The sequence below is a fragment of the Lissotriton vulgaris genome, chromosome 6, assembly GCF_964263255.1.
Source record: "Lissotriton vulgaris chromosome 6, aLisVul1.2, whole genome shotgun sequence".
Lineage (NCBI taxonomy): Eukaryota > Metazoa > Chordata > Amphibia > Caudata > Salamandridae > Lissotriton > Lissotriton vulgaris.
Genome location: NC_141694.1, coordinates 17301967 through 17374055, shown reverse-complemented (window position 1 = coordinate 17374055; position 72089 = coordinate 17301967).

The following is a 72089-nucleotide window of genomic DNA, read 5'->3' as shown; positions in this document are numbered from 1 at the left end:
AACGCCGTAAGAAGAAAGAAGAGCAAATGATGTTACACGAACAGATTGATAGATTAATGAGAATTGATATATCATGAAGGGTCCGTAGGGGACAAGGAGGGAATGAGGTAATATGAATTTTTATGGTCAATTGTGTCCCCTATCGTAGACCCCAACGGCTCCATGTACGTGCTTCTAGTACATGTAAGTTCCCTCCACAACCAGCTATGAAGACGCAAATACATTTGCGTCCAACGTTAACATGTCCTCTTTCAGACCCACCATGAATGGGTCGGATATTCAGTTCCTAAGTGTGCCTTGCCAACGTCTTTACATGGTGCACTTTCACGTTTTTCTGGCCCTGGCGAGTTGGGCCTTGTTTTCTGCCATTCAAGCCTTTTTCTGCCTTCTGCCTCTGGAAGCTGCAGCCTGGACCTGCATCTGTATCCATGACCTTTCACTCACTCCCTGCGCGGCTAGCGGTGCCTGGCTCGGCCTGCTCGCTTGCCAAGACAGTATTCAGCCTTCAAGTTATCTGCTCCGCTCCTCGAAAAATACATTCCTGTCTCGTAGTTTAGGTAAACATCCTTCCCAGCTGCAGAGCAAAGGGCCCGGCCTTCTGTCTCCATGCAAGTAATTCATAGCTTCCGTTACCATGGTAGGCCCATGGCCCCCTTGCTTTACCCGTAGACACGCAGTCGCATATGCACGCATTAGTAGTCAGTATAGAATAGCCTCTGCCCGAGAGACCTTTCCTTCTAGATAATACAGTTCCTCAAACAAGATATTAGATATGATTTGGGATTAGGTTGTTCTGACACTCCAGACTTCTGTCTCCACATGTAGGGCTAAATGTCAAGTCCCCTTCACCCACCAGTTGCACGTCAGTCATACGTCATGCTGCTGCGCGCGCATCTCTGCCACATGTTTTTGCTGACTCTGCAGGATCCTTCTAGGGATCCACCCACTTATGACACCTTTATGTGACGTTCCTAGCACACACCTCCGTGTACGCCCTAGTGCACGCCTTCTGTTACGTATTTCTGTTCTTATCTCGTTTCTCTCAGCTGTTACGCCTTCTGCATTCATTACTACTGTATGCATTGACTATATATATGATATCCTGTTAATAAAACATTGTACATGTCCATTGCAATTCCCACCCTGAACCCTCGTGGCGATGGGTCATGCTACCTGGTTCGAACCAATTCCTTTTAAGGAATAAAACCCCTTTTAAACCTCAGATGCCACGGACTCTGCCTTTTCATTTTGACTGAGTTATTCTTATTGAACTTTACCGCATAAATTCCGTATAGGTAATTAAAATTTACCACAAGGGTCTCAGCTTCTTTCTTTCTGGGGGGGTTCTGGGGGCCTGGGAAGTGCTCTGTGCAGCTGACACCATTGATTGTAAATGCACAGAGGCCCCCCCACCCTTGTGCCTGGGAGGAGGAGGGTGGGGGCTCCCTGGGGCCCGTCAGGCGCAGGGGGGGCCTTTCCATGGAAATTCAACATTTCTGCTGAGATCTGGGAAAGAATGTGGCCCCGGGGCTGTGCATGCCTGGCTCGGGCTCAACTCCCGGGGGGGAGACACTGGGCATACCTGGGGGGGGGGGGGCACGATTAATACGGATTTACGGGAACACGATTAATACGGATTTACGGGAAAAACGTGTTTACCTACAGCAGATCAGAGATTCCACCGTCCGCCAGTGAGCCCCCCGAGAGAGGTCTTGTTTGCACCCCCTGGAGCCCCCTCTGTTGGCGCACACCTGACTCGAAGCGCTATGATGACTTCTTGCAGGAGGAAGCGCTATAAACCCATGGCCACAGGAACACCAAGGCAGCTACTGTCATCCTGAGCCACCAGCAGCGATGGCTGATGTGCTTTGAACAGGCCCGGCTCCAGGAATTTTTATTAGGGTGGGCCAATGGTGCATTCGGGTGGGCCACTGACTTAGTCGCAGCCGGTATGACTCGTGGGGGGAGGGAGACGGGGGAGAGGGTCACGCGGGGGAGTTTAATTTAATAATATATATATTTTTTTAATGTAGCTTACCGGTCCCACGTCTTCTCGGCTCCTGCCCAGGATGCAAGCAGCCAGGCCCCCTCCCCAATGGTGCATAATTCCAGTGGCCCTGGTTATATTCATACACCTCAGCAGGCAGCAGTTAATGACTGTGCTGTCTGCACAAATAAACTATGGCGTAAACATTTTCAGTTTCGCTGGTTTTGATTGAAAGGGCTTTATGTTTTTTCCAAGGAAGGAGTACATGATCAAACATTTGGTCTCTCAGAAAAACCATAACAGTTTCTGTGGTGGCCCTCCTTTGACTGAGGTAACTTAAAAGTTACACTGCTGTGGCACTAGGGCCCAGGAAACTCGCTGCCAAGGGCATCTGCTGACAAAGCCTATACATTAAATGCCGCATCTCAAAGAGATAGGTAAGGTGGGGGTTGGTTTCTGGTTCAATTCTGAGTTTGAGATGGGAGGTTGGTAGAGCAGTGAGGATGCCTGGCCTGGCCAGCATGAGTTGGAGTCGGGCCAGCCATCCACTGCGAGGAGGGAGGGAGCAAAACCCTGTTTATTGCCCCCATCACTTCCTGTTCCAAGGGGAGTGAAAATTCTGGCCCGCAGTAGCAGCATCTCCCGTGGTGAGGCCTCACTGTCATACCCTAAGGCAGTGGTCTTCAAACTTTTTTGCACGGAACCCCCCAAAGCAAAATGTTTTGAAGTCGGGGACCCCTGCAAAACTTTATTCCAAGGATCGGGAAACAGGAGAGACAGGGCTGAGCGCAACGGCAGAGCTTTTGAGATCATATCATGGATACTTTTTTGTAGCTCATAATCCACAGTAAATGTGAAACATATGACAGGGAAAATCATCAAACAATAACAGAAATTTACAAAAGAACTGTTCTCTACATAATTTGGTTCTTGTGATCCCCTTGCACTCCTGGGCCCCAATGGATTTGCACTTTCAGCCCTCTACCTCCTCTGCCTCTTTCACAACTTACCGGCCATGGCTATCACTCCAATCTTGAAACAGGTATCTATCCCTTTTTTGGTTTAACGTAGGGAGGACCCGGCCCAACGGCATTGGGAAACTTTAAATAAGTACCATTTACATTACACAAAGATAAGTTCATATTAATTTATTATATATCTTTTTTTATTTTAGGCACGTGAATATTAAGTGATTTGAGTTGAGCTGACAGGAGGACCTGAATCAGGTTCCCAAGTAGGAAGCTCTTGCCATTAGGACACAACTCCTCCCTTTTATTATTATTATTATTATTATTATTAAAAAATTTTATAGAGCGCGTAGTCACCCGTAGGTATCCCAGCGCTAAAAAAACCCTAACCAGTGAGAGGGGGGGGGACAGGGGGGTACAGCAATTTTAGACAGAAGCACTTTTAACAGAGCAGAAAAAAGAAGTGGTTAAAAGCTGTTTTAAGGAAACAAGTGGGTTTTAAGTCGTTTCCTGAATCGTAAATAGTTTGATTCTTTCCTCAGGTCTCGAGGAAGGGCGTTCCATAGGCGCGCTGTGTGGATCGAGAAACGTCTTTCACCCGTGCGGGCTTTTTTGAACCTGGGCACGGTGATGAGGGACTCCCTGTCCGATCGGAGAGATCTAGGGGCTTTGTAGGGTTGTATGAATTTCCTCAGAATGGGGGGGCCCTGATTCTGCACTAGCCTATGAGCCAAGCTTAAGGCTTTGAATGTTATTCGTTCTCTCACTGGAAGCCAGTGAAGGAGCTTCAGAGCGGGTTTGGCTGAGGCTCTGGCAGGAGTATGTGTGAGGATCCGGGCGGCAGCATTTTGAATTTTCTGCAGTTTATTTAAGGTTGCTTCGGGTGCGCCCAGGTATATAGCATTGCTATAGTCAAGCCTGGACAGAATAAGGCCTTGGATGAGAAGTCTTTGCGATGTGGGTGGAAGGAGGGGCAGAATCTTTCTCATCGCTTTGAGTAGGCCGAAGCAGGTGCCTGCTACTCTTTTGGCCTGCGTAGTAAAAGAGAGATCTGTTTCAATCCATACTCCCAGGCTTTTTACTTCCTGTTTGGGAGCAGGGGGGGGGCCCAGACAGGGTGGCCAGGTGTTCAGAGGGAAGGTACATCCTTTCTGACCCAGAAGGAGAATGTCAGTTTTCGAACCATTCAGCTTTAAGGCTGAGTTATTCATCCACCCTTGGATCTGTGTTAAGCAGTTGAAAAGATCCGCTGGCTGTTTACTAGGGTGGGAGAGGGAGACAACTAGTTGTGTGTCATCCGCGTAGCTGACAATGCTCACTCCGAACGGGATGACGACCTCCTCCAATGGGGACATATAGATGTTGAACAATGTGGGGCTCAGGGAGGAGCCCTGAGGCACCCCACATTGGAGGGGAGTATCGGAGGAGCGGGTGTTATTTTCCCAGATCTGAAAGGAACGTTGGGCCAGAAAGGAGGAAAGCCAGGATAGAGCGGTGCCTTCTACTCCTACCTTCTTAAGCCGTTTAACCAGGAGTTGGTGGTTGACGGTGTCGAAGGCCGCGCTCAGGTCGAGGAGGATCACTGCCACTGATCCTCCCTCGTCTAAGAGCGCTCTGGCCTCCTCCACTGCAGCCAGGAGGGCGATGTCAGTGCCTTGTCCTGGGCGAAAGCCTGTCTGCGAGTTTTTTAGCAGATTATTAGATTCAAGAAACTGGGAGAGTTTCTTATTCACCAGTTTCTCTGCAACCTTGCTGGTCCCGGGGAGGAGGGATATAGGTCGGTAGTTGGCCAGTTCAGCTGGGTCTAAGGAAGGTTTTTTTAGCAGCGCCTTAACGACTGCCGCTTTCCAACTAGGGGGGACGACTCCCTGTTGAAAAGAGGCGTTGATCAGCTGAGTGAGGGGGGGAATGATAATGGGAGCGACTTCTTTAAGGGTTCGTAGCGGGGCGGGGTCCCTAGGGGATCCGCTTTTGATGGAGGTGAGCGTGGTCTCTACCTCTTCGTTGATTATTTGTCCCCAAGAAGTTAGACTAGGGGTGATCAAAGTATCGGGGGGGTCGTCCGTTTCGCTCGAATTAGTCGGAGGGATGGAGTCCAGGATTTTTCGGATTTTTCCTTGGAAAAAGCTGGCTAGCTGATTACATTTTTCCTGATCTGCCTTTGGGTCTGGGGGGTTTCTAGGGGCTGTGTCGGGAACCTTAAGGAGCTCTTTAAGGATGATATATGTTTCTTTACTTGAACAGGCCGCTTTTTCGATTGGTTCCTGAAAGAATCGACTCTTCGTTTTGTCGATCATGGATTTATAAGCTGATAAGGAGATGTAGTAGGCGTCCTTATTAGCGTTGGATTTCTCCTTCCTCCATGACCGTTCAGCTTTCTTGCAGTTCTGTCGCAGCAGCTTGAGCTCTGGGGTATACCATGGGGCTGAGGGTATACGTTTATTGTGTCTGAGGATGGAAGTTTTGGGGATTAGGGTATCGAGGGAGGAGGTGATCCAAGAGCAGAACTGTTCATCGGCCGTTATGGCGTCGGAGGAGAGCACTGGGGTGGTGTTAGAGAGGATGTCCGACCAATCCGATGTGATGAGTTTGTGCCATCGTCTGTCCCTGACTTTGATTTTCCCGGGCTGGGTGGTCACGATAGGGGCCTCCCAAGAGATGGGGACTAAGAGATGATCAGTCCATGGAAGTGGCAAAGGTGGACTGGTGGTGATATTAGCATTGGTGAGGACGGGATCTAACAAGTGTCCTTTGTCGTGGGTGGGCTCCTTGTTGACTATCCTGATATTAAATGACAGAAGGTCCGCTAGTAGGTCCGAGGCAGCCCGGTCAGTGGGATCTGTAAAGTGAAGGTTCAGGTCGCCTACGATGAGGAAGTTGGAAACGGAAGCGGCTAGTTGAGAAGCTGTTTCGGTGACTGCATTGAGAAATTTCCCAAGAGTACCCGGAGGCCGATAGATCAGGAGTCCCGAAAGGGAGTGCGTCGGGGAAGACTGAAGGGAAAAGTGGCAGCTTTCGGAATTATCAATTTGGGCGTCACTCGTTCTGCATGTGAGATGTTCCCGATAGATTATGGCCAGCCCACCTCCTCTACCTCTTGGTCTATGGAGGGTTTGGATGAGGTAGCCTGGGGGAAGGGCGGATACAGCATCCGCATCGGAGCTGTCAGAAAGCCAAGTTTCTGTAAGAAATAGTGCATCCAAGCCTTGGTCTTGGATCATCTCGTTGATTTCGAGTGCGTGCTTGGGGAGGGAACGACAGTTGAGAAGACCTAGCTGTAGTCCCGGGTTGGCTGTGGACTGGATGGTTGGATAACAGCGCGTACAGCTTGTGAAGGGATTATCTGTGTTATGAGTATAACGGCAGCCCAGGTTTTTTTCGGGTCGGAGATTCAGAAGCGTGTCTGCTGTATACATCAGGCGACTGAGGGGTAGATTTGCCAGAGTCTCTGGGCCTGGGTCCGTCCGGGCCCGGACGGGCACAGACGGGCTTGCCTTAGGCGCGCCTTCGGCGCGCAACCGGCGCTCCCGCTGTGCTCGTCCGCTGCGCTTCCTGTGCATGCACATTTCTAGGTGGAGGGGCGTGGCCTCAAGGGGGCGTGGTCGGCGAGCGCGCCTGGTCTAATGGCGGCCGCTTTAGCTAAGAAACAAGCGCTACAGCGTCTACACCGCTGTGTGCTTTAAGAGGCTTTTGCTGTTGTGGAGGGTACAGTAACACTGACAATTCAGGTAATGAGTGACACCACACAAATTTTTAAAACAAGATATTTCACAGGATTAATGCGTACCTCCAGCTCCCGGCTTCCGCCTCAGGACTGGGTCAGGGATGTAAACGTTGCGCTGACGATCAGCGTTTAAATAGGCTGGAAATGTGGGCGTGGCCTCAAGGGGGCGTGGTCGGCGAGCGCGCCTGGTCTAATGGCGGCCGCTTTAGCTAAGAAACAAGCGCTACAGCGTCTGCACCGCTGTGTGCTTTAAGAGGCTTTTGCTGTTGTGGAGGGTACAGTAACACTGACAATTCAGGTAATGAGTGACACCACACAAATTTTTAAAACAAGATATTTCACAGGATTAATGCGTACCTCCAGCTCCCGGCTTCCGCCTCAGGACTGGGTCAGGGAAATAATGGGTCATTAGAAATAATGAGCTCCAACGTGCTGCTCCCACCTTTTCGCAGTAAAGGTGCTCTCATCTCTCTGTGAAACGCCCTTCGCAAAGCGTAACTGGTCACCTTTCTTTTGCTTTTTGCTATATTTGGGTATTAAACCAGCATTAATGAGGTGAAATCAATGCCCAGATAGTTTTTACCAAATGTAAAAATGACAAAGTAACAAAGTAGAAGTATGACAAAATGTTCTGTATAACCCCACATCATTTTCCTTTTCTTGCCACATAATTTAGTCAACCCTGCCACATGATTTGGTCCTCCCCTGCCGCATAATTCCAGTGACCCTGGCTTTAATAGGCCTCTCATGACACTGGACCCTATGCAACTGGTTAAGCAACACACATAAAAGCAGCCGAGGAGCTGATATATGCTTTATGTGATGCCAGAGTGCTTTTTACCGCAGGCATGGAACGTGTAGCTCTATAAATACACTAGTTACTATTTCCCACTGTGAAAACCAGGATTTAAATCGGCGACTTTCTGGTCAGACACAGAAATCTGCAGTGAATGCTTTAGATAACGTAGGTTTATAACGTAAGAGAGTATGGCCTAGATGTATCAAGCATTTTGCGATTCGTTAAGGCCGAAATTCTCAGAATTTCGGCCTTAACGAATCGCAAACTGACATTTTGCATCTTTTGGGATGTATGTGAAATTAGCAAAATAAGGAATCGCAAAAAATTGCGATTCCTTATTTTGCTTAAGCATTTAAGGAATCGCAATTTTGCGATTCCTTAAATGCCATGTATGAAGCTTTTTTAGTTTGCGAATTCAGGTTAAGGAATCGCAAATTAACACGAACTTGAGGTTCGTGTTAATTTGCGAAATCCTTTCAAAAACCAAAATGTGGCAATTTTGAGGGTGGCATGTGACACACATACATGCCCAAAAGGCATGTATGTGCGCCATATGCACACACATGTAAGTTTCAGGGGTGCAGCAGGGTGTCCATGAGACACCCCTGCACCCTTGCAATAATTCTCAAATTGCGATTCGCAAATTGCGAATTCGCAATTTGAGAATTACTGCACAATCATTCCTATGGGCCTCTTGGCCCATAGGAATGCATGGGGAATTATTCCTTATTTGCGAATTCGCAAAATGCGAATTCGCAAATAAAGATAATTAAGGAATCGCAAAAAAAATGCCATTTTTTACATACATTCCATTTTTCGAATTCTAAATAGCGATTCGCAAAAAATCGCTATTTAAGATTCGCAAAATGGACTCTTGATACATCTAGGCCCCAATTTTCCTAAAATTTGTTTTGTTTTTTCATTTACTGTGTGTGTGCGTTTTTTATATATATATATATTTTTTATATATATTTTTATATATATTATATATAAAATTACATAGTTATTAGCATACTTTGTTTAACCTTCAGATTTGTCTCCCTACTCACTGACAGTACCCCAGGAAACACTCAGGATTACAGGTGCAAACTTTTTATGCTGTTTAACTTCTGCATATAAAAGAAGACCGCCTGTGAACTCACCAGATAAACGTCGACCCTTCCAGGCCATCTTCATTTTCAATTCCTTCCTTGCAGACGCACCACCGCTTGAAGACCTGTGCCCTAAGGCCAGGGCCGGAGCTCCCACCACGTGCTGTGACTGCTGGCTTTGGCCCAATGTCATTCTATATGAGACAATGGGCCGCGATAATCTGTGCTGGGCTGCGCAGAGGCTGCAGCGGCCTCTTGAATCGGATCAGGGGGGGAGGGGGAACGGCTCACATCAGGCCTCAGGCCAAGGCTCATGTTTGGGTGGGCCTGGCCCACCCGGCCCACCCTCTAGAACCGGGCCTGGCTTCGAAGGGCCGATTAGTTCAGGAATGTGTGGGAGGTTAGAGAGTTTCAGCCCATGGGCTCGGCATGTGTGGGGGCGCTTCAAGCTCCCCCGCCCTGTATATTCCCCCACCCCCTTGGCATGGTGCCCAGAGGTCTGTGCAGGGGCTGTATAAGAACAGCCGTGCCCTGAGAGCAGCAGAGACGGCGCCTTCTCCTGTGCACGCTGACGAGGTGTGTGAGCCCGGGCTGTGCCGAGACGGCTCTCCTGGGGTGAAGGTCTCACTCAGCAGAGACCGCTCTTGTGGGCAGAGACTGTCAGTGACAGAGACCGCTCTTGTGGGCAGAGACTGTCAGTGACGGAGACCGCTCTTGTGGGAAGAGCCTGTCGGTGAGCAGAGACAGCTCTAAGAACACTCATTGAGCAGAGAGCGCTCTGTTGGACCAGACTGTCGCAGTGAGCAGAGACCACAGTCATTGTACGAGGCTCTCACTCAGCAGAGACCGCTCTTGTGGGCAGAGACCGCTCCTGTCTCTCTGGTGCCATGGGGTCAGGGTGCTCCTCCGACAGGCTGGTGGAGGCGGAGTTCTTCAGCTCGGGCTGTGACCGTCTCTGGGGAGACAAGATGGACCTAGACGAGCAGTTCGTGAAGTTCCTGGACGTGGGCTCCACCGGTGCCCTCACCACCTACAACCAGGAGTTGATGGCCGCCTCTTTGGACAAGGTCCCAGATTACACCAAACAGGTGATCACCCTCTTGGGGGGCTTGACTTCCGTCCCCCAAGCCTTTGGCATCGGCGCCTTCTTTCTGTCCTTAATCTTGGACTTGGCCTTGAACAACGTGAAGAGGGGGCCCAACTTTGAGAGTGTCCTGCAGAAGGTCTTTGCTCAGGAGAAGGTGTCTGAGATCCGGGACCTGATGGAAGTCTACAGAAGGCGATGGAAGGCGAGCGTCAGCAACACCCAGAAGCTGGTGGCAGAGACTGCTGAGTACGAGAGGAAGCTTCACGAGCAGCTGGTGAGAGTGCGCAACTCCATGCTCAAAGATGGCCAACTCAACACCAGGGCCCTCAAGATCTGGATGCACGGGGCCACGATGCACGTGCACATGAACATCTACCTGGCTGCCCTGCAGGGGCTGACGGGGCCCGGGGCCACTGGCCCCATCTCAGCACACATCGATGAGTACATCAGGGACGGTGAGGACCTCCTGGACAAGTACCAGCCCTTCCAGAGAGACCAGACCATCCTCAATACACGGGAAACTTGTTCAGCTTACTATTACGTGGTCTCATGCACACACTACATAAGCAACATATGGTCAAGCGAGTATGAACAGGCCATAAAAGGTGCAAAGGGGTATGCGTTCAACCCATCTTGCAGATCTGAAATCGAGGATAGCTTTGTGCGGATGATGCGTGACAAATGCCCAGCGCGCCGGACATTTATCAACTACCTCCACCGCACCCAGTCCAACCTGAATACACTTGTGCGGGACAGAGGGACATTCTGGATTCAGTGAGTGCAGCCTCCCCATGCCCACCGCATGCCCACCTCATACTGGCCCTATCCCATGCCCACCTCATACTGGCCCTACCCCATGTCCACCTCATACTGACCCTATCCCATGCCCACATCATACTGGCCCTATCTCATGCCCACCTCATACTGGCCCTACCCCATGCCCACCTCGTACTGGCCCTATCCCATACCCACCTCATACTGGCCCTATCCCATGCCCACCTCATACTGGCCCTATCTCATGCCCACCTCATACTGGCCCTATCTCATGCCCACCTCATACTGGCTCTATCTCATGCCCACCTCATACTGGCCCTATCTCATGCCCACCTCATACTGGCCCTACACCATGCCCACCTCATACTGGCCATATCTGATGCCCACCTCATACTTGCCCTACCCTATGCCCACCTCATACTGGCTCTATCTCATGCTCACCTCATACTGGCCCTATCACATGAGCACCTCATACTGGCCCTATCTCATGCCCACCTCATACTGCCCCATCTCATGACCACCTCATACTGGCCCTATCTCATGCCCACCTCATACAAGTCCTATCTCATGCCCCCCTCATACTGGCCCTATCTCATGCCCACCTCATACAAGTCCTATCTCATGCCCACCTCATACTGGCCCTATCCCATGCCCACCTCATACTGGCCCTATCTCATGCCCACCTGATACTGGCCCTATCCCATGCACACCTCATACTGGCCCTATCCCATGCCCACCTCATACTGGACCTATCCCATGCCCACCTCATACTGGCCCTATCCCATGCCCACCTCATACTGGCTCTATCTCATGCTCACCTCATACTGGCCCTATCACATGAGCACCTCATACTGGCCCTATCTCATGCCCACCTCATACTGCCCCATCTCATGACCACCTCATACTGGCCCTATCTCATGCCCACCTCATACAAGTCCTATCTCATGCCCCCCTCATACTGGCCCTATCTCATGCCCACCTCATACAAGTCCTATCTCATGCCCACCTCATACTGGCCCTATCCCATGCCCACCTCATACTGGCCCTATCTCATGCCCACCTGATACTGGCCCTATCCCATGCACACCTCATACTGGCCCTATCCCATGCCCACCTCATACTGGACCTATCCCATGCCCACCTCATACTGGCCCTATCCCATGCCCACCTCATACTGGACCTATCCCATGCCCACCTCATACTGGCTCTATCCCATGCCCACCTCATACTGGCCCTATCCCATGCACACCTCATACTGGCCCCATCCCATTCCACCTCACACTGGCCCTATCCCATGCCCACCTCATACTGGCCCTACCCCATGCCCACCTCATACTGGCCCTATCTCATGCCCACCTCATACTTGCCCTACCCCATGCCCACCTCATACTGGCCATATCTCATGCCCACCTCATACTTGCCCTACCCCATGCCCACCTCATACTGGCCATATCTCATGCCCACCTCATATTTGCCCTACCATATGCCCACCTCATACTGGCCCTATCCCATGCCCACCTCATACTAGCCCTATCCCATGCCTACCTCATACTGGCCCTATCTCATGCCAATCTCATACTGGCCCTATCCCATGCCCACCTCATACTGGCCCTATCCCATGCCCACCTCATACTGGCCCTATCCCATGCTCACCTCATACTGGCCCTATCCCATGCCCACCTCATACTAGCTCTATCCCATGCCTACCTCATACTGGCCCTATCTCATGCCAATCTCATACTGGCCCTATCTCATGGCCACCTCATACTGGCCCTATCTCATGCCCACCTCATACTTGCCCTACCCCATGCCCACCTCATACTGGCCCTATCTCATGCCCACCTCATGCTGGTCCTATCCCATGCCCACCTCATACTAGCCCTATCCCATGCCTACCTCATACTGGCCCTATCTCATGCCAATCTCATACTGGCCCTATCCCATGCCCACCTCATACTGGCCCTATCCCATGCCCACCTCATACTGGCCCTATCCCATGCTCACCTCATACTGGCCCTATCCCATGCCCACCTCATACTAGCTCTATCCCATGCCTACCGCATACTGGCCCTATCTCATGCCAATCTCATACTGGCCCTACCCCATGCCCACCTCATACTGGCCCTATCTCATGCCCACCTCATACTTGCCCTACCCCATGCCCACCTCATACTGGCCATATCTCATGCCCACCTCATACTTGCCCTACCCCATGCCCACCTCATACTGGCCATATCTCATGCCCACCTCATACTTGCCCTACCATATGCCCACCTCATACTGGCCCTATCCCATGCCCACCTCATACTAGCCCTATCCCATGCCTACCTCATACTGGCCCTATCTCATGCCAATCTCATACTGGCCCTATCCCATGCCCACCTCATACTGGCCCTATCCCATGCCCACCTCATACTGGCCCTATCCCATGCTCACCTCATACTGGCCCTATCCCATGCCTACCTCATACTAGCTCTATCCCATGCTTACCTCATACTGGCCCTATCTCATGCCAATCTCATACTGGCCCTATCTCATGGCCACCTCATACTGGCCCTATCTCATGCCCACCTCATACTTGCCCTACCCCTTGCCCACCTCATACTGGCCCTATCTCATACCCACCTCATACTGGTCCTATCCCATGCCCACTTCATACTGGCCCTATCCCATGACCATCTCATACTTGCCCTACCCCAAGCCCACCTCATACTGGCCCTATCCCATGCCCATCTCATACTGGTCCTACCCTATGCCACCTCATACTGGCCCTATATCATGCCCACTTCATACTGGCCCTATCCCATGCCCACCTGATTCTGGCCCTATCCCTTGCCCACTTCATATTGGCTCTTAGCCACCCCTACACCCATCGCATACCCACTTCACACTGACCCTATGCCACCCCTATGCTTATCTTGTGGATTCTACATGGCTCCCCATATGGCTCCATGATTCCCCCATGCCTTCTGTATGTCCCAATGCCTACCTGATGCCCACCCCATGGGTTCCCATGCCTTCCCCAGGGCTACCCTGTACCTCCTTCGTAATTGAGGTCTGCCCATCTCATGCCCAACATGCCTACCCTGGGCCTAATTATATCTGTGCCTTACCTATGCCATATCTGTGTCCTTTGTCCCAGCACATGCCTATGACATGCCTCGCTCATGCCTAGCCCATGCCTACAACATGCCTCGCTCATGCCTAGCCCATGCCTACAACATGCCTCGCTCATGCCTATCCCATGCCAACAACATGCCTTGCTCATGCCTAGCACATGCCTATGACATGCCTCGCTCATGCCTATCCCAAGCCTGTGCCATGCATCCCCAATGCCCCCCTGATGCCCCCCAGTGCCCCCCAATCCCAGCCATGGTCTTTCAGTTTTGAGGTTTCTTTCCTGTGGTAAGAGTGTTATAACAGCACACGTGTGTGTCATGTCTGCAGCCAGGGACCCCTCCTTAGCTTGTATTAACGCTGACTCTGTTGTATCCCTACATCCGTGCTGTACACAGAGGAAGGAGTAAATCAGACCCGGTATCAACTGTAACTCTGCTTTGAGTGAAGATAGGAGTAGATTAGAGAACTGCTTTTATCATGACCCACGCCTGTGCTTTACAATGACATATGAGTATATGTATGTACCTTTAAATGAAACAGGATCAGCTATGTCTGCTCTTTCCACCAAGAGAAGAGGAAATTAGAAGCAACATCACATGTACCTCTGCTTTACTTCATCATATGTATTCATTAAAACATTACATATCCTGTGATTTAAATTAATAAAGGAGTAAATTAAATACAACATCTTATGTATCTCTGCTTTACATCATAATACAGGCTAATTAAAAACATTACATGTCCTGTGATTTACAGTAATAAAGGAGTAAATTTGATGCAACATTTGATGGTGTGGAGTTCACCCTATGTGGGAAGGGTATGCTCAGACGTGGGTCCCATGCTCTCCACGCCACTGGAGTCAAGCTATCCTGGCTGAAGACGGCTGATAGTCAGAAACCGGTCCCAGGATGCTTGTGTCCGGTCCAGGGAAGACATGGCTTGGCAGTTCGGGCGGGACTGTTCCCATGAGGCACAGGGTCAAGGCTGATTTGCATATGGCCATGTCTGAACTGGGGTAGCTTGGTGAGCAAAATAACGATGGATTAAATCCAGATCTGTGACTGGGGGTGAATGATTTGCCAATGTGCAACATTCCGTCCATCATCTTGTGTGTTTTGCTTTTAATGAAATAGCATCAGCCATGTCTGCTCTTTACAAGAGTAAATTATATGCAGCATCATATGTACCTGTGCTTTACATCTTAACATACGTTAATTTTAAGCAACATTACATAGACTTGTGATTTACATTGACAGAGGAGTAAATTAGATGTAACATCATATGTACCTGCGCTATATATCATATGTGTAAATTAGATATACCATCAACTAGATCCGTGTTTTATGATTTACGATGCGAAAGGAGGGGTGAAGAGGCAGACTGTTCTTTACGTCTGCTTTACAATTATATGTAAATATAAAAGAGGTAAAGGGCTGTCTGTGCTCTGCAGTTACATGTGACTAAACGCAGAGATAAAGAGAAACTTGTGTCTAGGAGCTATTCAAATAGTGAGAAGCAAGAGAGTCCATATCTGTGTTTTACAGCGAGATTAAACCTCGCAGGTCTGAGCACTCCCAGGTGCCACCAGATCCCAGCTGGATCCCTCCAGGTCTGAGCTCTCCCAGGTGACACCAGATCCCAGCTGGATTGCTCCAAGGTGACACCAGATCCCAGTGGGATCACTTCAGATCCTAACTTTCTCTGGTGACACAGATCCCAGCTGGATCCCTGCAGGTCTGAGCTCTCCTGGGTGACACCAGATCCCAGCTGGATCCCTCCAGGTCTGATCTCTCCTGGGTGACACCAGATCCCAGCTGGATTGCTCTAAGTTGACACCAGATCCCAGTGGGGTCACTTCAGATCCTAACTTTCTCTGGTGACACCAGATCCCAGCTGGATCCCTGCAGGTCTGAGCTCTCCTGGGTGACACCAGATCCCAGCTGGATCCCTGCAGGTCTGATCTCTCCTGGGTGACACCAGATCCCAGCTGGATTGCTCTAAGTTGACACCAGATCCCAGTGGGGTCACTTCAGATCCTAACTTTCTCTGGTGACACCAGATCCCAGCTGGATCCCTGCAGGTCTGAGCTCTCCTGGGTGACACCAGATCCCAGCTGGATCCCTGCAGGTCTGATCTCTCCTGGGTGACACCAGATCCCAGCTGGATTGCTCTAAGTTGACACCAGATCCCAGTGGGGTCACTTCAGATCCTAACTTTCTCTGGTGACACCAGATCCCAGCTGGATCCCTGCAGGTCTGAGCTCTCCTGGGTGACACCAGATCCCAGCTGGATCCCTGCAGGTCTGAGCTCTCCTGGGTGACACCAGATCCCAGCTGGATCCCTGCAGGTCTGATCTCTCCTGGGTGACACCAGATCCCAGCTGGATTGCTCTAAGTTGACACCAGATCTCAGTGGGGTCACTTCAGATCCTAACTTTCTCTGGTGACACCAGATCCCAGCTGGATCCCTGCAGGTCTGAGCTCTCCTGGGTGACACCAGATCCCAGCTGGATCCCTGCAGGTCTGATCTCTCCTGGGTGACACCAGATCCCAGCTGGATTGCTCTAAGTTGACACCAGATCCCAGTGGGGTCACTTCAGATCCTAACTTTCTCTGGTGACACCAGATCCCAGCTGGATCCCTGCAGGTCTGAGCTCTCCTGGGTGACACCAGATCCCAGCTGGATCCCTCCAGGTCTGATCTCTCCTGGGTGACACCAGATCCCAGCTGGATTGCTCTAAGTTGACACCAGATCCCAGTGGGGTCACTTCAGATCCTAACTTTCTCTGGTGACACCAGATCCCAGCTGGATCCCTGCAGGTCTGAGCTCTCCTGGGTGACACCAGATCCCAGCTGGATCCCTGCAGGTCTGATCTCTCCTGGGTGACACCAGATCCCAGCTGGATTGCTCTAAGTTGACACCAGATCCCAGTGGGGTCACTTCAGATCCTAACTTTCTCTGGTGACACCAGATCCCAGCTGGATCCCTGCAGGTCTGATCTCTCCTGGGTGACACCAGATCCCAGCTGGATTGCTCTAAGTTGACACCAGATCCCAGTGGGGTCACTTCAGATCCTAACTTTCTCTGGTGACACCAGATCCCAGCTGGATCCCTGCAGGTCTGAGCTCTCCTGGGTGACACCAGATCCCAGCTGGATCCCTCCAGGTCTGAGCTCTCCTGGGTGACACCAGATCCCAGCTGGATCTCTCCAGGTCTGAGCTCTCCCAGGTGACACCAGATCCCAGCTGGATCCTTGCCAGTCTTTATATCATAATATGTGTTCATTAAAATATTACATATCCTTGTGATTTACATTAATAAAGGAGTAAATTAGAAGCAACATCGTATGTACCTCTACTTTACATCATAATATGTGTTCATTAAAATATTACATATCCTTGTGATTTACATTAATAAAGGAGTAAATTAGAAGCAACATCGTATGTACTTGTGCTTTCCATCATAATATATGTTAATTAAACCCAACATTACAAATCCTTGTGATTTATAATTAATAGAGGAGTAAATTCGATGCAGCGTCACCTATGTTTAATGAAACATTCTCAGCTGTGTCTGCTCTTTACAAGAGAAGAGCTCATCAGATGCAACATCATGAGTATATGAACTTTACATCATAATATGTGTTAACTAAAAGCAACATTACATATCCTTGTGATATACATTAATTGAGGAGTAAAATAGATATACCTACACCTAGATCTGTGTTTTACGATGTGAAAGGAGGGACGAAGAGGCAGACTGCGCTTTACGTCTGCTTTACAATTAGATGTAAATATAAAAGAGGTAAAGGGCTGTCTGTGCTCTGCAGTTACATGTGACTAAGCGCAGAGAGGAAGAGAAACTTGTGTCTAGGAGCTATTCAAATAGTGAGAAGCAAGAGAGTCCATATCTGTGTTTTACAGCGAGATTAAACCTCGCAGGTCTGAGCACTCCCAGGTGCCACCAGATCCCAGCTGGATCCCTCCAGGTCTGAGCTCTGCCAGGTGACAACAGATCCCAGCTGGATTCCTCCAGGTCTGAACTGTCCCAGGTAACACTGGATCCTACCTGGATTCCTCCAATCCTGAGCTCTCCCAGGTGACACCAGATCCCCCTGGATTCCTCCAGGTCTGAACTATCCCAGGTGACACCAGATCCCAGCTGGATCCCTCCAGGTCTGAGATCTCCCAGGTGACACCAGATCCCTGCTGATCCCTCCAAGTCTGAGCTCTCTCGGCTGACACCAGATCCCAGCTGGATCCCCCAGTGCTGAACCGTCCCAGGTGACACCAGATCTCAGCTAGATCCCTCCAAGTCAGATCTCTACCAGGAGACACCAGATCCCAGCTGGATCCCCCAGTTCTGAACTGTCCCAGGTGACACCAGATCTCAGCTAGATCCCTCCAGGTCAGAACTGTCCCAGGAGACACCAGATCCCAGCTGAATCCCTCCAGCTCTCTTCCTCACAGTCTCACCTCCTGTCTCCCTCCTCTCTCTTCACTGCTCAGTATTCCCTCCACCTGTAAAGAATAACAAATACCATCACTTATGCATGTCTTTTACGTTGAGATAGGAGTAAATTAGACACAATCCCAATAGCTGTGATCCAAGATGAGAATGAAGGAGTGAGCTCAGACATACGCCTTCCCTCTGCTGGACAATTGTACACAACAGTGTCCCTCATTACTACTAAAGATTGAAAGTAACAAGCCACGTTCCATCTTTCACTCACTCCACCTCCTCCTCTCCCTCCAGCACTCTCCTCTCCTCTCTCTCCAGCACTCTCCCTTTCCTCCCACACTCTCCTATCCTTACAGCTCTCTCCTATCCCCCTGAGGCACTCTCACCTGCTCACTTCTGATTCTACCCTGTGGTTACACAATCAAGGAGCGTCTCTCTGAGGCACTCTCACCTGCTCACTTCTGATTCTACCCTGTGGTTACACAATCAAGGAGCGTCTCTCTGAGGCACTCTCACCTGCTCACTTCTGATTCTACCCTGTGGTTACACAATCAAGGAGCGTCTCTCTGAGGCACTCTCACCTGCTCACTTCTGATTCTACCCTGTGGTTACACAATCAAGGAGCGTCTCTCTAGGGCACTCCCACCTGCTCACTTCTGATTCTACCCTGTGGTTACACAATCAAGGAGCGTCTCTCTGAGGCACTCTCACCTGCTCACTTCTGATTCTACCCTGTGGTTACACAATCAAGGAGCGTCTCTCTGAGGCACTCTCACCTGCTCACTTCTGATTCTACCCTGTGGTTACACAATCAAGGAGCGTCTCTCTAGGGCACTCCCACCTGCTCACTTCTGATTCTACCCTGTGGTTACACAATCAAGGAGCGTCTCTCTGAGGCACTCTCACCTGCTCACTTCTGATTCTACCCTGTGGTTACACAATCAAGGAGCGTCTCTCTGAGGCACTCTCACCTGCTCACTTCTGATTCTACCCTGTGGTTACACAATCAAGGAGCGTCTCTCTGAGGCACTCTCACCTGCTCACTTCTGATTCTACCCTGTGGTTACACAATCAAGGAGCGTCTCTCTGAGGCACTCTCACCTGCTCACTTCTGATTCTACCCTGTGGTTACACAATCAAGGAGCGTCTCTCTGAGGCACTCTCACCTGCTCACTTCTGATTCTACCCTGTGGTTACACAATCAAGGAGCGTCTCTCTAGGGCACTCCCACCTGCTCACTTCTGATTCTACCCTGTGGTTACACAATCAAGGAGCGTCTCTCTGAGGCACTCTCACCTGCTCACTTCTGATTCTACCCTGTGGTTACACAATCAAGGAGCGTCTCTCTGAGGCACTCTCACCTGCTCACTTCTGATTCTACCCTGTGGTTACACAATCAAGGAGCGTCTCTCTGAGGCACTCTCACCTGCTCACTTCTGATTCTACCCTGTGGTTACACAATCAAGGAGCGTCTCTCTGAGGCACTCTCACCTGCTCACTTCTGATTCTACCCTGTGGTTACACAATCAAGGAGCGTCTCTCTGAGGCACTCTCACCTGCTCACTTCTGATTCTACCCTGTGGTTACACAATCAAGGAGCGTCTCTCTGAGGCACTCTCACCTGCTCACTTCTGATTCTACCCTGTGGTTACACAATCAAGGAGCGTCTCTCTGAGGCACTCTCACCTGCTCACTTCTGATTCTACCCTGTGGTTACACAATCAAGGAGCGTCTCTCTGAGGCACTCTCACCTGCTCACTTCTGATTCTACCCTGTGGTTACACAATCAAGGAGCGTCTCTCTAGGGCACTCCCACCTGCTCACTTCTGATTCTACCCTGTGGTTACACAATCAAGGAGCGTCTCTCTGAGGCACTCTCACCTGCTCACTTCTGATTCTACCCTGTGGTTACACAATCAAGGAGCGTCTCTCTGAGGCACTCTCACCTGCTCACTTCTGATTCTACCCTGTGGTTACACAATCAAGGAGCGTCTCTCTAGGGCACTCCCACCTGCTCACTTCTGATTCTACCCTGTGGTTACACAATCAAGGAGCGTCTCTCTGAGGCACTCTCACCTGCTCACTTCTGATTCTACCCTGTGGTTACACAATCAAGGAGCGTCTCTCTGAGGCACTCTCACCTGCTCACTTCTGATTCTACCCTGTGGTTACACAATCAAGGAGCGTCTCTCTGAGGCACTCTCACCTGCTCACTTCTGATTCTACCCTGTGGTTACACAATCAAGGAGCGTCTCTCTGAGGCACTCTCACCTGCTCACTTCTGATTCTACCCTGTGGTTACACAATCAAGGAGCGTCTCTCTGAGGCACTCTCACCTGCTCACTTCTGATTCTACCCTGTGGTTACACAATCAAGGAGCGTCTCTCTAGGGCACTCCCACCTGCTCACTTCTGATTCTACCCTGTGGTTACACAATCAAGGAGCGTCTCTCTGAGGCACTCTCACCTGCTCACTTCTGATTCTACCCTGTGGTTACACAATCAAGGAGCGTCTCTCTGAGGCACTCTCACCTGCTCACTTCTGATTCTACCCTGTGGTTACACAATCAAGGAGCGTCTCTCTGAGGCACTCTCACCTGCTCACTTCTGATTCTACCCTGTGGTTACACAATCAAGGAGCGTCTCTCTGAGGCACTCTCACCTGCTCACTTCTGATTCTACCCTGTGGTTACACAATCAAGGAGCGTCTCTCTAGGGCACTCCCACCTGCTCACTTCTGATTCTACCCTGTGGTTACACAATCAAGGAGCGTCTCTCTGAGGCACTCTCACCTGCTCACTTCTGATTCTACCCTGTGGTTACACAATCAAGGAGCGTCTCTCTGAGGCACTCTCACCTGCTCACTTCTGATTCTACCCTGTGGTTACACAATCAAGGAGCGTCTCTCTAGGGCACTCCCACCTGCTCACTTCTGATTCTACCCTGTGGTTACACAATCAAGGAGCGTCTCTCTGAGGCACTCTCACCTGCTCACTTCTGATTCTACCCTGTGGTTACACAATCAAGGAGCGTCTCTCTGAGGCACTCTCACCTGCTCACTTCTGATTCTACCCTGTGGTTACACAATCAAGGAGCGTCTCTCTGAGGCACTCTCACCTGCTCACTTCTGATTCTACCCTGTGGTTACACAATCAAGGAGCGTCTCTCTGAGGCACTCTCACCTGCTCACTTCTGATTCTACCCTGTGGTTACACAATCAAGGAGCGTCTCTCTGAGGCACTCTCACCTGCTCACTTCTGATTCTACCCTGTGGTTACACAATCAAGGAGCGTCTCTCTAGGGCACTCCCACCTGCTCACTTCTGATTCTACCCTGTGGTTACACAATCAAGGAGCGTCTCTCTGAGGCACTCTCACCTGCTCACTTCTGATTCTACCCTGTGGTTACACAATCAAGGAGCGTCTCTCTGAGGCACTCTCACCTGCTCACTTCTGATTCTACCCTGTGGTTACACAATCAAGGAGCGTCTCTCTGAGGCACTCTCACCTGCTCACTTCTGATTCTACCCTGTGGTTACACAATCAAGGAGCGTCTCTCTGAGGCACTCTCACCTGCTCACTTCTGATTCTACCCTGTGGTTACACAATCAAGGAGCGTCTCTCTAGGGCACTCCCACCTGCTCACTTCTGATTCTACCCTGTGGTTACACAATCAAGGAGCGTCTCTCTGAGGCACTCTCACCTGCTCACTTCTGATTCTACCCTGTGGTTACACAATCAAGGAGCGTCTCTCTGAGGCACTCTCACCTGCTCACTTCTGATTCTACCCTGTGGTTACACAATCAAGGAGCGTCTCTCTGAGGCACTCTCACCTGCTCACTTCTGATTCTACCCTGTGGTTACACAATCAAGGAGCGTCTCTCTGAGGCACTCTCACCTGCTCACTTCTGATTCTACCCTGTGGTTACACAATCAAGGAGCGTCTCTCTGAGGCACTCTCACCTGCTCACTTCTGATTCTACCCTGTGGTTACACAATCAAGGAGCGTCTCTCTAGGGCACTCCCACCTGCTCACTTCTGATTCTACCCTGTGGTTACACAATCAAGGAGCGTCTCTCTGAGGCACTCCCACCTGCTCACTTCTGATTCTACCCTGTGGTTACACAATCAAGGAGCGTCTCTCTAGGGCACTCCCACCTGCTCACTTCTGATTCTACCCTGTGGTTACACAATCAAGGAGCGTCTCTCTGAGGCACTCTCACCTGCTCACTTCTGATTCTACCCTGTGGTTACACAATCAAGGAGCGTCTCTCTGAGGCACTCTCACCTGCTCACTTCTGATTCTACCCTGTGGTTACACAATCAAGGAGCGTCTCTCTGAGGCACTCCCACCTGCTCACTTCTGATTCTACCCTGTGGTTACACAATCAAGGAGCGTCTCTCTGAGGCACTCTCACCTGCTCACTTCTGATTCTACCCTGTGGTTACACAATCAAGGAGCGTCTCTCTAGGGCACTCCCACCTGCTCACTTCTGATTCTACCCTGTGGTTACACAATCAAGGAGCGTCTCTCTGAGGCACTCTCACCTGCTCACTTCTGATTCTACCCTGTGGTTACACAATCAAGGAGCGTCTCTCTGAGGCACTCTCACCTGCTCACTTCTGATTCTACCCTGTGGTTACACAATCAAGGAGCGTCTCTCTGAGGCACTCCCACCTGCTCACTTCTGATTCTACCCTGTGGTTACACAATCAAGGAGCGTCTCTCTGAGGCACTCTCACCTGCTCACTTCTGATTCTACCCTGTGGTTACACAATCAAGGAGCGTCTCTCTAGGGCACTCCCACCTGCTCACTTCTTTTTTTAAAGTTTGATTTATTAAAAGATAACAGAAGAAACAAATACCAGTTAAAAATGACAACATCCAACTCTACATTGTTGTATTTTACGATTCTCTGATATGTCACCTAGCCCGTCCCTTCCCTCCATTATTCTCCCCCTTTCTTATTCCTTGGATTATTGCATTTTATATTTGCAATTTTATCATTTACGCATATGAAAATTATTCTTTTGTATTGTATTTGTCTAATTCTTTTGTTTGCATATTGTTTCAATAAAATCATTTTGAACTTAAAAAAAAAATGACAACATCCATCCTATGGAACAATAAAATGATTAAATAAAATGAGGAGACAATATATGGATTAACTTTATACCTATATAAAAATAAGAGAAAAAATATAGTTGGAGAAAGGAAAAGGGGGAGTGTTAGAAATGGCGATTTCTGGTTGGCTGAGGCTTGTGCCAAAGCCGGGCAGAAACCGCCATTCTAAGTCAGGGCAAGGAAGTCACCCGCCAAGATAACCCCTGCTCACCCTCTTGGTAGCTTGGCACAAGCAGTCAGGCTTATCTCAGAGGCGACGTGTAAAGCATTTGCGCACGCACCCACCAGCAACAACATCCCAGGCCCCCGACAAAAGGAACTCCACACAAGGTTATATCAAAAATAGCCTTTGTATTATACCAAACAAATTAGATAATAAATACACACTTTACAATGTGCCATAGGCATGGGCAGAATTTACCAGGGATTATATACACAGGAAGGGGCCACCTGGACCACTGTCAGGAATAAACACTTGGTAGAACTCCCACTCGTTAGAAATAGTACGTTGTAGGAATAGCACTTTGTAGAAATAGAATACTTGTAGGAATAGTGCTTAGAACATAGAACATATAATAACTGGCGGAAGATACGGACCGTACCTTCCGTTCTGGTTGCGTGGGACAATGCAGGTGATCTACTCAGCAGGCCGGAGCGGGCGGGAGGCGGCCGATACGCTACAAGCATGCAGGCGTTTCTCGCCTCCCAAAGGGGGCTCCGGGCTTTTCCAGTGGCTGGGGCGACCGAAAGGTGTGTGGCTCAGAGGAGGAGGGGGGCAGGGTGCGGGCGGCCCAGCGAAGCAGATGAGGCTCAGAGGTGAGCGGCGCGGCTCGAGGCGGGGGCGGCCAGGCACGGGCTGCAAAGGGGGGCGAGCGAGGCACACTTCAGGTGGGGCTCCAGCGGCACAAGGAGGTCAGACAAGTTCTAGCAACTTGGCAGGGAAGGCACAATAGAGTCCACTGGTCCTGGGACTATGTTCAGGGGGTGAGCTCAGTATTAAGCCCTTGGAGATAGTTTTAGGCACAAAAGCTTCACACATGATGCATAAAAACACATTCAGCGGTGTAGGTAAGATACATGATGCATGAAGACACATTCAGCGGTGTAGGGAAGACACATGATGCATAAAAAGACATTCAGCGGTGTAGGGAGGACACATGATGCATAAAAACACATTCAGCGGTGTAGGGAAGACACATGATGTATACAAACACATTCAGAGGTCACAGAACACAGGGTGCGCAAAACATATTAGACACAGTACATTTCCTAACACCCAAAAAGCAATAGCACATGAATCATATTAGCGCATAAATCACAGTTAGCACATGAATCACATTAGCGCATAAATCACATTAGGGTCCAGGTTGCACCACTGCGCCAAAACCTAAACGTAGCAGCTGCCCACTAATTACTGGGCAGCTGAGGACAATAGCAAGGGGCCTAAACGCTGCAGCTGGCACTAAGTGCTGCGCAGCTGTGGGAAGGCCAAAGTAGGGATGAGGGAGTGTGACTCACTCCTGGATTACAAGTACATGTCCCCTCAAAAAAGGATCCTAAACGGTGCAGCTGCCCACTAATTGCTGGGCAGCTGGGATGTAAGAAATGTGGCATGGGCTCTCAGTAGCCCTTTAAATGAATTGCGCAAAATGGTGGAGCCATCTAGGCTCTAAAAATACTGTGTCCATCTAGGCTCTGCAAATAATGAGGCTAAACGTTGGATCCCTCGGGCTCAGGAAATCATAAGGCACAGCGTTGGATCCCTCAGGCTCTGCAAGTAATGGTGGGGCCTGGAAGAAATAAATGCCCCCGGAATCGTTGGAGTCCCGCTCGGGGGACTCGCAAAATAATGGCCCCTCTGATCCTGTAAACCAGCATGGCCAAACTGTGGGAGCCACACGCAGGCTCTGAAAATACTCATGTCCCCAATTGTTGGAGCCATCTGGCTTTGTAAAAATGGTGGGGTGGCCCACTGCCATCTGGGGCCGCCCTAAAGGCACAATCACACGGGCCTAAATCAGGCACCAACCCTCGGCCACAGGAGCCCCCCCCAGCACTTGCTCACTCACCAGGCAGCCCATCGTGGGCGGGGGCTCTTCTCGGGCGCTGGGTACCGGCGGGCGGGGCTTCCCTTCTCTTCACGGGAACCTGGTGCAGCCCGGCGGCGCCCCCAACTTCACCCAGGCCCCCTCCTGGGACCCGGGGCTTATCTCCTCCAGCCGCTACCGTGGGGCTCTCGCTCCACTACAGGAGCCCCGCATCAAAGCGTCCGGTCGGTCTCTTCTCGTCGTGGCACAAGGGGGGCGGGACTTCATTTCCGGGTTATCTCCGGTCTCCCTCTCCACACGGGGGACCGGAAAAGGCGGGACAAAGGCTTCTTCTCCGTGCTGGCGGTCCCGGGGCTCTCCACAGCTCACGGGAGCCCCGGGCCATGGGAGGACTTTTCTTCTCTTCTCTGGGCTCGAGGAGGCTCCCGACCTCCTCTCTCGTGGCATCACTTCCGACCGCACTCAGGACTTCCGTCCGGTTTCTTGGTTTGGGGCATAACGAGGGCTGGGCACCCTTGGAAACAGAAGTAGACGTCGGGGTGGGCACCCAACATAATTTAAATATCGGAAAATACGGGCATAACGCCGGGTAGGCACCGGCTATAAAATATCCAAAATGAGCGGGGTGGGCACCCGCGCTGCTATTGGCAAATGCAGCAAAGAGGGCCACAAAAGGGCAGGAGCGCTTTCCTCCGAGGGAAGACGACAGCGCTCTGCCCAGAGAGGAAAAGTAAAGCACCCTCAAGGCGCTGGGGGGCACAGACAGCACCAGGGCCCTGAGGAGTGACCCCTTTAAGCAACCAGGGCCCCAGCAAGAAGGTCCTCCTAGGGGCAGAGGGCAGGAGGGTACAAAAGAAGTCCTCCAGCACCCAGGCAAGGCAGAGGGGTCCCCAAACAAAGTCCATCAGGCATCCAGGGGCTGGGCAGGGCCCAGGGAGGCAAGCCTTCACCTGGGCCCCAGCAGCAGCACGCCACTGGTAGATTCAAGTAGGAACACAAGAACATTTTACAAGAGGTCACAGCCTCTTTTTATACACTAAATCCCTTTGTCTCTAGGGTGCAGGGTGGGGGGAAAACCAGACACAGCTGGTTTTGGAGCACTTTGTTTTGCTCAGCCCCCCTTCTCATTCACTGGCCAGGCTAGTGTCATCAGTCGCACCACAGGGGGCAGAGCCAGCATTGTGTAGGGAAAGCTCAGCCCTATGCAGGTCCCAGGTGCAGCCCCTCCCTCACATCAACATGCAGATCTCCCCATTCACCACCGGGGCAGACCCATCCTGACTTCTGGAGCCAGGCACACCAGCCAGCTCCAGCCAATCACAAGCCAGACAGTCACTGCATAGACAGGCCAACTTCTAGAAGTGGCACTTCCACACTAGACACATGAACGCCGCACACATCATCGCGCAGCATTCAATCTCACGAGTTCGCACATACTAAACTCAACCTTGCACTCCCCGCGCATCAGGAACTACCAGGGACACACATATTCCCCATGCATTCCTATGGGAGGGCAGGCCAACCTCACTACACGCAAGCAATTTACCCTGGGACACAGTGGTAAAGTGCGCAGAAACCAAAAATCACTAACACCAAGTCACAAATAAAAAGCAAAAAGTTTAGGGGTGAACCTGCCAGACGGGGCAAGTCCAACATGGAGGGAGAAAAGAGGGAAGAAGAGAGGGGAGGAAATAAAAGTTATCAATATAAAACTGTCATAAAAATATACAGAGTATATAACATTGTAAGCATATTATTGAATGAGAGAGTGAAAAGAATACTGTAATGAACTTTCAATAATTAAGAGGTATCATTAAACAAATAAGCACAAAAAGGCAAAACAAGCAAAATTAAGGTGGCTTCCCAACTTCATAAGGTGTGTTCTTAAGGGCAGCAGAAGAGGAGGCAGAATGAGATAAGTAAGTTGTTAAGGGGAGCCATAAAAGATCTCTTTTAATTGCAAGAGATATGGGGGAGACATAATTAGTATCAAGTCTGTGGTGGAAACAGACAGCGTTCCACCAAGCTCGAAAAGTGACTTTATCAGCTTGTTTCCAGTTGGAAGTTATTAAGTGGAAGGCAATAGCTATTAATAAGTCCAAAAGCTTAAAACTTAGAGGTGTTTGAGGCCATTGGGGAGCTTGTGAACCGAAAAATATATTAGTAAAGGAAAATGGGATTTGGACCTTAAAAATTACCAAAATTTGGGACCAGATTAATTGACAAAACTGATGGATTGAGGGACACTCAAATAACATATGCTTTAGATCTGCAGTAGGATAGCGACAGGACCAGCAAACAGAGGATGAGTCAGGTGAGAAAGAAGCTAATGACATAGGGAGAGAGTAATAATCTTTGATAAATGAAAAAAGAGTTTGCATGATATTTGCAACTCGAGAGGTTTTATGGGGCTTAGACCAGATTTTATCCCAAGTCGCAATTGGCCATTCTTGAGACAAGTTCTTTTCCCATACCTTCTCATTTTATGATTTAAGTCTTTCTGAGGAGAAAAGTAAAAGACTGTAAATTTTTGATGCCGAAGGAGCACCTTCTAGAGTTGAAAGAAGAGACTCAGAGGACATGGGAATTTCAGGAGAAGCAGGTCATTTTTGGAGAAAATGGCTGACGAAAAAATGGAGAATATTATATTGCGATCTAAAGGATGATGGTAAAGAAAATTTAGATTGAAGATCAAAAAATGAAAAGGGTTTGTTATCATGTATAAGTTATCGGTTATGAATCTGCAAAGATTTATTATGCCAAATAGGCTGATTATGGAGAGAGGAAATTGAGGGATGTAACGAAGATAACAGAGGAGATAAAAGTTTACGAGAATGAGAAATGACCGGAAAGCGCAAAGAGGAAATTTTGGCAGTGAATGTCGAAATTTCTTGAAAGCCAAAAGGTGTAATAAGATCTTTTTCTAATTGTAGACAGAGAGGTGGATGTAGGGGGAGATACGCAGGAATCCACTTAGCAGCTTGTTTTAGTGAGAATGTGGTATGATAAGTCTTAAAGTCGGGGAACTTGAGGCCGCCATTAGGTCTATCCTTTTTGAGAGGTGATAAAGCTATACGCGAAGATTTACCCTTCCATAAAAACTTTATCAAGATGGAATAAACTTTTTTGAAGTAAGATTGAGGTATATGAATAGGAATCCTTGATATCATATATAATACCAGAAGAGAAAGCATCATTTTAATAGAGTCTAACCGACCCCACCAAGAGAGAAAGAGAGGGTGCCATCGACTAATATTATAAATTAATTTTTTAATAGTGTCATCAAAATTTACTTTAAGTGTATTGGCTAGTGAAGGTGTGAACCATAAACCAAGGTATTTTATTGTAATAGGCTGCCAGGAAAAACCAGATGAATCAAAAAGATGTTTTTGACATAGAAAATTTAAAGGCAAAATTTTGCATTTATCAGCTTTCGGAAGATAACCTGAGAGTTTAGAAAAGAAGGAAACCGGTTGAAGAAAAGGATTAAGGGATGTTTCAGGATTGGAGCCATACAGAAGAAGATCATCATCATAAACTGATAGTTTAATTTGACAGGAATAGGGCAATAAAAAATAATAAAGGGTACAAAGGGCAACCTTGTTTCACTCCCCTATGAAGTGAGAAGAAATCAGATGAATGACTGTTAGCGAATATGGACGCGTGAGAATCAGAATATCATAGAGACATTAAAGTTATCAGTTTAGGAGGGAAACTGGCCCATCTTAAAGCTTGAAACATAAAGTCCCAATCAATCCTTTCAAAAGCTTTCTCAGCATCTAGAGAAATTGCTGCAATTGCATGATCCAAGGAGGAGGCCTTACTAAGTATATTAAAAAAGACTCGAGAATTATCAGAAGCAAGTCGTCCTTTAACAAAGCCCACTTGCTCAGGACCGATGAGATCAGGTAAAATAGGATCAATACGTAGAGCCAGAATCTTCGCAAACATTTTGTAATCAGTGTTGACTAATGAGATAGGTCTGTAATTTTTACAAAATTAGTGATCTTTGTCATCTTTGGGAATTAAACATATCAATGCTTCTTGAAAGGTACCACTGGAGGTGCCAGTAGCCCCAAAGGATTGAAAGAGAAGTAAAAGCGTTGGTAAAAGAATATTTGCAAAATTAGAGTAAAATTCTGTTGAAAAACAATCAGGTCCAGGTGCTTTTCCACGGCGTAATACTGATACAGCCTGAGTTATATCTGCTAGGGCAATGTCGGTTCCTAAAGAGTCAAAATCAATATGATTAGGCGGCGGAGACGGAACGGACCAGAAGTAGGAAAGAAGATCAGAATTATCCGGCGTAGATTCAGGAGTGTAGAGATTTTTATAAAAAGAGACACATTTGTTTAAGATGTCCTTATCTTTATAAATAAGAGTACCCTCAGGGTCCTGTAAGGATTCTATTTTAGTTCTATCCTTCCTGATCTTTAAATAATTATCCAAAAGTTTACTCATCTTGTTTTGGCCACCATAGTAACGAGAACTGCTTTTCAGGAGGTAATTGGAAGCTGAGTCAGTAGACAATTTATTAAAAGTAATTTTAGCATCAAGAAGATTTTTCAGATAAGATTCATTGTTAGAGTGGTAATATGCATATTCCAATTGTTTAATTTTGCTAAGTAATTGAGAAGATTGGGCTTCAAAAGACTTCGTTTTTCGTGATACAAAACTCATAATAAAACCTCTGGCAGCTGCCTTAAAGGATTCCCATACCATCACAAAGGGGTATTCTGAAGTAACATCTCCCCGTTGCCACTGTAAGCGCTGGGATGCCTCCGGGTAGCCCTGCGCTATATAAATGTTCTTACAATTACAATTACAAGTGTTGTTGATGTTGAAAAATGTCAAGGCAAAGAATTGAAACTTTTGACAAAAATTAGGGTTGAGTAAAAAGGGAATTGTTAAAACGCCATCTACCAGGGTGAGGGGAAAGCGGATCAAGTCAATATCCACAAGGACAGGGGCATGGTCAGATATTAGAATTGAAGCAAGCTCTGAGTGAATGGCATGTTGTGACAGGGATTTACTTAAGAAAAGATAATCAATACAGGATTGTGAGTGGTGAGCAGCAGAATAGAAACAGTACTCCCTAAGGCCAGGATGGCATAATCTCCAAATATCAACTAAGGCGTTACGTCTAATGGAGGAAACATATTGAGCGTGCATTTTAGAAGGTGTAAACTTGGCAGCAGAGTGTTGGTCAAGAATGGGGTCTCGAATTTGATTACAGTCTCCACCATGTATAACGTAGTCATCGTCGAATGTAATTAATTTGTCTGATAAGTTAGACCAAAAAAGTTTTTCAATCGAAGTAGGACCCTATACATTGAAAATAACAATAGGAATTTGTGACATAGGATCAAAGCACCATTTTTCTTACCTAGGGCAGGAGAATTAAACACATGACCTACTCAGCTTCTCTTTATTTGGAAGCTTCATCATCAGAAATGTGAGATTCTTGAAGTAACGCAATGTCCATTTTCAACTTTGCTAGATGAGATAACACCTGTTGCCTTTTAATAGGATTATTCAAACCTTTAATATTCCAGGTAGTAACCCGAAATGTATCTTACTAAGAAGAGTATGAGCAAACATTATGCTTACAAGAAAAGCAGTTACATTGAATTAAAAAAATGTAAAGGAGAATAAATGGAAGGAAAGACAGCATTTTCAAGATGAAAGAGAATTTAGAAATATGAGAGGTTTAAAAAATATATAGGATACTAAGTTTGAAAAAAGAACAGAGAAAGTAGAAGAGCTAGGTAAAGAAGATAAAGTGGAAAAGAAAGAAGGAAAATCCGAGCAAGTAACGAGGGAGAGAAAAAATAGAAATAGAAAAAAGAAGAGAATAGAGAACAAAGGGACAGTACATGTCTTACAAACACGACTGAACAGTGGAGAAGTGTGGCTCAATGGTTAGAGTGGCAGACCCTGATGCAGAGGTCTAGCCCGGGACCAGGGTTCAATTCCCGCCTCAGTGGGTCTTGGGCTCAATTTCCGCGGACCTGATAATTCTCGCCTCGGTGCCTATTCTAATCATGGGTCCCACTCTGCAACTCTGGGCAATAGCTTGCTTAATCTCCACAACGGCCCCAACAACGCTAGGATGCCTGGCTTCACCTTGGGGGTGCCCAGGAGTGGGCTCCTCAAAGGGAAAAGCGAGGAAGGGTTCCACAGCGGTATGCGTACAAGCGCCTGAGATACCCCTTCGGGGGTCGATTCGGTGTGCTATATAAATACTACTACATTTACATACCTACGACACGACTGGGGGAAGACTACACCAGGAAGAGACAATGACAGCTGTGAAAATCAGTTGAATCCAGAAAGGATCACAATCAAGGATGTCAATGTTACAGGAGGGTCCAAATTGTTGAAGGAAAAACACCTGTGAGTTAGAGAAAAAAAAGAAGGAATTAATGAAAAAGAAATATTCATAAAGTAGAAAATATAAGAAAATTATGAAGAGATAAAACCTAAATAAGAGAAATAACAGTATAGTATTATAGAGACATTACAAGTACAAAAACAGAACTAATAATCACTAACAATCACTTATACAATTTCAATAAAGCATCTTTATTCGATTCACAGACTCATCAAAGCAGTAAAAAAACACATATTTTCCATTATAAAAATACATAAATAGCATAAAAGACAATATATATATATATATATATATATATATATATATATATAAAGTGCAGTATTTTGACAAGGTATACATTGATTGATAAAGTGCAATTCCCTAACATTCACATACAAAAGTGCAACTTTGTTAATTTTAGCAGCATATGAATAAAGGTTTGTATAAACCTACAATCTCTTGATGATTACAAAACTTTAAATTCACGATTCCTCAGAAAATAACGGTTCAACATCAAGGATCAATAGAAATAACAGGGCTTTAACAGGATACTAGATGCATAAGGTGCATAGGCCTTACAGTATTTCATCATATGTAGGCATAACCTTTTAACTACAGGTTATTTAGTGCCAAAGTGTACAGACACAAGTGAATAAAATAGCAGTTCCTAACCAAGACCCTAACATCATACTTTGACATATTCCTTCACTTATTAACATTTTAAACCTCGCTTTAATCTAATGAAGTTGGCTGACAGTAAAAATCTACTTATTCCAAATGCAACCAATCTAGAGGTATCTGTTTTAAGGATGCGCAACATTTCAATATACTGTCTAATGCCGAGGTTCCTGCCCAAGGGTCGTATCCACTTTTTCCTTGGAATTTCATAAAGTGTACAAAAGAATAAAACATGGGCGATATCTTCTTCTCTTCCAATTGAACACTCAGTACAGATAGAATTGTTACCCTCACCAACCTTTTTACCCCACCTAGATGTACATTTCTTAGTTTGCAACATACCATATCTAAATTTTAGGTAGAGTATTCTGGCTAGTAGGAGCTCAATCTCATCCAAAAAAGGTTCAAAGGAGGGACTTGTTTTAAAACTTAAAAACTGACGAATCAGTGAACCATGACTAAGACTTAAAACAACACTCTGATCAATAAAATTCCAGAAGATGGTCTTGCATTCCTGTTTTGAATCAGGGGTGAGCTGGTCTGGGTATTCCCAATACCTGCTCAAGCCCAAACTCAAAAACCACCTACGGCTATGAATCAGCCATCGAAATGTGACAAAAGTGTCAAGGGCATTCAATTAACTTAGTGGTTGCATATATATTTGTAGCTCTTCCGTTGTCCATATTCTAATCCAGTACGAGAGAGACATCCATATGGCCCTATGCTCGATCTGCTTAATGCCTACATCCAGCATAAGAGGAATCACCGGAGTATTTTGTTCTCCCCTAGAATTAGAGGTGAGAGTGCCCCCCTTCCCCATAGCTCAGAACCATATAGGGCGGCTGATTGGGCCCTGGATTTATAGACTAATAATGCAGGAGTAATTGCCTTTGATGTTGTCCGAAAAAGTTTTTTTACAATTGGAGCTGCGTTTTGGTTAAGAATAGATTTAGATTTCGCAATCTGGGGGTTTCATGAATGTTTAGAGTCAATAGTCACCCCCAGGTTTACGAAATGTGAAAAACGCTCCAGACTAACTCCATTTGACTGCATTTTATTTTTAAAACATTTATGGGGCCGATGATCATATACTTAGTTTTTATCGGGATGATTTCAAGCCCCTTTTGTCTACAATACCCATCCAGCACATTTAAGAGGTTTTGAAGACCCCTTGGGGTTTGAGCTAGCAAGATGGTATCATCGGCGAAGGTTAGCGCACAAATATGTTCACCTCCCAATTTCGGGGTGTCATGGTTGGCTTTTTTAAGGGCCACACCCATGTCATTAACGTACAGGAGAAGCAGGGTTGGCGCCAGGACACAGCCCTGGTGCACGCCCCTTTTTATGGGTATCTCTTCTGTCAGTTCTCCCGCCTTCCCCCATCGCACTTTTGCATATGTGTTCTCGTGTAACCTGACTAACTGTGATACAATGTTACTCAATACCCCTTGCTGTAAAAGACTGGCCCATAGGCGATCTTTAGGAATAAAGTCAAACGCTGCCTTCAAATCTATGAAGGCTACGTACAGGTGACCATCGTGAACCTTGTGTACTTCCATGAGATAATTATTAACCTCAAGAGCTGGTCTATGGTGCTTATTTTCTTCCTAAAACCAGCTTGGCAGGGAGAGAGCACGTTGTTATCCATTATCCAGTCATTTAGCCTATCTAGAATGTGTTTTGAGTAAACCTTTTGTAGTATATCTAAAAGGCTGGTAGGTCTATAATTTGCGAGATCGTCTCTAGAACCCTTCTTGTGAATTGGGACGATCTCCGCTCCTTTCCATGAGTCAGGAATGGGCTGACCATTGGCAATACCGTTACAGAGGAGATTTATGTAAGGAGCCCTGACATCTATCTCATGCTTTAATCTTATCAGGACGGGATGCTTTTGAAGGTTTTATAGCAGCAAGTGCCCTTATTGTATCTGCCATGCGAAACTGATGGGAGGAAGCCTGATTAGATAACATAAATGTATCAACAGTAGCTGAGGAAGCTTCATTTGTTTGGACCCGAACAGCATAAAGGTGAGCAAAATGGTTATACCAGGGCTTAGGATCCAGGTTGTAATCTTGGGCCGGGATATTTGCCTTAGTGCCATTCGCTAAAACTTTCCAAAACAGGAATTGGTCATTTCTTTTAGAAGCTGATAGCAATTCCTCCCAGTTATCGTCTTCCCACCTCCTACGTGCAACTTTCTGGGCATTATTGTATACACCCCTCGCTTCCCTAATCAAAACTATGTTTTTTGTTTCCAGGGCTTTGGATAGGTTTCGCTTTGCAAGGGCACAATCAGAGTCGAACCAAAGATTGGAATACCCAAGCTTGGTTTTCAATTTGGTGTTTCCAGCGACAGGTTTAGTTAAATGGGGCTTTATACTCTCCATCAAGATTTGATGAGTTTGGGTTATCGTTTGGCCACTAGAACGCCTTTCTATAAAGTGTGATACTAAATCAACAAAGATGTTATAAACTTGTGTTAAAAGCTCAATCTTACCCAGGATGGATGGCCACTTTAATGCCCTATTATTATTAGAAACCTGTGGTTGGATCACATCTGGAACCCTAGCTGATTTAAGGGGAGAATGCAGCATGAAGGAATTCCCCTTGAGATCCAAGCACAAAGGGAAGTGATCACTATCCTTCCTGCTGCTATCTACCCTAAATCCCTGGATAAGATCCCAATAGCCAATACTGATCATAATGTAAACAATTCGTGAGGAGGATAGCCCTCTTGAAAAGGTATGTGAGCATTTGGGGTCTAATTGGCTTCTGCCATTGCATGATCTTAGTCCCTTCTCTATGGTAAAATTAAACAATTGGAGTGCGGAAACAGAGGGTCTCATCATTTAATCTGTCTCCAATAAGGGGATACCCATTGCTAGGTCCTGTTCTTCAATAATCATGCTTACTCCCTGCAATGGCTCGTAACAGCAATTACAATCACCTCCAACTATGACAAGATCTTTAGGATGGACAGTATCGAGGACATCCTCTAGCAGAGTGATAATTACTGACTCCTGCGAGGATTCCCTCGGTCTTATATATATTTTAAACAAATACATCTGGTGCTTGTTTGGAAATTTAAGGCTAAGACCCAAGATATCATCAGTACCAGTGGGCACAATATCTACAGAAACCTTGATATAGTTTTTTTCCAGACTAATAGGCCTCCAGGTCTCCCTCTAACAGATTGGGGCGCCTCTAGGCTGAAAGTCCTGTAGCCAATTTTAAAAAAGGGTTCCCTGGCCCATGATTCTTGGAAAAGACAAATATCGAAAGAGTCAGTATATGTCTGCCAATGTGGTTCTTGCAATTTTCTTGCAAGCCTGCCTATATTTCAGGACATCATCTTATGTCTATATTGGAATAAGTTCTGTGCTGGAAGATCGTGTCTATTTTGGTTAGTTACAAAATCCCTGTATGGTTCAGTTTGAGAACAAACGCTGGAAGAGATTATTGGCTCATCCATAGAATCACTAGCAACCATTAGATTTCTCTCAGTCCAATTGTCTTCACAATGTAGAGACACTTTAGGATAATCAGTTGGTGGTAAATGCTAATTTTCTTTTGGGGAGCATTTAGCTATTTCATTCTCTTCGGGTTGCCTGTTTGGAGCTTGGGATAGTCAGTCTATTGCTTCTAGGTCGCTATAGCACTGTCTGTTAATGAATCAGTTAAAATCAATGTTTCCTCCTGTTCTACACTGTCTAATACTACTTTTTGATTTAAAAAGGAGATGGGATCTTAGATTCATGATGATTAAATTCTCAGGGATGTCTTTGGACCAGAAAGATACCATTATATCATCTGGGTTCCCTGAGTCCTGAGGAATCTTTTCCACATTTTTTATGTCCGATCTAATGATGGACCGACATTGCCTTTCCTTCCTGAACCAACGTGTTACTTTATTCACAAGAGACTCCCTGTCTTCTCTATGTCTAGGGGCTAGCCTCAGTACATTAGTTAAAAATACACTATGCAATTTCTGCTCATCACTATATAGAGTGTGGCGGCTATGATTCGCTCTTCGATTTCCCTCCTTAGCATCAGGCTGCCTTCCCGCATAAGATGACCCCATCCCTGGTCATAATGGGTGTTGGATATCCAGGTACCTATTTGCATGTCTATTTTGATCCCCAGTAATGGCTGGCCTCATTAGGGTCGCTCTATGTAAAGACTGTGGGAGTTCAGGAAGTTTCGGTCTCTCAGGGAACCCCCCATTTTCCAAAGGTCTCATATTCAATCTTTGTGGTAAGTGAGAGCTTCCGTTAGCAACCTTACTTGTGTAATGATGTTCAGTGATTCTATCAGGTGGGTTTGGTACCCACTTCCCTATATTCGAGGGATCAGATTTCTTCCCTATGAGCGTTTTTACCCTATGATCAGCAAGTGGTATTACTTGGTCTGGTGGTAAACGGCTTGTAAGTGTCTCAATCATTTTTAGGTCGAGCGTCAGCGAAAGACCTATTGTTTTCACTTTCCTGGGAATCTGAGACAGCGTTCGGCCACGCGCCTCTGTTGTCTCAGATTTGTCCGTGTGAGCGCGCTTTCGTATCTGGCTGCTGGCAGCTTGCTGGAGACAGCTTGAATGCTTTCGGTTTCGGAGTGCGTGTCTGCTGAAAACTTAAGTCATGTTTAAAAGACACAGCACACATACACGCAGGCAGGCACACACACAGGCACAACACACGCATGCACATACAAGCGCAACAACCCCCCCCCCCCACCACGCAGGGCTTACATACACACACAAACGCGCGCACATACACACTCCCAACCCCACTCACCGGGCACACGTAGGGCTTCCATCACTGCGGGGGCGGGCACCGTCAATGTGCCCCGATGCCCCCCCCTCACTGGGTCTGTTATACTCCTCTCGTCCTGTTCCTCCGTGTCCAGACTCCGCAGCCCGTTCCGTTGTTTCTCCGCCCCTTCCGGACAGTTCGTGCGTGTCACGCCTCTCCTTTCTCCCGGCCGGAAATCCTATTTGCGTGTCAGGCCTCGTTTTCACCACGCATTTACAGCAATGCTGAGAGCTTGGAACTTCACCTCAGAAAAGCGGTTTGTAAATGCTATTGTATTCTTAACTTGTTTGGGTTTTTTTTGAAAGAGAGGACAGTCCCTTCCCATTTTCATGCTTTCATCTCCGAGCACAGTATTTCTCTCAGTACTTGTAGCACACATCACTCTCTGGTTCTGCTCTCCTGGCGGAAGAATGCATCTAGCACAGCATTGTTTGCTGTAAATATCTGTCCGAGGTCTGCGCTCGTGACCTGGGGGTGATCTTGCTGTCTCCTGCCTTGCTTCTCACTCCTCAATCAGATTTAACCTGCAGAATAATGCGTGTGCCACGTTACTTCTTCACATGATTTGTGGGCCATCTGTTGCAGCTGCCCGGCCTGGTGTCTTTGAAGAATGAGGCCCAGCAGGTTGGAAGGCCTCGTGCATGCCCACTGACGCACTGTGTGATATGAGACAGTTTTGTTCTATTGTAGAGTTCGCAAACCCAGTCGTATCAGGTCTCTCCATTTTAACAGCCTTGGGTTTGTAGCTGAAAACCCAATGCATTCAGGGAGTTGTGGTCTCTATTCACTTGCCTTTACAGATTACAATGGTTTGTAGAAGGAAAAGCCGGAAATGGGACATGTAGGCCAACACCAGCCTCACCACTGGTCCAGAGACATCTATCTGATCACCCCAGAGATTAAACATGGATATGTTTTCCTATGGAATAAAGTGAATGAATGTGTCTGGCAGTGACAGGAGCAGACCCTTGCAAGCGACTGACTCTGCCCCGGACCAGTCTGCCTTTTAGAAGCAGTAATTTCCCTAATCTCAATCAAACCACGCCCTCTTCAGCATGTCTTTTTACCTGCAAATATTAAGCTAGCAGTGATTGTCCCATGGGGGAGCAAGCACTGTTCCACACACACAATCGAGCTCTGATGAAAAAAATATTAACATGCCAGTTTTAGAGCAAAACATTTAAAGCAAGCATTGGCGAAGCCAATACTCCTGCCTTTTATGTTACAATTCGTTTAAACATTGGCATTCATAAAATCTGTTTTCGAGTGTCGCATGCTCTAATGCTGTTTATCAATTTAAAGGCTGCACTCTTGGATTTGCCATTGCTAGGAAAAAATAACAAAACTGGATTCCTCTCTGTGTCGATTGCATCTGGAAGATTACCGATAGAATGTGAATTTTTTTTTCTCAAGATGTAAAATAGTGCCGCACGTAGTCTAATAGAGACCCTTGTTGGAAGGCAGAATGATACACTGAATGGCCAAAAGGATGAGGTGAAATGGTAATGTTCCTCTGGGTGGACCAAAGCCCATGCTAGTTTCTTTAGGGCACGGATCGCCCAACTTAACACAGATCAACTTCTAGTTACTGTTGGATGGTTTTAAGGAAGGGACATAGGTAAACGGCACAAGATAGAAAAATTGGCACTCACTCCTGCGAGCGTCCTGTCCCCACCGCGCAGCCGGCTGACCTCCATACATCCAGTGCACACAGCTCCACAGACAGTCCAGTCCCTATTACAGCCGGCCCGGGAAGAAGGTTCATGCCATGCTCATGGTGATGGGTGCTGGTTTTTCCAGGTACCTGCTGCTGTGTTCTTCTTCCCAACCCATCATGTTGTAACAGGTAGAATTCGGTAGTTTGCACGGAAAAGCACTATTGAGAAGTAACCCCTTGCAGGCAGTGCCGGCCCGCGCTGGACTATAAGACATGGCGGCGGCTTCTAATTCATTTTTAACAGGCATTTTACATGCAATGGGTATCGCATTCAAACAAACATTTAATATTTACATTGGCATTGTAAATAACAACAAGCATTTTTATTTCCAATGCCAATTTCCGAGGGTGCCCTGCGTGCGATGTTAGTCTAGACTTGCATCTGCAGCACTTTGGGCCGATCCCTGGCACGAGTTGTTGCCATCTCTGTACACCAGGCAGGAGGTATCTAGTGAGGCCATAAATCAGAGCTTCAACTGTGTGTGAGCTCCTCTACTCCGATTCTTGAGTTTTTCCTCCTCCTTTCGATTTACAGAGATGCTTTTTGTTTAGTATGAAAGGAGTGGCCCGCATCTGTGTTGAAATTGTTTATTAAGAAAGTTTCAAATAAATCACAAATGCGGATACATATGCAGAGGAAGAAATGATACGCAATATAAATGAGGAAACCATTCCTAAAATATAATAAAGTAGATATAAAACAACACATCCTCTAGTATTCATAAGGTGAAATTTAGGGTAAAAAAGAAAGAAAAGAGAAAGGGAGAAAAGAAAGAAAAGAGAAGAAAAGAGGAGGAAAGAAAAGAAACCCCAGGGTAGCAAACTAGTTGTGACGAAAGATGGAAGCAAAAAGAATGATAAGAAGCAGAAAAGAGATAAGGAAGAGAAAGTAAGCATGTTATAAGAAAGGTGGAATTAAGAAGGAATAACAGTCGTAGGAGAAGAAAAAGTAGAGACAGAATCGTTATCCACTGTGGTTTCCAAGAATGGGGGCCATACTTGAAGAGAAATAGAAGCTTGGTCCTGTATATTGTAAATTATACGTTCATAAGAAGCTGTTTGTATCATTGCCACCAACCATTCCTCCTGAGAAGGAGGTAAGGAAGACTTCCAGGGACGTAATATACACATTTTTGCCGTGGCTAAAGCAGTATGGAGGAGACGAATCTGTGGTTTGGTAAACTTGGAAAGGCCACGAAAGTCATGCAAAATTATATTTGCAGAGGTAAAGGGTAAGGGCAATGACATAGAATGAGCCAAGGTGTTTCGTACAAAAAGCCAAAATGATCTGGTACGAGGGCACTCACATATAATGTGCGTTATGTCACAGCCGGAAGCAGAACATCTCCAACACGAGGAATGTGAAAGTAACTTAGCATGATGTAATTTGACCGGAGACCAGTGCCATTCATGGAGAATTTTGAAAATACTAAATTTAAGGCGAGCTTCTCTATCACCCTTATGTAGTCCTTCCAAAATGAGATCCCATTGAGTATCTGAGCATGTCACAGAGAGGCGTGTTTGCCATTTCAATTGAAGTGCTTTGGACAGAAGTTGCGAAAATAGAGGGTGTAGAAAAGTCTTATAAAGACCAGAAGTGACACCCTTAAAAGTGCCCCATAAATTCAGGTAAGATAAAATAGGAGAAGCGGACAACGATTCAGGCGGGGAACTTATATGTTTTGTGATAGCTTGCTGGAGATGAGAATATTTACAAGATTGAGTGGGCGGTAGATGAAATTCCTCACTTAATTGGGAAAAGGATTTAAAATTGTCACCATGGAACAATTGTTCCAGGGAATAAATACCAGCTTCCTGCCATATAGACCAAGATATAGTTCGACCTCTCACTCGAATAGCCGTGGATTAGATTTAAGGAGACGGGGACTTCTTTGCCAAGACTTAAACATGGCAGATAAGATAGGATTTTTGGGATCAAGAGAGCTGGAACCCTTACCATATAAAAGGGACAAACCAGGGCCAGATGCCAATAGATGACGTTCAAGTGGCACCCATTGAGGAATGTCTTTGGACTTAGGTAAAAAGAAAGAAAGATGGGAAAGATGAAGGGCAAGGGAATAGTGCTCGATAGAGGGAAGACCTAAACCTCCGTTCAGTTGATGGGATTTTATTTTTGCAAAGGCGAGACACGGTTTAACTGTTCCCCATATAAAAAGTTTAATTTTTGAATCAATGGACCGGAGAGTAGCCAAAGGAATAGACAAAGGGAGCATACCCAGAACATAAAGAAAACGCGGCAAGGTGACCATCTTAATCGCCTGAACTCGTCCCCAAAGGGATAAACCTAAGGCCTTCCATTTATCGAAGTCCCTCTGCATTTGCGTAATCAAGGGAGTTAAATTGTCCGTGACAATGTTATCCAATCCCCTGTTGAGGAGTATTCCCAAGTACTTAAGTCCACAAGGTTGCCAGTGAAATGGAAAACCAGAGATTGCATCCCTTGTAGTACCTAAGGACATGGGTAAGGCTTCGCTTTTGTCCCAGTTTATCTTATAGCCAGAAAAAGAAGAGAAATCCTCAATGATACGAAGAAGAGCAGGGAGAGATTGCGGAAGATTAGTAAGTGAAAGAAGAATATCGTCCTCATATAAATAGATTTTTGGAAGAGGAACACCCACCACAGCAGCCGATTGACGAATTGCAGCAGCCAGAGGTTCCATAGCCAAAAGGAAAAGAAGAGGGGATAGCGGACAGCCTTGACGGGTACCCCGTCAAATAGGAAATGGAGTAGAGAGAAAACCTCCACAGTTAACTTGGGCAGATGGATTATCATAAAGTAGTCGTACTTTGGCTATGAACTGATCACTTAATCCAAATGTTTGCATTATGGTAAAAAGGTATTCCCATTCGATACGGTCAAATGCTTTTTCACCATCTAAAGAAAGAAGGAGGGGATCATCTGTAAGATTTTTAGTGGACCATAGGGCATGGGAGAGAGTACGTAAATGATTGCGGGAGGAACAACCGGGAACAAAACCTACTTGAGAATTATGGATTAAGGAAGGAAAAACATTGCGACCCTCACTGTCTCCGGAGCTCCGCCATCACCGAAGAGACGCCCCACACGAGCAGGAAAGTCGTAGAGGCTCGTCAGGGGTCCGTCCCTCGGCGGAGCTCTGCTAGCAGGCGGCCATCTTCCTGCGTGGCCAGACCACGCCCCCTGTGGCCCGCATCTGCAAGTAATTATTTTGTCGTTCCATATTCCAAATAGAATTTGATAATTGCTTGAGTTCTCTAAAGTAAAATATAAGGCGCAGGTCTTGTGCTAAGCGCTGGTGCACGAGTAAAGTTAGACAGGGGCTGACAAGTAAATAATATCTGGTTTCAGTCTCAGCCTTTATTTTGTAACCTGCTGCTCACTTTTCAAAGGGCGCAGGCCAGGCTGGGTCGGCTTGCTCTGGGCTTCTCTCTCAAAGACTTCCCCTCCCACACACAAACTCGACTGACAGGTGTTTCTTAGCTCCAAGCTGCTTTTCTCACATCTCACTCACCCTGACTAAAGCAGAACAAGCATTTGCAATGCAATAGGTCTCGTTGTGCCTTTCTGCCCTCTGCACCACCACATTATCACTCAGCACCACCACAGCACCACTCAGCGCAGCCACCACAGCACCACTCAGCGCAGACACCACATCACTACTCAGCGTAGCCACCACAGCACCACTCAGCGCAGCCACCACAGCACCACTCAGCGCAGCCACCACAGCACCACTCAGCGCAGCCACCACAGCACCACTCAGTGCAGCCACCACAGCACCACTCAGCGCAGCCACCACAGCATCACTCAGCGCAGCCACCACAGCATAACTCAGCGCAGCCACCATAGCATCACTCAGCGCAGCCACCACAGCATCACTCAGCGCAGCCACCACAGCATCACTCAGCGCCACCACAGCATCACTGGTTCAAATATGTTCTCTCAATGTTTCAAGCTTTATTACAAATGTCACAAAAAGATGTTAATATTTCGCTTCTGTTCTTGGATTTTCGTCACAATAAAATACACTGAACATATATATATTTACAAATGTTTAAGCTATTGCCATTAAAAATTACAATCACTTTTATTTAAGTATTAACATTATAAAAAAATAAAAGCCATTGTTATTTGTAATATCAATACACCCAAGTCACGTAAATACAAATCATGTTGCAATACAAATGCTATAGGTGTCACATTTGCGAAAGTTATAACTATTGGCATTGCAAATGACAAAGCTATTAAGTTAGCTATTTTCAAAAACACATAAATAAAAAAAATTGTAATTTACAAGACCAATAGCTCAAACTTTCCTAATGCGAGACCTATTGCATTGCAAATGCTTGTTTTAATTGCGGTGATCTCATCCTGGACAGTATTGAGATTTTCATAAAGAACCTGTACCAGTTTATGAATAGGGTTTATAGCACTCTGCAAGACTTCCTCTGGTAGGCACAAACCAATGGGGCCGGTTACGACTTTGCTTACTGGGCAGTCTACATGGGTTTCCCCCTCGTTAACCTCTAATGGCAGGTATCTATTAGAGCACTCTATATTTACTACCTCATTGCCAGGTGAGCTATGCCGGTCCCTTCCCATACTTCAACAATTACTTATGGTGGGTGAGGGGGTTGTGCCTGTACCCTGTCCATTCTTTAATGGGGTCACATATGAAGTCTGGCTTAACTCTTTGCTACGGGATTGGTGCACAATAACAGGTAGAGTAGTTGGCTTTAACCTACCAACCTTTTCTTTCATATTATAATAAGAGGAGATTTTACCCTTTCCTTTGGCATTGTTCCCTTTCCCTGATGTTAACATGCTTTCTACCTCCTCAATTAGCTCATCGATAGCTTCAAGGGTACAGTTCTCAGCTGCTGATTTTATTGGCTTCTGTATTTTTGCTATCTTTTTCCTCCCTGTAATCAATTCAGCTGCTTTCCTTTTTCCCCATTTTTGCCTTCTTTGGTGTGGTAAGGGAAACTTGCTCAACTATTTAGCTAGTATTGGAGGTATGGATAGGGATACAGTTAAAGTATGGGCACACAGAAGACAGCTACCCAATTCAGAATTACTACATTTGTGCAGATACAATAATAATAGTAGCAAGTACTCCCCCACGATTAACTCAAGTTATAGGAGAAAACTGCGAAATTAAAAATAATCTTTACAAGATGTATAATTAAAAATGTATAAAAAGTGAATCACAGATGCCTACAAAACATAAGAAACCCCAATTTCAGTGCTCATCATCAAGGTTTTTAAACAGTGCAAGTGTATCCTTCCCTGTGCAGGAACTTGTATCTATTCAGTCTTACTGCAGATTATGGATAAAGTCAATGCTGTGGATTAAAACATTAGAGCCAAGAGGTGTAACCCGGCCCGGCTTTTCCTGGGCTTTGACGGGTGCGGACGGGCCCGCTCTTGCCCCGGGCTTTGCCTGGGCATCGCCTAGGCACGCCCGCGCTGCGGGAAGCCCGTGGTGATTTTAAGCGCCTCCTGGTGCTGTGCAATGACGCGTCTGGCTGGCGCCGCCGGGGACTCTGGGAAATGGAGTCCCGGCGTGTTGATCCGGTGTTGCAGTCCCCCACGGACTGGTTAGTAGCAACAGGACAGGGCAGCAGGCATACAAGAAGCAGCAGGAAGCCTGTGGCGATTTTAAGCACCTCCTGGCGCTGTGCAATGACGCGGCTGGCTGGCGCCCCCAGGGACTCTGGAAAATGGAGTCCCGGCGCGGTGATCCAGAGTTGCAGTCCCCCACGGACTGGTTAGTAGCAACAGGACAGGGCGGCAGGCATACAAGAAGCAGCAGGCAAGATTGGGAGCCCCCGCTGCAGGAAGCCTGTGGCGATTTTAAGCGCCTCCTGGCGCTGTGCAATGATGCGGCTGGCTGGCACCCCCGGGGACTCTGGGAAATGGAGTCCCAGAGTGGTGATCCGGGGTTGCAGTCCCCCACGGACTGGTTAGTAGCAACAGAACAGGGTGGCAGGCATACAAGAAGCAGCAGGAAAGATTGGGATACAATTTGAGAACAAGCAAAAAGAGAACAACAGCATACCATGAAATATATATAATATTCCAGCAGGTCTTGAAGTGTCCATAGTATAATCTCCATGAAGAGTAAGGAATTTCTGCAATGCTGCGGGGTCATCAAAGTTGTAGTTCGCTCTTATACTTGACCTTGACGATACATGGATGAAGAAGGCCATATTTGGCATTGAGTGATCGCACTTGAGGACGAAGATCAAGACATTTTTTCTACCAATCTGCTGTGATTTTGGCTACATCTTGAGAAAAGACGAGACAATGACCTTCCCAAAAAACCTGCTTCTTGGGCTTGACTGCTGAAAGAACTTGAAGGAGATCGGTATATTGCAGAAAAAGCTTGATCACACCACGAGGTTTCGCTGTGATTTTGGGCCAAGCCTATGAGCTCTTTGAATATTAAGTAAAGTGGTTCGGGTAAGTCCAAGAGTTTGGGCAAGAAGGACTGAAAAAAGGTGGTGGGATTGGATCCTTCAATGTTTTCAGGAAGTCCGTAAAGTCGGAGGTTGTTTCTACGAATCCTATTTTCCAAATCTTCTGTGTCTTTTTTTAAGAACAGACACTTCAGATTCCAGAGATGAAATACGTGAGCATGAAGATTCAAGAGATTCTGTTCGCTGTTCAACAATGAGCACTTGAGACTCTAAAGCAGACTATCATTTAAAAATTGCAAAGTTTTATTGGTTTCTTCAATGGAGGGTTTTAGAGCCCGGATTTCTTCAAGTATAACTCACATGGCAGACGGAGAGGATTTTCCAGGAGAAGGTGGATTTGTTTGGGGTCTATTGGTGGAAATGGCTGGAAGCCTGCTATGAAAACTGCGTTTATTAAATATCACCTGAAGAAATATTAGGTTTTTGAGGAGGAGGGTCATTCATTTCAGAACCGTTAGGATTTGAGTCGGAATCTGAGGCGTGCAAAGTTGCCAAATGTCCTGTACAAGGTCTTTATTTTAGTGAAGCTTGCAGTATTACTGCACTGTGTTTGTGAGGAAGTGCACAATGTTACCATGTCTTTGTGTCAGGGAAGCTTGCAGTACCCCTGCTCCATGTGTGAGAGTAAGTGCAAACTGCTACCACGTCTTTGTGTCAGGAAAGCTTGCAGTAGTCCTGCTCCGTGTGTGAGAGTAAGTGCACACTGCTACCCCGTCTTTGTGTCAGGGAAGCTTGCAGTACCCCTGATCCGTGTGTGGGAGTAAGTGCACACTGCTACCATGTCTTTTTGTCAGGGAAGCTTGCGGTACTCCTGCTCCATGTGTGAGAGTAAATGCACACTGCTACCCTGTCTTTGTGTCAGGGAAGCTTGCAGTACCCCTGCTCCATGTGTGAGAGTAAGTGCACACTGCTACCACTTCTTTGTGTCAGGGAAGCTTGCAATACCTCTGCTCCGTGTGTGAGAGTATGTGCACACTGCTACCCCGTCTCTGTGTCAGAGATGCTTGCTGTACCCTTGTTCCATGTGTGAGAGTAAGTGCAGACTGCTACCATGTCTTTGTGTCAGGGAATGTTAGACGGACCGGGAGGGTCGGCCGAGAATAAGGGGAGAGGTCTCCGGGGAGAGCCGTCTCCAGCGATCGTACAGACACGTAACTTCCCCCCCACAGACGGACACCACACAAGGTTAAAGTTCAACGAGGCTTTATAGGCAATTCTTTAAGTTTACGATGGAATGGTACAAGGAGGTCTGGACTCAGGGGTCCCCTCGATTCTAGTCTCTGGTTTGGGAAAAGGGTAGCGGGACAGTCTTGTTACTGAAAGATGAAAATAGCTCTCAATCCTCGAGCTCGGCGTTCTAGATGATCGGGCCGCGGCGGGGCCAGCAGGTCCCGAGATGGACGAAGGAAACGACGGTCCGCGGCGGAGCCTGCAGGTCCCGATGAAGATGATGGTTACAAACGGTCCGCGGCCACGCCAGCAGGTCCCGACGACGATGAAGGATATGAAGGTTACGAAGGTTGCGGCAGCACCAGCAGGCCAGACGATGGTGCACAAGACAGAGCTACGGCAGCGCCAGTAGTCCGTCCAGGATGAGTTCTTCTTTGCGTCTCTCGACTCCAAGATACAACTGCCTTCCTGCTCTGGGGCTGCCCCAGTTATAGGGCTGGTGTGCTTTGATGTCCGGACCCTCGCACTTGGAGGTCGGGAGGTCCGGGATGAGGGAGTCCAGACACCCAGCAGGGGGGTGGAGCCGGCGCCCGGGGAGGCGATGGGCGAGCGGCACTTGGCGGGGGAGAGCCATCGACACCTCTTTCTCCCATTGACTTGCCAAGTAGCCCGCTCACCTCCTGGGTGGATGGTGGTGCCGGGATGTCTGAGGCCGGGCCAGGCCCAGGGTTGAGGTCGATCGGGGGCCAGGCGGCCTCGTGGTGGAGTGTCCAAGATGGCGCCCCAGGATGGGCGCGAGGGCCGGCAGTGGATCGGACCCACGAGGTTGACATGCTCGAGGGCAGGGGTCCCTGAGGGGACAGAGGACGTGCAATGGTGGTGTGTGGTACTTGTGGGCCCGGACTAGGGCCTGGTTGGGCCGGGGGAGAGTGGCCCTTCATGTGGCCTGTCCAACATGCGTCCCCCCCAGCTGAAGGTGGGGAGAGTTACCCATCCTCTTGGGGACTCTCCTCGTCGAGGCGGAAGAAGCGGGACAGGCCATCCGCGTTGGCGTGATCTGGTCCAGGCCGGTGTTCCACTGTGAAGTCCATACCCTGCAGGGAGATGGACCAGCGCAGTAACTTCGGGTTTTCCCCCCGCATCTGCATCAGCCACTGCAGGGGTCGGTGGTCGGTCTGCACCCGGAAGTGGGTACCAAAAAGGTAGGGCCGGAGTTTCTTGAGGGCCCAGACTACAGCGAAGGCCTCCCTCTCTATGGTGCTCCAGCGTTGTTCCCGTGGTAGGAGTCGCCGGCTGATGAAGGCCACCGGTTGATCAAGGCCTTCGGCGTTCACTTGAGACAGGACTGCCCCAATGCCATGGTCGAAGGCATCCGTCTGGACGACGAACTCCCGGCTGTAGTCGGGGGCCTGGAGCACAGGGGCGGAACACATGGCGGCTTTCAATTGTTCAAATGCAGCTTGACACTCGGGGGTCCAGTTGACTTTCTTGGGCTGATTCTTTGACGTGAGCTCTGTGAGGGGCCCCACCATCGTACCATAGTCTTTCACGAACCTTCGGTAATAGCCCGTGAGGCCCAGGAAGGCTCGTACTTCGGTCTGGGTGATGGGGGGCTGCCAGGATTGGATGGCGGCAATTTTTAGCTGCAGAGGGGCCACCAGGCCGCTTCCCACCTGGTGCCCGAGGTAGGTTACAGACCCTTGCCCAATTTGACACTTGCTGGCCTTGATCGTGAGGCCAGCTCGCTGAAGGGCTTGCAGCACTGCTCGGAGGTGGTGGAGGTGTTCGGGCCAATGGTGGCTGTATACAGCGATGTCGTCTAGGTAGGCGGCGCTGAATTCTTCGAGCCCCGCCAAGACCTGATTGACGAGCCGTTGGAATGTTGCTGGGGCATTCTTCATGCCGAAGGGCATGACTGTGAAATGGTAATGGCCATCGGGGGTGGAAAAGGCAGAGCGTTCTTGCGCCCGGGGTGTGAGGCCGATTTGCCAGTAGCCCGCCGTCAGGTCAAAGATACTGAGGTAGCGGGCAGCTCCCATGCGGTCGATTAGTTCATCTGCCCGGGGGATGGGATGTGCGTCTGTTCTGGTGACCGCATTCAAGCCCCGGTAGTCAACGCAGAACCGGAGTTCTGGTGTGGTGCCGGGGGCAGCTGCTTTGGGGACCAGTACTACCGGGCTGGCCCAGGGGCTGTCTGAGGGCTCGATGACCCCGAGCGTGAGCATCTTGGCTACTTCTTCCTGGATGCAGGCCCGTACCCGATCTGGCACGCGGTAGGCCCGGTGGCGGATAGGGGGGCTGTCCCCCGTGTCCACATCGTGCACCCACCAGGAAGTGACACCTGGGGTGAGGGAGAACAGGCTGGCGAACTGTGACAGGAGGTCTCGACACTCCTGGTGTTGCTCTCTGGTGAGGGTCTCCGAGAGTCGGACCCCATCCACGGAGCCGTCTTGCTCCCGAGTCCGTAGGAGGTCAGGGAGGGGCTCGGAGTCTTCTTCAGCCCCATTGTCTGTGGCCATCAGGAGGCTGAGTTCTGTACGCACAAAGTGGGGCTTCAGTCTGTTAGCGTGGAGGACCCGGAGGGGGTTCCAGGGCGATTCCATGTCGATGAGATAGGTGGCAGGGCCCTTGCGCTCGACTACTTTGAAGGGCCCCGTCCATTTGTCTTGCAGGGCGCATGGGTCGGTGGGGGACATCACCCATACCTGTTGGCCAGGTTCAAATTCAATGGAAGAGGCATTCCGGTCATACCACTTTTTCATGTCCTCTTGGCTGGCCTCTAGGTTAGCTTTCGCCAGCTCCCGGAACCGCCGGGTCTGGTTGCGGAGGGTTAGGAGGTACCGGAAGACATCTGGAGGGTTCTTTAGCGGGGGCATCTCCCAGCCTTCTTTGACTAGGCTGAGGGGTCCCCGCACTGGGTGTCCATATAGCAGTTCAAACGGGCTGAAGCCCAGGGATTTCTGAGGGACCTCCCGATAGGCGAAAAGGAGGCACGGCAGCAGCACATCCCACTGGCGACGGAGGGGTTCTTCCAACCCCCCGATCATCCCTTTTAGCGTGCGGTTGAACCGCTCAACGAGTCCGTTCCCTTGAGGGTGATAGGGGGTCGTGAATCGGTAGGTAACCCCGCACTGTTGCCAGAGGGATTTCATATATTTAGAAATAAAGTTCGTGCCTCTGTCGCTGACGACTTCTCGGGGGAAGCCCACCCGGGAGAAGATCCCCATCAGAGCCCGGCCGACTACCGGGGCTGTCACGGTCCGCAGGGGAACAGCCTCAGGGTAGCGGGTGGCGTGGTCCACTAGCACCAAGATGAATCGATGGCCTTGTTTTGTACGCGGGTCCAGGGGTCCCACGATGTCTATCCCGACCCTCTCGAACGGGGTGGTGACCACGGGAAAAGGTTGCAGGGGGGCCTTTAGTTTGCGGCCGCTCTTTCCACTGGCTTGGCACGTGGGGCAAGATCGGCAGTGCTGGTGTACATCGTTTCTCATTTTGGGCCAGAAGAAGTGGGTCACTAGGCGACTGTAGGTTTTATCTTGTCCCAGGTGTCCGGCTAGGGGGACATCGTGGGCCAGGTTTAGCAGAAAGTCTCTAAAACGGAGCGGCACCACTAGTACTCGGCTGGCCCCCAGCTCTGCGATTCTTTGCTCACTGTACAGTAGATCATTGTCCCAGTAGACCCAGTGAGTTCCGGAGGTATCCCCTGCGCTTTGGGCGAGCGCTTGCTGGCGGAGTCCCTCGAGGGAGGGACAGGTCTTCTGTTCCTGGCGAAATTGCTCTTGCGTGGGCCCCCCCTCTTGAGGCCACTGGTCGAGGTTAGCGAGGTCGGAAGGTTGAGCTGGTTCGGGGGGGACGTCATGGTCGGTGGTTTCGGCTGGGGCGACCGGAGGCGGTGGCGCCGGCCATTCGGGTTCTTCTGGGCGGTGGTTGGCACGGGCGGCCATGGACCGGGTGGTGACACACGCCCAGTCTGGGACGCCTAACATCCCCAGGTGTTCTCTTCTTTCTACGGCTGCCCACGGGGAGCTTTCAAGGTCATTCCCCAGGAGGCAGTCTACGGGGGCATCGTCTCGGACTGTTACCTTCAACATGCCGGAGACCCCTCCCCATTCGAAAGGGACGCAGGCCATCCGACACAGACTTTCTGAGTTATCGGCTGAACGTACCGGGCAGAGAATGTTCGGTAGATATTGTTCTGGGGTCACCAGGTGACAGCGGACGGCTGTTACACTGGCCCCGGTGTCACGAAGGGCTTCGGCCCGGCGTCCATTGATGCTCACCCATTGGCTGTACTTCTGGGTGTTAGCGGGTAGGGGGACCCGCGGGACCATGTCTCTCCCCCCTAAGCAGGCTAGGGCCATGGCGGCTGGCTCCCATTCTTGATGCTCTTGTTCATATTCCTCTTGTTCCTCTGTGATCTGTTCCTCCCCTAGGGCAGCAGCAGCCACCTGGCGGGGCCTTGGGCTCTGGTACTGGGGGCAGTTTGGGTCGTTCGCATAGTGGCCGACTCGTTGGCATCGATGGCACGTAACATTGGCTCGGTAACCCGGTCGCGCCGGGGTGCTGCCCCGGTTGGCCGGGGGGGTGGTGCTGGTAGCGGGGGCGACCGGGGCGTTGTCTTTTCCTCGTCCTTGGCCCCCTCCTCCCCCTCGGGGACGGTGCTGACCATTGTTGTTCCGGTTCTGTTCGTAGGACCCATTCCGGCCCACTCTGGTGATCTCCCACCGGTCAGCTTCGGCTGCGAGCTGCCGGGGATCCGTTAACTTGCTGTCGAGGAGGTGCTGGCGGAGTTCAATGAAGCAATTGTTCGACAGATGCTCCCATACCATAAGATTAAACAGTTGTTCGTAGGTTGTGACGTTGCTTCCTTTGATCCAGCCCTCGAAGGCTCGGCTAAAGTAGTTTACATAGTCCACCCAAGTTGTACCCGGGATGCGGGTGCAGTCTCGGAACCTCTGACGGTACATTTCGGGTGTGAGGCCATAGCGGGTGAGGAGTGCAGCTTTCATATGGTCATAGGAGGTCATCTGGTGGTCCGGGAGCTGTAGCAGGGCATCGCGGCCCTCATTGAGGAATCTCCCCCATAGACCGGCTCCCCAATCGCTTCTATCGATCCGGTGTGCAGTCATAGCGATTTCATAGGCTTTAAACCATTGCTGGATGTCGTCCTCTCGGAAGTATTCTCGAACGACATCCTTGGGGATGTGTACCTTCTTCTCTGTTGCCCCTGGGGAGTGGGGTTGCTCGGGCACCCCTACTCCTTTATTCTGCTTGCGTAGGTTGATCTCAGCTAGGTTCCGCTCGTGTTCGTACGCTAGTTTCTTTTCCTCGAGCTCCCTTTGTCTCTGTTTCTCCTCTCTTTCTTCTCGGAGACGCAGGTGCTCTAAGTTGATTTTTTGTTCGGCCAACTTAAGCTCAACGTCCATTTTGAGTCGGGCCATTTCCAGCTCGTGTAGTCGGGTTTTTTCTCTTTCCTGGATCTCGTCTTGCGAGAGACCCGTTCTTTGCTCTTCAGGGGCCGTGGTGGTTTTTGCTGCGGTGCTCTGATCAGGGGTTCCGGCGGCCCCGGTTTCTGCCCAAGACTCTAGGGCATGCTTAAAATCGTCTTTGGTACTCAGTCCGGTGGTAGCGATACCTAGTTCGATGCAGAATTGTTTTAGTTCACGATGGCTGTACTCATCCAATTTCTCCATCTGGAACTTCTCGGTTTATCCGCTTTCTTTAGTTGTCATTGTGATTTCGTCGTGGGGTGAGCTACTCTCTGTACGTTTATGCGGTGATTCGGATCGCGCCGCTGGCCACCAATGTTAGACGGACCGGGAGGGTCGGCCGAGAATAAGGGGAGAGGTCTCCGGGGAGAGCCGTCTCCAGCGATCGTACAGACACGTAACTTCCCCCCCACAGACGGACACCACACAAGGTTAAAGTTCAACGAGGCTTTATAGGCAATTCTTTAAGTTTACGATGGAATGGTACAAGGAGGTCTGGACTCAGGGGTCCCCTCGATTCTAGTCTCTGGTTTGGGAAAAGGGTAGCGGGACAGTCTTGTTACTGAAAGATGAAAATAGCTCTCAATCCTCGAGCTCGGCGTTCTAGATGATCGGGCCGCGGCGGGGCCAGCAGGTCCCGAGATGGACGAAGGAAACGACGGTCCGCGGCGGAGCCTGCAGGTCCCGATGAAGATGATGGTTACAAACGGTCCGCGGCCACGCCAGCAGGTCCCGACGACGATGAAGGATATGAAGGTTACGAAGGTTGCGGCAGCACCAGCAGGCCAGACGATGGTGCACAAGACAGAGCTACGGCAGCGCCAGTAGTCCGTCCAGGATGAGTTCTTCTTTGCGTCTCTCGACTCCAAGATACAACTGCCTTCCTGCTCTGGGGCTGCCCCAGTTATAGGGCTGGTGTGCTTTGATGTCCGGACCCTCGCACTTGGAGGTCGGGAGGTCCGGGATGAGGGAGTCCAGACACCCAGCAGGGGGGTGGAGCCGGCGCCCGGGGAGGCGATGGGCGAGCGGCACTTGGCGGGGGAGAGCCATCGACACCTCTTTCTCCCATTGACTTGCCAAGTAGCCCGCTCACCTCCTGGGTGGATGGTGGTGCCGGGATGTCTGAGGCCGGGCCAGGCCCAGGGTTGAGGTCGATCGGGGGCCAGGCGGCCTCGTGGTGGAGTGTCCAAGATGGCGCCCCAGGATGGGCGCGAGGGCCGGCAGTGGATCGGACCCACGAGGTTGACATGCTCGAGGGCAGGGGTCCCTGAGGGGACAGAGGACGTGCAATGGTGGTGTGTGGTACTTGTGGGCCCGGACTAGGGCCTGGTTGGGCCGGGGGAGAGTGGCCCTTCATGTGGCCTGTCCAACAGGGAAGCTTTCAGTACTCCTGCTCCGTGTGTGAGAGTAAGTGCACACTGCTGCCCCGTCTTTGTGGCAGGAAAGTTTGCAGTTCCCCTGCTCACTGTGTGAGAGTAAGACCACACTGGTACCACGTCTTTGTGTCAGGGAAGCTTGCAGTACCCCTGCTCCGTGTGTGAGAGTAAGTGCACACTGCTAACACTACTTTGTGTCAGGGAAAATTGCAGTACCACTCCTCCCTGTGTGAGAATAAGTGCACACTGCTACCATGACTTTTTGTAAGGGAAGCTTGCAGTACCCCTGCTCCGTGTGTGAGAGTAAGTGCCTACTGCTACCACGTCTTTGTGTCATGGAAGCTTGCAGTACTCCTGCTCCGTGTGTGAGAGTAAGTGAACAATGCTACCCTGTCTTTGTGTTAGGGAAGCTTGGAGTACCCCTGCTCCGTGCGTGAGAGTAAGTGCACACTGCTACCACGTCTTTGTGTCAGGAAAGGTTGCAGTACCCCTGCTCCATGTGTAAGAGTAAGTGCACGCTGCTACCATGTCTTTGTGTCAGGGAAGCTTGCCCTACTCCTGCTCTGTGTGTGTGTGTGAAGCGTGCAGATATGCCAAATGTCCTGTATGATGTCTTTATTTAACTGAAGCTTGCAGTACTCGTGTACTGTGTTTATGAGGAAGTGCACACTGCTACCACGTCTTTGTGTCAGGGAAGCTTGCAGTACCCCTGCTCTGTGTGTGAGAATAAGTGCACACTGCTACCACTTTTTTGTGTCAGGGAAGATTGCAAAACCCCTACTCTGTGTGTGAGAGTAAGTGCACACTGCTACCCCATCTTTGTGTCAGGGAAGCTTGCAGTACCCCTGTTCCGTGTGTGAGTAAGTGCATGCTGCTACCATGTCTTTGCGTCAGGGAAGCTTTCAGTACTCCTGGTCCGTGTGAGAGAGTAAGTGCACACTGCTACCCCGTCTTTGTGTCAGGAAAGCTTGCAGTACCCCTGCTCTGTGTGTGAGAATAAGTGCACACTGCTACCACTTTTTTGTGTCAGGGAAGATTGCAAAACCCCTACTCTGTGTGTGAGAGTAAGTGCACACTGCTACCCCATCTTTGTGTCAGGGATGCTTGCAGTACCCCTGTTCCGTGTGTGAGTAAGTGCATGCTGCTACCATGTCTTTGCGTCAGGGAAGCTTTCAGTACTCCTGCTCCGTGTGTGAGAGTAAGTGCACACTGCTGCCCCGTCTTTGTGTCAGGAAAGTTTGCAGTTCCTCGGCTCACTGTGTGAGAGTAAGAGCACACTGCTATGACTTCTTTTTGTCAGGGAAGCTTGCAGTACCCCTGCTCTGTATGTGAGAGTAAGTGCACACTGCTACCACGTCTTTGTGTCAGAAAAGCTTGCAGTACCCCTGCTCCGTGTGTGAGAGTAAGTGCACGCTGCTAACACTACTTTGTGTCAGGGAAGCTTGCAGTACCACTCCTCCGTGTGTGAGAATAAGTGCAAACTGCTACCAGAAATTTTTGTAAGGGAAGCTTGCAGTACCCCTGCTCCGTGTGTGAGAGTAAGTGCCTACTGCTACCACGTCTTTGTGTCATGGAAGCTTGCAGTACTCCTGCTTCTCATGTGAGAGTAAGTGAACAATGCTATCCTGTCTTTGTGTTAGGGAAGCTTGCAGTACCCCTGCTCCGTGTGTGAGAGTAAGTGCACACTGCTACCATGTCTTTGTGTCAGGGAAGCTTGCAGTGCCCCTGCTCCGTGTGTGAGAGTAAGTGCACACTGCTTCCACGTCTTTGTGTCATGAAAGCTTGTAGTACTCCTGCTCGGTGTATGAGAGTAAGTGCCCAATTCTACCCTGTCTTTGTGTCAGGGAAGCTTGCAGTACCCCTGCTCCCTGTGTGAGAGTAAGTGCACACTGCCACCACGTCTTTTGCTACACGTCTTCGTGTCAGGGAAGCTTGCAGTACCCCTGCAAAGTGTGTGAGAGTAATTGCACACTGCTATCATGACTTTTTTTCAGGGAAGCTTGCAGTACCCCTGCTCCGTGTCTGAGAGTAAGTGTACACTGCTACCACGTCTTTGTGTCAGGGAAGCTTGCAGTACCCCTGCTCCATGTGTGCGAGTAATTGCACACTGCTACCACACCTTTTTGTCAGGGAAGCTTGCAGTACTCCTGCTCCGTGTGTGAGAGAGTGCAACTGCTACCCCATCTGTGTGTCAGGGAAGTTTGCAGTACCCCTGCTCTGTGTGTGAGAGTAAGTGCACACTGCTACCACGTCTTTGTGTCAGGGAACCTTGCAGTACCCCTGCTCCGTGTGTGAGAGTAAGTGCACACTGCTACCACGTCTTCATGTCAGGGAAGCTTGCAGTACCCTTGCTCCATGTGTAAGAGTAAGTGCACACTGCTAACACTACTTTGTGTCCGGGAAGCTTGCAGTACCACTCCTCCGTGTGTGAGAATAAGTGCACACTGCTACCACAACTTTTTGTAAAGGAAGCTTGCAGTACCCCTGCTCCGTGTGTGATAGTAAGTGCCTACTGCTACCAAGACTTTGTGTCATGGAAGCTTGCAGTACTCCTGCTTCTCATGTGAGAGTAAGTGAACAATGCTATCCTGTCTTTGTGTTAGGGAAGCTTGCAGTACCCCTGCTCCATGTGTGAGAGTAAGTGCACACTGCTACCATGTCTTTGTGTCATGAAAGATTGCAGAACTCCTGCTCTGTGTGTGAGAGTAAGTGCCCAATGCTACCCTGTCTTTGTGTCAGGGAAGCTTGCAGTACCCCTGCTCCCTGTGTGAGAGTAAGTGCACACTGCCACCACGTCTTTTTCTTAGGGAAGCTTGCAGTATCCCTGCTCTGTGTGTGATAGTAAGTGAACACTGCTACACGTCTTCGTGTCAGGGAAGCTTGCAGTACCCCTGCAAAGTTTGTGAGAGTAATTGCACACTGCTATCATGACTTTTTCTAAGGGAAGCTTGCAGTACCCCTGCTCCGTGTTTGAGAGTAAGTGTACACTGCCACCACGTCTTTGTGTCAGGGAACCTTGCAGTACCCCTGCTCCATGTGTGCGAGTAAGTGCATACTGATACCACACCTTTTTGTCAGGGAAGCTTGCAGTACTCCTGCTCCGTGTGTGAGAGAGTGCAACTGCTACCCCATCTGTGTGTCAGGGAAGCTCGCAGTACCCCTGCTCTGTGTGTGAGAGTAAGTGCACACTGCTACAACGTCTTTGTGTCAGGGAACCTTCCAGTACCCCTGCTCCATGTGTGAGAGTAAGTGCACACTGCTACCACATCTTTGTGTTAGGGAAGCTTGCAGTACCCTTGCTCCATGTGTAAGAGTAATTGCACACTAATACCACGTCTTTGTGTCAGGGAAGCTTGCACTGCTCCTGCTCTCTGTGTGTGTGTGAAGCGTGCAGATATGCCAAATGTCCTGTACAATGTCTTTATTTAACTGAAGCTTGCAGTACTGCTGTACTGTGTTTGTGAAGAAAGGGCACAGTGCTACCACGTATTTGTGTCAGGGTAGCTAGCAGTACTACTGCTCCATGTGTGAGAGTAAGTGCACACTGCTATCACGTCTTTGTGTCAGGGAAGCTTGCAGTACTCCCACTCCGTGTGTGAGAGTAAGTGCACATTGCTACCCCGTCTTTGTGTCAGGGAAGCTTGCAGTACCCCTGCTCCGTGTGTGAGAGTAAGTGCACAATACTAACACGTCTTTGTGTCAGGTAAGCTTGCACTACTCCTGCTCTGTATGTGTGTGTGTGAAGCGTGCAGAGCTGACAAAAGTCCTGTAAAAGGTCTTTATTTTAGTGAAGCTTGCCGTATACCTGCACTGTGTTTGTGAGGAAGTGCACAATGCTACCATGTCATTGTGTCAGGGAAGATTGCAGTACTTCTGCTCCATGTGTGAGAGTAAGTGCACACTTCTATCCCATCTTTGCATCGGGGAAGCTTTCAGTAACCCTGCTCTGTGTGTGAAAGTAAGTGCACATTGCTACCACGTCTTTGTGTCATGGAAGCTTGCAGTATTCCTGCTCCGTGTGTGAGAGTAAGTGCCCAATGCTACCCTGTCTTTGTGTCAGGGATGATTGCAGTACCCCTGCTCCCTGTGTAAGAGTAAGTGCACACTGCCAGCACGTCTTTTTGTTAAGGAAGATTGCAGTATCCCTGCTCCGTGTGTGAGAGTAAGTGCACACTGCTACACGTCTTTGTGTCAGGGAAGCTTGCAGTACCCCTGCAACGTGTGTGAGAGTAAGTGCACACTGCTACCCCGTCTTTGTGTCAGGGAAGCTTGCAATACCCCTGCTCCGTGTGTGAGAGTAAGTGCACACTGCTACCCCGTCTTTGTGTCAGGGATTCTTACAGTACCCCTGTTCCGTGTGTGAGAGTAAGTGCACACTGCTACCATGACTTTTTGTCAGGGAAGCTTGCAGTACCCCTGCTCTGTGTGTGAGAGTAAGTGTACACTGCTACCACGTCTTTGTGTCAGGGAAGCTTGCAGTACCCTTGCTCCATGTGTAAGAGTAAGTGCACACTGCTACTACTACTTTGTGTCAGGGAAGCTTGCACTGCTCCTGCTCTCTGTGTGTGTGTGAAGCGTGCAGATATGCCAAATGTCCTGTGCAATGTCTTTATTTAACTGAAGCTTGCAGTACTGCTGTACTGTGTTTGTGAAGAAAGGGCACAGTGCTACCACGTATTTGTGTCAGGGTAGCTAGCAGTACTACTGCTCCATGTGTGAGAGTAAGTGCACACCGCTACCACGTCTTTGTGTCAGGGAAGCTTGCAGTACTCCTACTCCGTGTGTGAGAGTAAGTGCACACTGCTACCCTGTCTTTGTGTCAGGAAAGCTTGCAGTACCCCTGCTCCGTGTGTGAGAGTAAGTGCACAATACTAACATGTCTTTGTGTCAGTGAAGCTTGCAGTACCCCTGCTCCGTGTGTGAGAGTAAGTGCACACTGCTATCCCTTCTTTGTGTCAGAGAAGCTTGCAGTACTCCTGCTCCATGTGTGAGAGTAAGTGCACAATGCTAACATGTCTTTGTGTCAGGTAAGCTTGCACTACTCCTGCTCTGTATGTGTGTGTGTGAAGCGTGCAGAGCTGACAAAAGTCCTGTAAAAGGTCTTTATTTTAGTGAAGCTTGCCGTATACCTGCACTGTGTTTGTGAGGAAGTGCACAATGCTACCATGTCATTGTGTCAGGGAAGATTGCAGTACTTCTGCTCCATGTGTGAGAGTAAGTGCACACTTCTATCCCATCTTTGCATCGGGGAAGCTTTCAGTAACCCTGCTCTGTGTGTGAAAGTAAGTGCACATTGCTACCACGTCTTTGTGTCATGGAAGCTTGCAGTATTCCTGCTCCGTGTGTGAGAGTAAGTGCCCAATGCTACCCTGTCTTTGTGTCAGGGATGATTGCAGTACCCCTGCTCCCTGTGTAAGAGTAAGTGCAAGCTGCCAGCACGTCTTTTTGTTAAGGAAGATTGCAGTATCCCTGCTCCGTGTGTGAGAGTAAGTGCACACTGCTACACGTCTTTGTGTCAGGGAAGCTTGCAGTACCCCTGCAACGTGTGTGAGAGTAAGTGCACACTGCTACCCCGTCTTTGTGTCAGGGAAGCTTGCAATACCCCTGCTCCGTGTGTGAGAGTAAGTGCACACTGCTACCCCGTCTTTGTGTCAGGGATGCTTACAGTACCCCTGTTCCGTGTGTGAGAGTAAGTGCACACTGCTACCATGACTTTTTGTCAGGGAAGCTTGCAGTACCCCTGCTCTGTGTGTGAGAGTAAGTGTACACTGCTACCACGTCTTTGTGTCAGGGAAGCTTGCAGTACCCTTGCTCCGTGTGTGAGAATAAGTGCACACTGCTACCACTTGTTTGTGTCAGGGAAGCTTGCAATACCCCTGCTCCGTGTGTGAGAGTAAGTGCACACTGCTACCCCGTCTTTGTGTCAGGGATGCTTACAGTACCCCTGTTCCGTGTGTGAGAGTAAGTGCACACTGCTACCATGTCTTTGTGTCTGGGAAGCTTTCAGTACTCCTGCTCCGTGTGTGAGAGTAAGTGCACACTGCTGCCCCGTCTTTGTGTCAGGAAAGTTTGCAGTTCCTCTGCTCACCAGAGGGTTACAAATTCAACTTTAAAAAGTCAAGAATTGCCCATCTAATAGTCCTATTTTTAGGAAATGAATTATCAAGTGAAGGCAAAAGCCTGGCAGACAACTTCCTAGAGAAGTGTGCAGTACTCCAAGCACCAAAAACGCTGAAAAATTTACAATCAATACTAGGCTCCTGAATTCCGGTAGAACATACATTCTAAATTATGCAGAGAGGGTTAAACCTCTCTATGTAATAATAAAACCTGATTTCAAACCAATACATTGGACTCAGAAACACACAGAAAGTTTAAGATCATTACAAACAGACATGTTAGCTAAAACAAAACTGCAAACTCGCGAAAACGTACGCAACCTTGTAATCCGAGTCATCCCAGGAAGATGCGGATTCACATACCTGACCTCTAATGAGGGAGAAACAGTACCTATAGCTTACAAATTACATTTGTACACTCAAGCTGAAATGAAATTCAGTTCTACAGAAAAAATTCTGACAGCAGTTCAAACTGCTGTAGCAAAAGAAAGAGCCCTGGCACAAGGTAAACGAATAATAATCATTACACCAGTACCTGCCTGTTAGACCTGTCTGGCTTTTTGCGTAGTCCCTCCAAATTATTATTTATTTTGTCCCCTTTTTGCCCCTCATACCCTTAATAATTTTTGTGTCCACTAACTTTTTCTAAGTGTTGGTCAAGGGGATAGGTGTTCTTTGCCCCCTCCTAGTTTTCACCTCAGGCCTAGAGGCCTGTTCTGACAGGAATAGTTGGAACCACAAAATGGTGGCTACCAACTGCCCTAACTGCCAAACCCAGAACTTGCCCATAGACTAGTATAGGGCGTTCCAGAACCTTCTGGTCCCTTCTGGACCTCTGAGGGTCAGCCTATATAAGGCGGAATGCTGGGCAGCCATTTTGTCTACCTGAGAGAGTCAGCTGGAGGACAGGCTGTAGCTTAAGGTGGGGGTAGGATAGTCAGAGGTTTGGGCCTATTGATTCACCACCCTTCCTCCCTTGGGTTATTTGTCCTATCCCTGCTGCGTTGGTTACTGGAGACCCTGGGCGCCTGTCTAATCCCTGGACCGGAAGAGTAGGGAAGTGACCAGGAGAAGGAGACTGCAGCACTGAAGAGTGTAGTCCTCTGCCCAGCATAAAGATCCCAGTGAGACTGTTGCAGCAAGAATCCCAAACGGAGTGGGGCTAATCCTTGTGCCCCCCGTTTGCTCAACTAGTTTAATAGCTTCTGCCTGACTGCAGGTGCCTCAACCCTACCGTGACCCTCTTCCTACCGGTTGCAGCGAGGGCTGGGAAAGCGGAGGCAGCGAGTCAATGAGCTGTTCTGGCTCTGGACCGGCGTGTGAGTGCTGAGGAAGCAGAGGCAGGGAAGCAACGAGCCGTTCTGTCCTTAATTGGTGCGAGGCGAGCGGCGCCGATTTGGACCTGCAGCTGCAAGCCCTGAGGTGAGGAGAGGACCTGGAGAAGCTCTCAGCGACTTCCGGGTGGGCGAGAAGAAGGGCAGCGCAGTGCGAGCAGCGCGGTCTCTGTCAGTGAGACACTCGCTTCCCGCGCATGCCCCGTTGAGCCGCCGGGCTCCGTGAGGCGGAGCCGGATCGGAGGAGAAGGAAGAGGTAGTGACGCTCATCTGCGCCAGCCCGTCCTTGCAGCGCCAACACCAGGTTAGCGGAAGCGGAGCTCGTCAGCGCCGGGCCGCCTCAGCAGGGCCAGCCCAAAATTGTGTTTGGCCGACTACGGAAGAACGACTGTGGGGTCTGCGGAGAGGAGAACCAGACCCCGGTAATCCCCGCGCCAGCCGGGATAACAGGTGGCTGGTTGGGCGGGAAGCGCCTGACACAGCGGCTGCCAGCCGGAGCCTCTGGGAAGCTTCCTGTCAACACCAGCACGTGGGGACTCGAGACGCTTTGTCTCCACAGGGAAGTAAGGTGAACGGGGGAGGGGAAAAAGGAGGGAAGACTGAGCCTCTGGGAATCAATCCCCTCTCTCCGAAGAGCAGAGGAGGGGAATTCTTTAAGGGTCTGCCGGTGAATGAGGAAAGTGGTGCTCAAGCCTGCAGGGAGACACATTAGTCATTAGTTGTGTTCTTCCACAGAGTTATATGGTGAGGGGAGTAGCTTGAGAGAGCAAACAGCAAAGAAAGGTTGCTGGTGTCAATGTAGATCCTGGTAACTTTGAAACCCTCAGTGACTGTGTACTAAAAAGAGGGGGTTAGTAGTGTTGTGGGAGACAAATATCGTGTACTGCATAGTAACCTTATCTAACTAATTCTGGAGTCTGATTAAATGTACTAGGGATGTTAATTGATGATTTAAGTTAGCATTTCTACAGAGATTGTAACAATTTCATGACTAAACTGTACTGAGTTGTAAACTTTAAAAAGGAAAACTGCTGGAGATGTTGATTTAGTAACTTTGAAAGACTAGGTACATTTACAGATTGAATGTATTATATTTAGATGTGAATTCTGAAAGTAAAAGAGCAAAGATATTATTTTTATAAACCAGTACTTATTTTTCCAACATTGGTGTAGCATCCTTTTTATGTGTTATTGCGTGGATTTACTGCTGGGTGGTTTGCAACCTTCACACGGTATACACCTGTTACAACGCAACTTTTACAACTACCTACCATTACAACGCAACTTTTACAACGCATACCATTACAACGCATTGCGCTGGGGGGCGCTCTAGGATAGGGAATAAGTTTAATTTACTATCCAACACCTTCCCTAGTGTCCACAGGGACTGGAGTTGGAATAGTAAATTATACTTACCACTATCCAGCACCTCTAAGCGCTATGCGTTGTAATGGTATGCGTTGTAATGGTCGCGTTGTAATGGTAGGTAGTTGTAATGGTATGCGTTGTAACGTCATACATCCCCTTCACACTTGTGCCTCTAGAATTGCATGTCTTGCCCTAGGCCAGGCTACCCTAGGTGACCTGACATCCCAGGTTCCAACACTGCCCTAGAAGCAGTAACAAGGGCAAGCATTCCGAATGCTAAAGCTCTACATCCAAGATGGATACAATGGGTTAATTCTCTTACTGCAACAGACATAGTATACGAATTCGATCCTAATTTAAAAACAAAAGAATTTCTCCAATATGAATACGAATGTCCTCTGCCAACCGAAATCCTGCCTCTGGAACATTACGGCTGTATAATATATACAGACGGATCAGCACAACCCGCAGTTGGGGGTAACAAGCATATAGTGCTGCGTGCGCGATCGTTAAAGGTCATTGGCACAAAGGAAAATTTAGACCACTGATCACTAAAACCCAATCTCTAGGAGATTGTACAGCTCAGCGAGCTGAACTTCTGGCATTTAAGATGGCGCTTGAAAATACGGATCACAAATTCCCCACACTAATAGTGTGTGATTCATATTACTGCGTTCAATCTTACAATGAATACTTGCAGAACTGGGTTCAAAACTGCTTCAAAGATGCAAAAGGTGGCACAATCAAGCATAAAACGCTTTGGGAACAAGTAGTTCTTTTACAGAAAGAACTACAAAAGACTCACGTGATACATACACTGAGTCATCAACGTGATGGCGTTCACGTTGCGGGAATTCATTGGCTGATGAAGCCGCGAAGGCAGCTGTGCAAACGGCTTCCGTAGCTGCTATCACCCGGTCAAAAACAAAAATAGACAGCAATATAATGCAAGCTGTCAGTGCTTCAGTAAAAGATGATAAAAAAACACTCCCGAAAGGCTTTCCAGTAAAATATTCATACATAACTGATGCAAATAATGTTCCTTTTGCTCGAATCCCTGGAGTGGGGGATAGGGCAATTCCAAACATGGAACACAGATTAGGACTTATTTTAGCGGCACACGAAGGGCTAGCTTCTGCACATGCTGGTATTTCCGCCACAACAGCATTATTATAACAGAGATATTGGTGGCCACGCATGATAAAACAAACTAAGAACTACGTTCTAGAATGTGAAATATGCCAAAGAATGAAAGTATCAACGGTGAAACGACCAGCGCAGACGCCCCTTCTAATCTCAGATAAACCATTAGCGTGTGTTTACCTGGACCACTGTGGTCCCTTACAAAGGGATGGCAACTATAAATATATCATGGTCGCAGTGGATTCCTGCACTAGATTCATTTGGATGTGGCCCCAGCGCTCGGCTGACGCCAGAACTTTTATAAAAGATTTGCGAGTCTTTATCAGCACATACGCAATTGGCATGCTACATTCTGACCAGGGTCCTGCGTTTAACTCTCAAGCTTACAAAGAGGCCATGACCAGCATGGGCATTGCATTGCGGTACTCTTCTCCCTTCCATCCTGAGGGAAATGCGGTAGTGGAAAGAAAAAACGTGACATAAAGCAATCTATAACAGCGAAGGTATTATGTTCGGGTGATGGGTGGGTCAAACATCTAATAAGTGTCCAATGTAGTCTTAATAACATGCCAAGAAATTCTCTAGGAGGTATCAGTCCGTATGAACTTTTGTTTGGTACTAGAATGATTATCCAGGATCTGGATCGTCAAACTTCAGTGGTAGAAGAAAAAACTTTTGATATCAAAGATCGTTTGGCTGTTTTACATGACTTGAATGAAACAAGAAAGAGTCTAAGTAACATAAAGTTTAAGCCAACAACCACTGAAGAACCACCTGTCCCAGCAAGACCTGTCTGGATTCCAAAGATTGGGGATGTGGTCAGAGAAAAGATTGCGGTGAATAAGGAATTTGGGCCTTCTTACAGAAAAGCAGTACCTGTCTTAGCTGTCAGCGGAACAAGATCAGTAGTACTACCGCCACTTGCTGGTAAAAAGGAAAACGGAATTGTTTCCATCGACCTGGTGAAACCACAAACATGTGGCCGATAATAAATAGCAGGCCCAGTGGACTACTAAGAAATAGCAGAAGACCAAACTTTGCTACAATCCAAGAGGTTCAAACTCAGAGACTAATCACATTCGATAAACCTGCAGTAAATAAAAAAAGGACTATGCAACAAAGCCATGGAACTTGTACCTCTTGAAACCCAAATTGCAACAATTCCTGATGATACACCAATCTACAATGATGTAGCCTCAGACTGTACAAATGTAACAAAAGAAAATGCAAAGATCAATGGAAATCCGGAAGCAATCACACCAATTGACAGAACTGCATTTGGCTATTTTATCAACTTTGATGACTTTTCCGATGATCCAAGTGAACATGGAGACAAGCCAGCAACAAAAACTTTCAAAGAAAAAATATCTGAGCTTTTTCACCAACTAAAAGAAACATATCTGATTTCACCATGGATTGAATTTTGGACTGTGTTAGGTGTACTTTTCCTCCTGCTTTGGCTCATCATGGTTTTTATACTTGGGTAAATTCATTGATGGAAAATATAGTACAATGGACACAGCAAGTCTGAACATCAACTTGGTCCTAAAGTCTCACAGATCCTCTCACATCGAGAAAAGAGAACTATCATCAGTGAACATCACAGCCAATCCAATACCTGGGGTATAGCATGGGACAGAACTGACTATGAAATTTATGGCCCGATTGAGCTCTTGAAGTATCCACACCAGTTTAAGGTTTCCTTAAGTGATTTTGTGATACCAAGTTCTTTTTCTGATGATTGGGACTTTGAAAATATTAATAATATGATGTTAGATTTAGTAATGTCAGCTAAATTTACAGAACATGATTATTTACAGGGTTCATCAAATTATGAAGAATTATACTGTTACAATCACTATGGTCATCACTATTTGCATAAATCTGCACAACCTAGAAATGTTTTTACTTATAATCAATGGGAACATTGTCCAACTCCACCAAAAGGAAGTTCGAAGACATTTTATGAGAAATTTCCATATTTCTCAGGGTTTAACTACAGTGATCCAGAAACGTTTTATTTTAAAATGTTAAATAAGACAGGAATGAAAACAATGTTGACAAATACTAAACTGATTTATTCCGAAAAGTTTTATGACAAAATGTCTACATTTGGTTTTGAATTTTGGAAAAATAACATTGAAACAAAAACCATCTGGGGAACAGTAGACTGGCAGGTACAAGGTCTAGAAACATTATTTAGAGTCTGCATGATCCCAGAACAAATTATATTCCTGAATGATACCATTCAACAAACTACTTGTCTTGGTTTAGCTAAGATAAAAGACTTAAATAAACCGTCTATTCCGAAGCCCATACCTGATAGTAATAGTACTACGGATGTGGAAATAGACGTCTCCCATATTTTTCACCCAAACAGAACAATTCCTGATTGGAAAAAATGGTTGATCTGGCCCACAGACACAAATAACTGTCAAGATAGATTCCTGAACAAAAGACAGGGGTTCAAACTGACAAGGCCAGACCCAAGATATTCCCAGAGACAACATCCAGGGATAGTTACAACATACAGTGTAGGGAAATTATGCCTTGAGTGGCTACAGAAATCCACACTGGCTGAAATTAAGCAGCACTTGACTTTACTTAAAGAAGGTGCTGACTTGCGAGATTTCATACTGGGACCTCGCAAACAGCGTCAAAAACGTTTCATAGCGGCCGGTATATACGCTGCATACAACGAAGCTTGGAAAGTAATGCAAATTGAAACAGCAGAAAAAATACGAGAAATTGATCGTATAAATTTGGAAAAATCACTTTCTGTAGTGGACAATGGGTTAATGACTCTGTCTTCCAGAATATATTCACTGGACAGTATTGTATCATCTGCCTTTGATATAATAGAGCAAGACTTACTAATGTTACAACATGGTCAGTCCCAATTGCGTTCTATTGTACAGCTAGGCTGGACGTTGCAAAACCTATGTTCAGGCTACGTGCTATGGTGTCTAATCAACATAACGTCATTATTTTCTATCTTTAACCTTACGGATAAACAAATCAGTTTGGCACAAAAAGGAGCAGACTATACGATTCTGAGCATTGAAAAACTTGAGAGACTACCATTGACAATGTCAGAGAGACCTGTCATTGAATGGATAATACACGGAACAATTACAATTCCAATAACAACTTTCCAGTTTAAATATTGCCAAGAATATATACCAGCAGGCCAGTATGAAAGGTTGGGTAAAGGATACATCAAATCTACCTGGGATTTACCTTACACACACAAATGTTATAATGAAGGGAAAAAGGAGGTATTCCTTAGTGGCAAGAATTGTAAAAGATCACTAAGCGGTACACTTTTGTGTCAAGGTATTAACTTGCATGGAGCTTGCGAAGGGTCTTCAAATAACCTTTCATGTCACCTGCAAGGCACTCCTGCAACACAGATAGAACCATTCTTCAGACAGTTTTCCAACGGGAGCTACGTTTTAATAAATGACCACAGCTGTTGTGGAATGGTGCCAGGAGAATGCTATCTCGTAACTGTTACTTCCAGGGTCGTTTGCTGTATGCAAGTATTGTATCCAAACAGCAATCCAGACATGGAGGCGGCAATATGGCCTTATGTGAATATCTCTTCTATTCGAATTGATACTTTAAGCAGAATGAAGTCTATTCTTTTACAGACTACTGTGCCGCTGACCTCGTCCAAAGAAACGTATGATCTGCAAGTTGCAAGGACAACATCAGAGATACATACCCTTTTATCGACAAATTGCCCCGTGCATTTCATAGAAATGCGAAGTCAAATTTTAAACATGTCTGATACCAGTGGCAACGCACATGTATTTAAGACAATTTTTTCGGGACTGTTAACACCATTTGAAACAGTTCTGGGCATCTTCCTGAATTTTGTCCATTCTGTCTTTGGCGGCCTATCTTTAATTTTGGACTCGTAGCAGGAATCTTATTTTTGTTCCTTCTGCTCCGATATGGCAAGCCAATCCACTGACAAGACTCCGGCAACGATGGAAGAAACGATCCTAGCAATACGATATCGAGACCGTATCACTAAGGTCCTCGAATTTGCCCGGCTAAGAGATCTGAGTACAACTTGGTTTCTTTCATTCAGACCAATATGGCAGGATTGCATCTTACCTGTGCTTTGATGTCTGCTATGCGGAGAAGAATGCGTGTTGGACGTCTGTCTTACACTACCATCAGCAGTACCAATAGAGATCGACACTTTGCTTTGTCCAGTAACGACTCATGCAACGTGTTGTCCCCAGCGGCTACCTATTCTGATGACGGCATTCGTTGAGACTTCACCATTACGAGTTGGTGGCGGTGAAGTATGAGAGGAAAGCAGGGCCAAACAGGTACAACCTTCTGTGAGCATTGCTGATCTAAACATCTATGATAGCAATCACTGCACAGTTTCAGTATTTTCAAACTTGGTCGAACTTTCACCTGATGTTGTAGAACAATTTTTTGCAAGCCTGTCTGATATGATGTTCTCCCCTGAACAACGAGAATAACTTTTAAAAACAACAAGCACACAGCGTTCTCTGAACTCTGAATTTGGCCTTCAGTTCTGTTAAACAAAGCAACTGAAAACATTTGGTACTATTTTTTCCCCTCAAAGCGAAATTATTTTTCTTTCAAATCAAAAATATTTACCATTTTTTCCGGCACATGGTACTTTGCTTAAAGTAGAACTATTCTTAGAGAACAGAGCTTCTATTTTTAGAGACATTAGAGACAATATTTTACCTCAGCCTCTAGCACATGTATATTATCGTATAAATATGTGATGAAATGGTCTCGACCTTCTTTTCTGTATAAAGAGCCATTTCATGTGTAATTTTCGCAATTCATTCAGCTGAAATATATATGCATTTAACTGAATGATAACCCCGCTTGAAAAAAACGTACAGTACCAATACTCATTTTCATGTATAAACCATACACCATTTCAAATGCAATTATGTATTTTGGAGTGGGTTGGAAAACACACATGCATCGTATGTTTAATATTGCTTATTTTTTAGTAATGATGGACATTAATACGTGGAGTGGGTGTTGTATTTCTATCCAGGACCCTAATTCGATATTCCCGATTCATGCCCTTATGTGGTTATAATAAGTAGTATCCTTATAAATGTCAGGATTACGCTCCACAGGATCCAATCGTTGCTCAAAGGGGTCCACCTCCTTATGCTACCAACTTCCTGACTTATAGCAACAAGGAGTTCGAACCATAAGGCGAGGGATAAACAGGGTAGGGGAAGGAACTGCGGGGATTTTAGGCTCTGAAAGACACAAACATGAGACACAGTTATACACCATTAGTAACTCAAAATGCTACTCTCATTATGATCTCACTAGAATGCTGAAATACCTGAATGTAACCAGAAGCACAGCTTCATTCAGAACCATCCAAAGTAAGAAAAACAGTTCCTTATTAAAGTATCCCAAAGTCAAATAACAAGAGAACAAAGCTTTCTCTGATTGAGTATTGTCACTTCATACCATCCAGAGGAGAAACAGAAATAAACGGTTTGCATGAAAACACAGGAATCAAACAGCTCTAGGAATATTGTATCCTCATAATCCTCATAGAGTCTTGTAAATCCTGTTATAGAACAAACATATCCATATACATACGGTAGCCCGTAGCAAACACTACTGAACTCCGCTGTATCACTCTGCAAACGGAATAAGAAAGGAAAGGAACCCGGTAGCTAGTGGCCAACCCGACTCACGTAGCTCGGCGTTACTAATCGAGATAGATATCAGCTCCGGCAAACGGTAGCGCGTGGCAGAACAACACACACTAAGCTTCGCTGCCTATATCAAAGAACACCGGAATTCGCCACGGCAACACGTAGTAAACAACCACTGTGCTCCGCAGCTAAATGCAACAATACAGGGTCAGGTTCGGAACGGTAACGCGTGGTCGGCCGACACACAGGGTTCCGTTCACTCGTTAAGCGCAGCCGCACTTAACCGAACTCACCGATCCGAAGGCACAGTCCAGAAGCAGGATTCCTCGCAAACCGTCACCAGCAGGATCCTAAGAAGACAGCGAGGCAAGGCAAACAAAGATGTGGTACCAGTTTGCACTCACTCTCACACATGGAGCAGGAATACTGCAAGCTTCCCTGACACAAAGACGTGGTAGCAGTGTGCACTTACTCTCACACATGTATCAGGAGTATTGCAAGTTTCCCTGACACAAAGACGTGGTAACAGTGTGCACTTACTCTCACACATGGAGCAGGGGTACTGCAAGCTTCCCTGACACAAAGATGTGGTAGCAGTGTGCACTTACTCTCACACACCGAGCAGGGGTACTGCAAGCTTCCCTGACACAAAGAAGGAGTAGCATTGAGCACCTACTCTTACACACGAACCAGGAGTACTGCAAGCTTCTATAACACAAAGATGTGGTAGCAGTGTGCACCTACTCTCACACATGGAGCACGGGTACTGGAAGCTTCCCTGACAAAAAATCATGGTAACACTGTGCACTTACTCTCACACATGTAGCAGAGGTATTGCAAGCTTCCCTGACAAAAAGTCATGGTAGCAGTGTGCATTTACTCTCACACATGGGGCAGGAGTACTGCAAGCTTCCCTGACACAAAGACGTGGTAGCAGTGTTCACTTACACACTCACATGTAGCAGGGGTACTGCAAGCTTCCCTGACACAAAGACGGGGTAGCAGTGTGCATTTACTCTCACACATGGAGCAGGAGTACTGCAAGCTTCCCTGACACAAAGACGTGGTAGCATTGTTCACTTACACACTCACATGTAGCAGGGGTACTGCAAGCATCCCTGACACAAAGATGTAGTAGCAGTGTGCACTTACTCTCACACATGGAGCAGGGGTGCTGCAAGCTTCCCTGACACAAAGACGGGGTAGCAGGGTGCACTTACTCTCACACAGGGAGCAGGAGTACTACAAGTTTCCCTGACACAAAATCGTGGTAGCAGTGTGCACTTACTCTCACTCACGGAGCAGGGGTACTGCAAGCTTTTCTGACACAAAGACGTGGTAGCAGTGTGCACTCACTCTCACATATGGAGCAGGGGTACTGCAAGCTTCCCTGACACAAAGAAAGACATGGTAGCAGTGTGCACTTACTGTCACACACGGAGCAGGGGAACTACAAGCTTCCCTGATAAAAAGATGTGGTGGCAGTGTGCACTTACCCTCACACATGGAGCAGGGGTACTGCAAGCTTCCCTGACACAAAGAAGGGGTAGCATTGAGCACTTACTCTTACACACAAACCAGGAGTACTGCAAGCTTCTATAACACAAAGATGTGGTAGCAGTGTGCACCTACTCTCACACACGGAGCAGGGGTACTGGAAGCTTCCCTGACAAAAATTCATGGTAACACTGTGCACCTACTCTCACACATGTAGCAGAGGTACTGCAAGCTTCCCTGACAAAAAGTCATGGTAGAAATGTGCAATTACTCTCACACACAGAGCAGGGGAACTACAAGCTTCCCTGATAAAAAGATGTGGTGGCAGTGTGCACTTACCCTCACACATGGAGCAGGGGTACTGCAAGTTTCCCTGACAAAAAGACAGGGTAGCGTGTGCACTTACTCTCACACACGGAGCAGGAGTACCGCAAGCTTCCTTGGCACAAAGATGTGGTAGCAGTGTGCACTTACTCTCACACAAGGAGCAGGAGTACTGCAAGCTTGCCTGACACAAAGTTGTGGTACCAGTGTGCACTTACTCTCACACAGAGAGCAGGAGTAGTGCATGCTTTCCTGAAACAAAAACAGGGTAGCAGTGTGCACTTACTCTCACACACGCAGCACGAGTACTACAAGCTTCCCTGACACAAAATTGTGGTAGCAGTGTGCACTTACTATCACACATGGAGCAGGGGTACTGTAAGCTTCTCTGACAAAAAGTCATGGTAGCAGTGTGCACTTACTCTCACACACGGAGCAGGAGTACTGCAAGCTTCACTGACACAAAGACGGGGTAGCAGTGTGCACTTACTCTCACACATGGACCAGGACTACTGCAGGCTTCCCTGACACAAAGACATGGTAGCAGTGTGCACTTACTCTCACACATGGAGCAGGAGTACTGCAACCTTCCCTGACACAAAGAAATGGCAGCATTGTGCACTTTCTCACAAACACAGTGCCAGGATACTGCAAGCTTCTCTAAAATAAAGACCATGTATAGGAGATTTGGCAGCTCTGCATGCTTCACACACACACACACAGAGCAGACACAAAGACGTGGTAGCAGTGTGCAGTTGCTCTCACACACCCAGCAGGAGTACTGCAAGCGTGCGTTACACAAAGATGTGGTACCAGTGTGCACTTACTCTCACACATGGAGCAGAAGTACTGCAAGCTTCCCTGACACAAAGATGTGGTATTAATGTGCACTTACTCTCACACATTGAACAGGAGTACTCCAAGCTGCCCTGACACAAATATGTGGTAGCAGTGTGCACTTAATCTCGCATACGGAGCAGGAGTACTGCAAGGTTCCCTGATACAATGACATGGTAGCAGTGTGCACTTACTCTCACACACGGAGCAGGAGTACTGCAAGCTTCCCTGACACAAAGTTGTGGTAGCAGTGTGCACTTACTCTCACATACGGAGCAGGAGTACTGCAAGCTTCCCTGACACAAAGACGTGGTACCTGTGTGCACTTACTCTCACACACGGAGCAGGAGTACTGCAAGCTTCCCTGACACAAAGACGTGGTAGCAGTGTGCACTTCTCTCACACATGGAGCAGGAGTACTGCAAGCTTCCTGACACAAAGACATGTTAGCATTGTACACTTACTCTTACACACAGAGCAGGAGTACTGCAATATTCC